Source organism: Leucopleurus acutus, assembly GCF_964270905.1.
Source record: "Leucopleurus acutus genome assembly, chromosome: 2".
Taxonomy (NCBI): Eukaryota; Metazoa; Chordata; class Mammalia; order Artiodactyla; family Delphinidae; genus Leucopleurus; species Leucopleurus acutus.
In genome coordinates, this window is record NC_139143.1 from 77,697,098 (window position 1) to 77,758,045 (window position 60,948).

The window sequence follows — 60,948 nt, forward strand, 5'->3', positions numbered from 1 at the left end:
TGTGGCTTGCAGGCTCTAGAGCGCAGGCTCAGTAGCTGTGGCACATGGGCTTAGTTGCTCTGCGGCATGTGGTATATTCCCGGACCAGGGTTTGAACACATGTCCCCTGCATTGGCAGGTGGATTCTTAACCACTGTGCCACCAGGGGAGCCCTGCTCTGAGTATCTTAATTATATTTCTCAACAAATAACTTCTCAACTGCTCTTAAATTCTGTTTCCTAAGGTGAGTGTTCCTATGCTTGTGGAATGGGGTGCCCCCTTTTCATGGCATTAATTCTTCCAGCTTGTCTGTAGATGCTGTTACTGTTTTCTGTAGCTTGTCTCCAGGGATTTTGAGGAATGAGCAAGGAGTGCTGTCAAGGTGTACCAGTAATTTCTCTTCTGGATGTGGGAGTTTAGAGTTTCCTTGTAGGTGTCTCCAGCCTCATGGATGCCTTACTTCCCAGGTAAAAGTATTCTCACTGCCCAGGTTGAGGTCAATGACCTCTGATACTTAATGCTTGACTAAGAAGGCAAGGGATAGTGATAGTGACTCAACCAATCTCTCCACTACTTTGTTCTACCACTTGCTTCCATTGTCCTTTACTTTGGAGTGCTCTCAGAAACACCTCAAATTTTCAGAACAGCCCTCCCCAGCATATATTTTGGGTTATACTTTTCTTCTATCTATGTGATTTACCAGTTTTTTGTCTTTCAGACATCTCCCACATTTCTTTCTGCCCATGGAACTCTTTCTTTTATTCTTTTAAAAATGTTCTCTATCATTTGTAGGAATTCAGATGGGAAGAAGATATTTGTGCTTGAGTTCTGTCCACCATTGATTACATTTAGCATCTAGCCTTTTTAACCTGCAGTTCCTTCCTACATTCCCTCATTATTTCTTCATCTATTACCCCACAACACTACTGAACTCCAACTCTGTGTCAGGCTCTGCAATAGGCTGCCTTTCAAGAAGGTGATGCCATTGCCCATAAATAATAGAGTATGAACTTTCTCTCATTTTCCTAACAGAGACGCTGCGGCTGTACCAATCTATGTGCACAATTTTTCTTGACCTTGGGATCATCTTTCTTAGATGCCTACCAAGGTTAAAATTGTAGTGTTTGACCACTGAGTAAGTGAAACCAACTGGTCCATGTACTAACAATCAAGACACCTTGACCTCATTCACAGAGCGTTTGCCATAAGAGAATTAGCTAAATATCTTTGAACACTGCTCTCTATAGCTTCAAAGTTTATCAGTTTTTCATTCCTATCAACTTTCCTGCTGACCTGCTTCTCAAATCTCTCCCCTTCTCTGCAGTCTTAATGCTTCTGCCCTAGTTTTTTTTTTTTTTTTTTCTTTTTTGCGGTACACGGTCCTCTCACTGTTGTGGCCTCTCCCGCTGCAGAGCACAGGCTCCGGATGCGCAGGCTCAGCGGCCATGGCTCACGGGCCCAGCCGCTCCACGGCACGTGGGATCTTCCCGGACTGGGGCACGAACCCGTGTCCCCTGCATCGGCAGGCGGACTCTCAACCACTGCGCCACCAGGGAAGCCCCAGGAGCCATCTTTTTGAAATCCAGACATCTAGGGGGATAGCTGGACTTGCCAAGTTCACGAACCAATAAAGCCTCTATTTATATTAGCGAGTCTGAGCTGTTGTCTGATGCTTGCATTTGAAGTGGAGACTAACTTTTCTAAAGATCCTCTGAAACCAAGTTCCTGTGAGTTCAGAATGACCATTACCTCTTCTGCAATAACGTACCTATGGCCCTCTAACCTCCTATAGGGATTCTCTCTGACGAGCCCAGCCCCTCTTTTGATAGCTGGTAATTCATGTGAGGTCAGTTATGGGGGTTTAAAACTCTCACTTGATAGAGTAAGAGGTACAAACTATTACATACAAAATAAGCTACAAAGATATACTGTACAACACGGGGAATATAGCCAATGTTTTATAATAACTATAAATGGAGTATAACCTTTAAACATTGTGAGTCACCACATCATACACCTGTAACATATAATATTGTACTGCAACTATATTTCAATTAAAAAGAATTCTCACTCTATCATTACTCCAATTTGAGGAACAGAAACTAAAGATCATTGAGATCCAAGAATCTGCTTTTAGGTTTAATGGCTGGAATGCACTTTTCCTGGCTGCTTGGGTCCCTGGTAGAAAAGGACCCCTCAAGGATGATGGCTGCTGGTTCCTTCCAGAGGTGTCCTTCATCTTGGCCTTTCAGTACTAAGTGAGCTGTTGAAGTTATTCCACAGAGGTCACATCCAAGTATGAAGGATGGGGTTCCCTGTGAACATCAAGCAGTTACTTTAGGGAAGGCATATAGTAGACTAGTTAAGCATAGAGGTTCTGGAATCAGCTTGCCTAGGTTTAAATCCTGACTTTACAACCTACTGGCTATGGGGCTTTAGGTAACGTAACCCTCTATATGTCTGAGTTATCTCATCTATAAAGTGGGGAGAAATAATAGTAATTAGTTCAAAGAGTTGTTGAAAGGATCAAATAATATCATGCATATAGAGCACTTAAGGTAGTGCCGGCACATAGTAAGCTCTCAAAACAGTTATCTGCTATTATTATTATTAGGCTGTTTTGTATGATATCCCTAAACATAGGTTCATTATATACCACCGAAATACAATTTGGTGGAAGTGGTCTGGGTTGACAGCAAGTGAAGAGTCTGATTTGCCAAAAATTAAGTTCAGAATATTAGGAGGATAAATTTATGAATATTGTATTATGAATATTGATTCCCCAATTGACTTTTCATAACCATTTGGAAGCATAGAAGTTAAGGATACATTCTTGGGCAAATATGTGAGTGCAGATGTTCTCTGTTGTCTAATTAGGGCAGACCCATACACCCTGACATTCAGCTAAGCAGAAGGAAGGGTTGCCACTTTTTTTCTAGTTAAAGAATCCAGTCAGGAGATATGTCTTAATTATAGAAGACCATCCCAACTCCCCAGGGATGTGGGCTGAGCTAATATTTTTCTCAGAATTCAAGTACTGGTACCTTACTACACATAGTTTAGTGGACAACCTCTGGCCCTGATAATTTTAGCCAGAAAAAATTTTAAAGCTGGTATTTGCATTTGGTGAACATTAACAAATCTCAATAAAGCATTCCTAGAATGTTTAAGAAATTTGGCTTACTGGTAAATACTTCATTGTAATCTTGTTAGAGAATAAATCTCAAGGTAACTGGTGTATTGTTGTACTATACAGAGTAGTTTGACATAATCCAATTAAATATTAGATGACATCTACTGAAGAAGATGATTTTGGCTTAGGTGAGTTAGTTCTAAGCAATTCTTTGTCACAGTAAATGGAGAGTAAGATCAATTATCCAGGAAGGCCACTTCTAGCTGATGTCAATGAAGCCATGTCATTAGCACTGGTTTTCCTTTATAGCAGGGATCATGCATCTAGTTTGTCCAGAAGTAAAATCAGGTATTAAGGCTCAAGTTAAAAAGACAGAGGGACTTCCCTGGTGGTGCAGTGGTTAAGAATCCACCTGCCAGTGCAGGGGATATGGGTTCGAGCTCTGGTCCGGGAAGAGCCCACATGCCACAGAGCCTGTGCACCACAACTACTGAGCCTGCGCTCTAGAGCCCGTCAGCCACAACTACTGAAGCCCATGTGCCACAACTACTGAAGCCTGTGCACCTAGAGCCTGTGCACTGCAATGAAGAGTAGCCCCCACTCGCTGCAACTAGAGAAAGGCTGCACACAGCAACAAAGACCCAACGTGGCCAAAAAATGAATAAAAAAAAAAATAAAGCTATAAAGCCTAAATTCAACTTGACATAAAAAAAAGAGGACCAAATGATATATAAAACCTACAATAAAAACTACTGTATAGGGCTGCCTTGAGAAAAATAAACTATACGGAAGCCACATGCACATTAGACAATAAACATTTCTTTCCTTCAAAGGGGGTAGGAGAATGGATTTATACACTTCTATCAATGAAATGAAGCTTAGGTGTGACAAGGGAAGTAGCATGAAGAGATACTTTAGTACATTTACAGTCAAACATTGGGGGTAGACCAGTTGCGTATGTCAGAGATTATAAATGTAAAACCATAGGCAGATGCTGGAGGCTGCTACCTGATAGGACACTTTCCTTTGAAGACTGAAAATAGCCATGCTGGTATAAGAATATGAGCCAGGCCTTCAGGTCCAGACCTGAAGTGACCCAAGTTGTGAGCACCTTAGCAGAGGATGCAACATGGTGATGTGCAGATCAGGCACCTAAAATCTCCCTGTGTTGGGGAGAAATATTGGATCATTGGGTATAATGATAAGCCTTGCATGTCTCCAGCCAGATGAGTGGTTGAGGACCCTTCCCTGTGGTCCATCCAGGGCCTGGAGGAAAGACTACAAGCCTCCCCAGAAATGGGACTGAGCCTGATGGAAATGGATTTGGAGTACCAGTTGACAAATTAGGTAGGATGGTAAGTCTGTGATTTTTTTTCCCTATGTTTTTCACTATCGCTAAGTTTGATCTCCACGGAAGCAAGGATTGACCAAAAAAAAAAAAAAAGCAAACAACTCCAGATCGTTAAAACAACAACACCAATGATATAAATACCCAGGGAATTTCCTGGTGGTTGACCTGGGTTCAATTCCTAGTTGGGGAACTAAGATCCTGTGAGCCATGTGGCCAAAAAGAAAAAAAAAAAAAAACGCAAATAAGGTTTCAAAAGCATAGATTTCTGATCCTTAGACTCCCAGGGAAAGAAGAGAAGTGCTGTGTTGATTTCTAAATAACTTTATCCTAAGATAACCAACCTCTAGTGTCAGGTGGATTGGCAAAACTTGCCTGTATGCCTTCCTTGCTGTTCTCCGCCTCCATCTTATCTATGCATCTTTTCATTTCTCCTGTAACAGAAAGTGGATTAAGTGGCCTTGCTAGCCTTCTTCTTCAGAAAATGCAGATTCCTAGCTCAAATTTCCTAGATTGCCTGGTCCAGTGATTCTTAAATTGTGGGCTGCTTAATACAAGCATCATCATCACCTAAGGTGTTTATTGTAGATTCATTGACCTCAGACCTACCAGATTAGAGTCTCTGGATATAGAGCCCAGGAATCTGCAATTCCCAAGCTCTTTTGCCCAATATGTTTTTAGAACCATCACTTTAGTGTCTTCCTGGCAGCTCAGATGTCTTATCTGGAAGACATGCCTGGCTCCCAATAAGCTTGAAGGCAGGTGGTGATCTTTAAAGAAAGATCTAGCACATCTTGAGTCAGGATATCTATCCCCTTGCCCTGCCTCTGGTACATTATCTGAAGACTCATTCAGTTTCATCCCTCTACCCCATGTCCTTTAATACACACAGATAAGTAATCTTGTAAGTTTCCACCACCACTCCCAGGATGGTAATTGCTTAAGCACACAGGGCAGACCACAGACAGTCTTAAAAACACCTTACACATACTGAGCTCTTACCATAGTCCATGCACTGCTCTAAAGTCCTTTAGGTATATTTATTTGTTTAATGACAACCTATGAGGCAAGTACTATTTTATAGTCCTCATTTTACAGATGAGGAATCTGAGGTCCAGAGGGGTTAATTAACTTGCCCAGAGTTGGGATTGAACCTAGGCAGTCTGACTACAGAGCCCCATGCTTCTAACCACTGTTTTCTACTGCCGCATGCAGTAAAAGTTCATAGGCTGTACTTACACCCCTAGTGGAGTAGGGAGGGTATGGAGATGCATGCATGTTTTCTCATGGAGAAGCCATTCCAGGATGCCATATATCCAGCATGTAAACTACCTTTTTTGGGGCACTGGCAATCTCCCAACTTTTCATTTTGTTATTTTATGTTTGGGAGAATGGATTGCACATAAAAATCCTATTCAGCTTTGGCATCAACATAACATTAGGCAAGCTATGCCCTTGACACACTATCAAAGTTCTTTGACTTGGAAGCCCCTACCTTTTCCACTGTTAGGTGTGCCCTTAGACATCATTTCATATTCTAGGAAGCATTCATCAAGGGTACGGAATCATATGAGAAACTCTTTAGGACAATGATTCTCAAATTTAGATGCTAATATTATAATCACTTGGGGAGCTTTTAAAAATCCAGTTTTCCAGGTCACACGCCAGATTATTACAGCAGATTCTCTGCTGGTGAGATCCAGGCATCAGTATTTTTTTTTAATTTAATTTTTTTTAATTGCAGTTTAGTTGATTTACAATGTTATGCAAATCTCTCCTGTACAGCAAAGTGACTCAGTTACACACATAGAGACATTCTTTTTTTTAATTATAATTTTCCATTATGGTTTATCACAGAATATTGAATATAGTTCCCTGTGCTATACAGAAGGACCTTGTTCTTTATTCATCCTATATATAATAGTTTACATCTGGTAATCCCAAACCTCCAGTCCTTCCCTCTCCTTTGGCAACCACAGGTGTGTTTTCTGTGTCTGAGTCTGTTTCTGTTCTGTAGATAGGTTCATTTGTGGCATATTTTAGATTCCACATATAAGTGATATCATATGGTATTTGTCTTTCTCTTTCTGACTTACTTCGCTTAGTATGATAATCTCTAGTTGCATCCATGTTGCTGCAAATGGCATTATTTCATTCTTTTTTATGGCTGAGTAATACTCCATTGTATATACGTACCAAATCTTCTTCATCCATTCATCTGTTGATGGACATTTAGGTTGTTTCCATGTTTTGGCTTCTGTGAATAGTGCTGCTATGAATATAGGGGTGCACGTATCTTTTTGAATTATTGTTTTGTCTGGGTATACGGGCATCAGTATTTTTAAAGCTCCTTAGTTGATTACAATGTGCAGCCGAGTCTCCAACAGTGGGGGCTGGAGAACCACTGTTCTAGGCTGAGTGATAGCTTTGAAAAGACTACTGTTGTCTCTGACTGTATGCATTGTTTCTGACCGACATGTCCGTTGCTTCCTCTTTTCCCCATGTTATAGTGCTTCCAGATTGAACTCTGAGAGCACACCAAACTTGCTCTTTAGGCACTGGAGTCTAGAGTTGTAGGTACTTGAGGATTAAATAAAATGATAGCTCTATATGTACCATGCTCTTATTTATTCATTAAAACTGCACTGTGATAACAAGATAACAAACATTGTCTTGCAATGTTTTTCTTTATCCCCAGTCAGTACTTGGTGTCTCTACAATTGAAATGTTTTTCTGATCTACTGGGACTTTAAATCAGGGAGAAACCAAAGTGCCAAGATGTCTAGAAAAGCTGAAATATTTAAGTATTTTTACAGGGACATCATGAACTGTAAAAGGAAGAGAGGAGAAGCCTCCCAAACAAACATATGTGAGCAGGAAAAACGTCACATGGCAAACTGATCTATTACACCTCTCTTCTGGTAAAGTTCACCCAAGACTCTGTCATATGGCATGAGTGGTTACAGTGCTGTCTTGGCAGATTACTGGAACCAGGGGTGGCTTGTGAAACGGTTCACCCGGAAGGTCTTTCAAATTCTCTTTTCCTTTTTCTCTGTCTTCTCTTTCTATTGCTTTAGCTCTCACTCTCCCTATCTCTATGACTCTCTGCCTCTCTCCCTTTTTCAATTTTAAGCTGTGTTCAGAATATCCATTATGGACATAGATCTGATAATGTGATGGGCTCCTTGAAATCAATAACATTTCCAAAGAGTCCACCCATCATACTCGTAGGTGCCTTCTTTTGACTTACCTGGGGAGCCCAAGGCTAATGAGAAGGCAGTTTGGGTACTGGGAAAACACCTTCTTTCTTTGTCCCAATCTTTTACCTATTATATATATTTTGTTCTGTTCAAATTATGCATATATCTTTAATTGGGCAAATGGTTACAGTAAGAAGAGAAAAATTTTTGCAGCAATTACTTTAAGTCAGTCTTTTAAAAAATAAGATGGAAAGAGTTTGGGAAAGGTAATTTAAAAGAAAATTTAACTATATACCATTATATAGTTAACAAAACAAACCTTTCCAGAAATGTATCAATACTATAATTTGCAATAGTTCTTTTCTCTTGTGTGTTTAGAATATGCTATCTGCATGTCAGTTAGTTCTGCCAGTCAAATAATAAATAATGTCTATTTTCAATTTCTCATTGAATGGCAATGGGAAAACTCATGATGAATAAGCTCAAGATTCTTTTTACATGAAATTATAATGTTTTGGGATTAAAGCCAAATAGCCACAGACTGGGTGTCCTATTCATAAAACGAAACAGTAGCTTTTGGAGCTTCAAGGACTACTTATCTTTATTCTATTCTCTCTTTCCTTGCTTCTTAATTACACACACACACACACACACACACACACACACACACACTTTATTTTATAAGCAATATAACTACATTATGGAAATGTTGTTAATGAGAGAAAAATATCCTTCATACAATAATTTCATTACCGTGATAAGGACACTTACTTTTTGGGGGTATCCCTAATAGAATTTTTTCTAAACTAGTTACTTCATTTAAAAAATAGTGTATAAACAAATTTATGCTATTTTTTCCCATATTATACTATTATAAGCATTTTTACATGTTGTAGCATAAAATTCACAACCAACCAATAGTTTAAAGGACTATCCATTCTATTTAGTGGGGGTAGATGTATCCAGTTTCCTTAAACATGCCCCAGTTTTCTAATTTTTCACTATCCTAAGTGGTGTTATGGTTGTCTTTGTGAGTAAAATGTCTCCCCCACCCCCAAACTTTTAACAGCATTTCTCCAGAATGGATTCACAGGGTGTGACTGTTTTAATTCACTGCCACACAGAGCTGTTGGAGCACCAGTAGGCACCATGGAGTCTCTAATTAATGACCCATATTGATCTCTTGTTTTGTGATCTGTCTTGGTTTGTTTGCTCTTAGAGCTTTGATTTATGGCTCCAAGGAGCGATTTTGGAAAATCATTTAACCATCAGCTGAGACAACCTGACTATTGCACTTATAAGGTCAAAGTGGAAAAGACCTGAGTCAGAGGGATTTCAGGCGTCCAAGCCCTGGATAGCCCAGCCGCTGCTACTCTTTCCAGGAGAATATCCTAGATTCTGGGCACAGTGACTGCAGGGAGGGAACATGGAGAAGCTGTCACTGTGTTTCCTGGTCATCATTAGCCTCCCTAGTGCTTTTTCCCAGACAGGTAGGCACTGCTTCAGGTGGGCGCTGGGCTCTTGTATCAGGGCTACCTATGCAAAGCCAAGTTAGGGAAAATAGAGTGGGGGAGGGGTTGTGTTCTGGGAAAGAGGGCAGTCTGTGGTTTCTAAATCCAATCTCTCTATACATAGTGAGAGAACACATGTCTGTGGCCTAACAAGGTTAGAAAAGAGACAACAGGCCCCAAACGGAGTCACTTGTGTTAAGCCCCATGTCAGCAAACCAAGACCTAATACCTAACCTAATTGCAGCTTCAGCCTCTCCCCAAAATGTGACCTTTCACCAGTCAATATGAAATTACTTGGTTAAGACTAGAGGTAACCCACCTGATAAGACTCTTTCCTTCCCCCATAGAAAGGTGACCTTGCCTGAAATAATCTACTCTTCATTAGAAACTTCCTCTTCCTACCCCTTTCATTTGGTACAACTCTTTGAAATTCCTTTCTGTCTGCTAGATGGCTGGCTGCCTGCTTCATGAATCATTGAATTAAAGCCAATTAGATCTTTAAATGTACTCAGTTGAATCTGACTTAATTTAGTAGATTTCGTGTCAGCGATGGAATCCACAGAGCCCTTCCAAGATCTTCTAAAACAAGAAACACGGGCATTGTACCCTCAGACCTTTTGGAGTTCTGTCCTTTTCAGAGGGGCCCTGGGTAAGTTGCTCTATGTTCTGAGCTCTGCTCTCTTTGCATCAAGCTCCTGATCTAATTGGCTTGCCAGTCAGTTCCCTATTTGATTGGAAACCTCAGCCCTTGGTTCTGTCCCCAGATTCCATGTTGGGAATGACCGATGGCTCAGTCTGGAGCTCTTCATTGTGTGGAACCCCAGTCTGCAGTCCCTATTCTTGGGGGTCTGCTGATTCAGTCCTTTCCCCAACCCCCAAATTCCATATTGGGAACTGCTGCCTGTTAATGTTAGACCTGCGCGGTCTCCTAGGAGTTTCGACTCGCCCAGGAAACAACAAGAGTCGGAAGTCGATGCAAAACGCAAGAGGTTTATTGAAGGCCGGTGCACCGGGGTTCCTTGGTCCTCACGCAGGAGGTCGAAGAAGGAACCCCTTTTGGGCGCGAATATGTCAGTTTTATAGGTTCCCACTTCCCCGTTTGTAAATTATAGATTTGGTTGTGTTTTCCTGCTGATTGGTCCCAGCTTAGGCTCGGACCAGAGAGGGAACTTGTCCCCAGCTTCCTGATTGGTCTTTGACAGATACCTTTTTTACATTTTGTTTATCTCCCTCCTTCTCGGAAGGGGGCCGGACATCCTGGAAATTCACCCATTGTCTAAGAAGCCCCTATTGTCTGGAGAGTTCTTAATCATTAGCTGGAACAATGTCCCTCGAGTCCCACATTACCAGCTGAAAAACTGGACTGGGTTTCAGATCATACTGGGTCCAACTTAAGCTAGACTGGGTCTAGTAAATAAAGGTTATTGCTAATGGGATTCATAGAAGTAAAAAAAAAAAAAAAACCCACAAAATTGGTGAGCATGGCTAAGGCACTTAAAAGCTGTTAGAGTGCTCACCACATAACTAAACTCCCGTGTTAGGATAAGTTGGTCATGGGACAGTTTATATTGACACTAGATTACCTGCCAACCTCAAGAAAATTTCCGTGCTAGAAGGTACACTGTAAAACACCACAAAATCCCCAACCCAGTGGCACATCCCTCTTAGATATTAGTTTGCCTCTGAGAGACCCGAAGTCTTAACTAAAAAAAAAAAAAAAAAAAGCGAATCCTTGAATTCAAAAGAGTTGAGCACGCTGCCTTCCAGCACACCTGCTTACTTTATGTCTATGAACTATACTGCTAAAAGATATAAATACCTACAAAAATGGCTAAACCTTACTAAAAACAATCTAGAATTACAGTGGCCATTATGGGGAATGTTCCAATTAGTTATGATTATTTAAGAAGTGCACCTGAAAGTAAGGGTTCCCAAATCAAACAAATAGAATTAGATACCAGTTTTAATTAGCATGCAGAAGTCTCCAAAAGGCTTCAAAATTCCAAACTAGCTTCATTGAAAAATGCATTGCAAAAGGCTAATGAAAAAGATACAAGAAGTACCTAATACAAAAGTCTAAGATTGATGTGATTCCTACTATTCCTCTTTAGCTCCTTTAATTGAGTCTCAGAGTCTACTGATCCTCTGTCTGAATTGTCTTTACATTACTGTAAACCAAAGTGGCCTTACAGACCCCATGTCTACCTTCAGTGGAGGGCCCCATATGGGCGCCTCCCAGAGTTGATGAGACTCTGAGGGATTTTTCTGGTAAACTGCTATGTTATTCCCTTAAACATCCAAAGGGAAACTAAATTAAAATTAATTAAAAACTTTGCCAAATTCTGATAGATATTGGAGCTTGCAGAGGGGATCTTGGGAAAACTGGCAGAAGCCAGCAAAAGGTAAAAATTCTTATCAGAGCCAGCTCTCCTGGATCTCTGTGGAGAGGGGAATAAAATATCTTTTGCAACCTCTTTGGGGGACACCTCTTGGACACATCCAAGAGGTGTTCAATACTGCCAGAAATAAAACTATGTACCTGGGAGGGAAGGAGAGCAAACTGAAGATAATATGGCTAGATGGGAGGATTAACCCCTTGGTATTTTTTAGGCTGCAACCCAATTCTTTGAGGAATTAAGAGCAATTGCCCTTATCTTCTCTAGAAACAGTTCAAAGCCCACCTGTTCTTTTTACCAATCCTGAAACTTCCCATATTTATCTCAAATAAATATTGTAAAAATTCTGGCTTTAAGAAGCAAAGTTCTCAGAGGAACTTGCATCCCTTCCCTGTACCTTTGAGGTATAAATGTCCTACCTGGTCTTCTCCAGGAATTATTTTCTAGGCCAATATCTTTAAACTACAAACTCCAGGGAGGTAATTCTTATTAGGGGGAAAACAAAAGAGGAAGAGGTCATTTAAAACTTAGGTGAATGAAAAATCTTTTAAGTGTCTTCTCAAATAACATTATATTATATATTATTATTATAATAATAATAACAAATATTATTAAAAAGTTTTAGCCATCTGAGCAGGTAACCTTAACTTATTCTATCTACCATAACAAGTTAAATCCAGCTTTTTTATAACTAGTGAGCTGTGTATTATTGTACCTGAATAGTGGCAGTAATATCAAAATGAAAGCTATAAAGTCTCTGTTTGCCTCTGTCACTTATGTTTGTCTCTCTACATATTTGTGTTGTAGATGTATGGTATTTTTCTACCTATGGATAATATTGCCAAAAATTAATCTGTAAAAGAGCACTATTTAATTGGCTTAAAGAAAATTAGGCACTTAAATAAAGTGTTTCTAAAATTTTCAGTAATATAATAGAAACTGACCCAAATGCTTTTCAAGTTCACACAATCTGGGAAAATATTGAATATTAATGATAATTTGAGCTTGTTGGTTTACTTAAAATGTCTACAGAGTTATATCTTTAGAGTTACCAACATTAAAAATAATGCAAACATACAACTTTTATTCTACCTGGGTTTACTAGTCAAATAAGTTCATGTCATCTCTGTTTCAAAATTTGTCAGCAAGAGAAATAACTTGGTATGATGAAATTTTCATGAGTAAACAAACTGTTGAGAACAAGTGAATTAAATAGATGTAAGTGGGAAAAAAGTTTTTAGGTGAACTTTTAAAATAGTTTTCCCACAAAAAATTTTCTAAAAATAAAAAAATTTAAAAATACCAAAAAAATTTTTTTAAGAAAAATAAAATCATTTCCCCAAATCTTTTTGGTAAACTAACACCTTAAAGTTTTGCTAGGTTAAACTAAATTATGGACAGTCATTAAATATTTAGATCATTTCCAAATAAGATAAAATACTGAAACATTAATTACTGAACATAGGTTTATCCACTTTTGGCTTCCTTTTACAGAGGAGCTAAATATGTTTGGTTCTATTAAACATGTTTTGTGCCACACTGAGAAATTTACTATGAAAAAGCAGATATTTCTAAAAACAATAAAAAGTATTTATACATTTGCCAAGCCACAAAATGCTAAAGTAAAAGACAGTTCACAACTATTTACTTCTTTATTTCACTAAATCTTAAATTTTCTAAGTGTTAAAAACAGAAATAATGAGATGAATATCTCCATAGGTAAAGAAAATAAGATGTGTGTTTTCAGTAAAAGAAGGTATGAGGAATGAAAAAGCATTTTGTTGAATGAAAATAAAGTAATTTTGTCCTAAAGAGAGACTGCTTATTTCAGAATGGGAGAGGGAAAAAACACAGGACAAAATATGAATGTAAAGAAGAAAGTTGTAGAAGGTTTGTGGAAAAGGAATCTTTGGTAAGGGGTTTTATGCATGGTCAAGACTGGCTAAAATGGAAATGAATTTAATTGAGTGAATAAATTTTAATATTAAAAGGAAGCAGGTATAAAATTAGAATCTGCTTTTCTCTCTCTGAAAACAATAAAGTTTTATTGAACTATTGGTGTGCTCTTGATAAGAGATTGTAAAAGTTTTGTAAAAGTTTTTTTTTCTTGCCTCATGTAATTTGCCTCGAAAGCAAAGACTTTGTGTCTTGTCAAAATAACTTCCTGTGCTATCTTTTTTTTGCAGAGCACAGGTTCCAGACGCTCAGGCCCAGCTGCCTAGCCGCTCCGCGGCATGTGGGATCTTCCCAGACCGGGTCACGAACCCATGTCCCCTGCATCGGCAGGCAGACTCTCAACCATTGCACCACCAGGGAAGCCCTCCTGTGCTGTCCTTATCGTGTCTTTTGATTAGTTAAGAAAGCTGAGTCTTCTCTATTAAAAGAGCTACATTTTCCTTTACAACTATTTAACCTTCTGTATTTGCCTTTGAAGTCTTTAATTGTCATTATGGTTAAATGTATAACTAAGTATTGTTTTGCAATGACCTATGATCCTATTTGACCAAGGGCTTTACAATCTTTTAATATTTTTGACAAACTTCCTGCAAATCAAATTCTAAATGAAGTCATTTTGACCTCAAAGTAACTTTGAGATATTCCAGAGGACCCCTGGAAAATCTCAAAACACTTGCTCTCTCTCCTTATAAAAAGGAGATGTTAAACAAATTAGGCTTATTTGATATATTAAATTATATTGGAAGCATTGTCAAAGAAGAAGTAATACTAAGTCTTCTTTATGTTGTATTTGCATATGCTATAAATTTTATAAAATTTTGAGAATTCCTAGAAATCTGACATATCCTGGTGTAACGATTATCAGTCATAATTCCAGTCTTATCTTAAAACATTGTATGTCACAGAAATAACCAAATTTCCTTGTCAGTTCCATTATGATGAGCTCTCAACAGATCTTTTTTTTTTTTTTTTTGCGGTACGCGGGCCTCTCCCTGCTGTGGCCTCTCCCGTTGCGGAGCACAGGCTTTGGACGCGCAGGCCCAGCGGCCATGGCTCACGGGTCCAGCGGCTCTGCAGCATGTGGGATCCTCCTGGACCGGGGCATGAACCTGCGTCCCCTGCATCGGCAGGCAGACTCCCAACCACTGCGCCACCAGGGAAGCCCCCAGACAGTTATTTTTTTACTCAGATGCTTTTGCAAAAGTGTTTCTGCAAATGTGCTTCATCTTCAAAAAGATTATTGGAAAGGACTTTGACAAGTGTAGGATTCTTGTAGCTTTAACATCATAAAACTAAATTGTGTAAAAATTTACAGAGCTAATGGAAAAACTGGATTCAAGCAAACAAATATTAATTACACAGGACTGAAGGAATTAAGGAAGATGATTATAATTGTTTTGTTTGAAATATTGCAGTTTTCTTAATATTTTTTTCTCCAGATTTCAGGAAACCTTTTTTTCTTAAGCTATCTATGACTTAAAGCAATTTGGCAAAGTATACCTTTGTAAACAAAGATGAAACATTTACTCTTTCTCTCTACCTGATTTCTCCCAAATTTGAAAATTCTTAAATATTCTTTTCATGGCATCATAGTTAGTCATTTACATAAATTCAATAAGAATCTGTTCTCCTTGTAACAGTATACAATTGGAAACACTGGTTATACTACTGAGGCTTTGACAGAAATGTCATATTTGAGGGAGATGTGCATAGACTCAGATATGACCAGACACTTTTAAGGAACTAAGGTTGACTTTCTGGAGTCAGTAAAGCCCCTTGGAAAAATTAGCTTGGTACTTTACTTACAAGGTTCCAATGGAGCAGTCTTCCAAAGAGCTTATATGGTCAATCACTATTCTTGCTGCATTTATGTAAATAATCAGGCCAAGTTTAATGCAATTAGTTTAATGCAATAGTTTAATGAAATTAGCTTGGGGTGTGAAATTAGTTTCACTGTGGTTATCTTTGATTTTTAAAAATGGGGTGATTTTAGAGAGAAAAGTTATGTGTGCACCTTTGTAGATATTAAATTCGAATCCTGTTGATTGTCCTTGAGGTTTTGTCATATATCTGCAAATTGGACTGGGTGCTGAATTCTTCTATTGTCCTTAAGAATTTGGCTATGAATCTGCAAATGAATGTTTCAATTTTCTCCCATCCTGATTTGGAATCACCAAGAACAAAGACTGCCCTTGAATCTCTTTGGAAGGGACTCATGGTCCTCCTCACTACCCAAATGGCAGCCAAAAGCCAGGGACTTGAACCTTAGGTACACATCTCACAGTCAAAGAAGACTCATTTGGCTTCTGGTCCTGCACACCAGCTGGAGATATCTCAGGTTGATGAAAAGGGGGGAATCGTTTACAAAAAGAGACAACTGACCTAAAATGGAGTCACTTGTGTCAAGTCCCATGTTAGCGAGCCAAGATGCAATACCTAACCTAATTGCAGTTTCACCTCTCCCAGGAATGTGACTTTTAAGCTGTCAGGGTGAAATTACCTGGCCTCTCTAATGAGGTAATCCACCCAATAAGACCCCTTTCTTTCCCTATAGGAAGGTGACCTTGCCTGAAATAATCCACTCTTTTCTAGGAACTTCCTCTTCCCATCCTCTTCTGTCTATAAAAGGCTTTCATTTTGTACAGCTCTTCAAAGTTCCTTTCTATCTGCTAGACGGGATGCTGCCCACTTCATGAGTCATTGAATAACGACAATTAGATCTTTAAATTTACTCAGTTGAGTTTTGTTTTTTAAAAAAAACTCTGCTGCTGACATTTCCCCTCTCTGTTTTTTTACGCTACAGATATGCACACAAAGGTCTTTGTGTTCCCCAAAGAGTCGGATAATTCCGTTGTGACGATGACTGCGCAGCTAACGAAGCCACTTAAGGCCTTGACCGCGTGCCTGCATGTCTATACCGATCTGACCCACAACGATAGCCTCTTCTCTTATGCCACAAAGCAACAATATAATGAGATCCTCCTCTTCAAGGGAAAGACTGCTGCATACAGTGTATCCGTGGGTGGAGCTGATGTCTTTTTCAAGCCTCCTGAGAGTTATCCTGCACCAATGCACTTCTGTGTGACCTGGGAGTCTACCTCAGGGATTACAGAGCTCTGGGTGGATGGGAAGCCCATGGTGAGGAGGAGTATGAAGAGGGGATACTCTTTGGAGACAGAGGCAAGCTTCGTCCTGGGGCAGGAGCAGGACGCATTTGCTGGGGGCTTTGATAAAAAAACAGTCTTTGGTGGGAGACACTGGAGATGTGAACATGTGGGACTATGTGTTATCACCAGAAGAGATTAGCACTGTCTATGCTGGTGGGACCTTCAGTCCTAATGTCCTGGACTGGCGGGTGCTGAAGGATAAAACACATGGTGAGGGACTTCCCTGGTGGCACAGTGGTTAAGTATCCACCTGCCAGTGCAGGGGACATGGGTTCGAGCCCTGGTCCGGGAAGATCCCACATGTTGCGGAGCAACTCAGCCCGTGAGCCACAACTACTGAGCCCACGTGCCACAACTACTGAGCCCGTGTGCCACAACTACTGAAGCCCATGTGCCTAGAGCCCGTGCTCCTCAACAAGAGAAGCCACCACAATGAGAAGCCCACGCACCACAATGAAGAGTAGCCCTCGCTTGCCACTAGAGAAAGCCCACGCGCAGCAACAAACACCCAATGCAGCCAAAAGCAAACCAACAAATAAATAAATAAATTTATTTAAAAAAATAAATATATTAAAAAAAAATAAAACACATGGTGAGGTGTTCGTCAAACGACAGCTATGGCCCTGAGACCCTTTTGTGAATCCTGAAGTTGCCTTTTGGGGATTACACCTTACATTTCCCTTGTCTCTGGTTCTGATGTTTTACTGCCCTACACACTGGGCTCTTGTGCCCTGGGAGGAGTGTATTTCCCTCTCCTTTCACCACTCTTTTTCCATGGGACAGTGCCAAGCAGAGGGTCTTATACATTTCTCCACATTAGAATTACCAGGTCACACCCCAAGCCAATTAAATCTGATTTTGGGGGCGTGGGACCCAAGCATCAATGTTTTTTAAAGCTCTCCAAGTAATTCCAGTGTTCAGCTGAGGTTGAGAGCCATTGCATTTTAATGAGTGTTTAAGAAAAACTGAGCCAACTTTTTTTCACCTGAAAGGCTGCATGTGTCTAACTGTAGTCCTGCCAATATTTTCATTTCCCTTTATAGGAACACCCACCCCATTTATTGTGTTTTATTGAATTATCTAAAGAATACAGGAATAGGGCTTCCCTGGTGGCACAGTGGTTAAGAATGCGCCTGCCAATGCAGGGGACATGGGTTCAAGCCCTGGTCCAGGAAGATCTCACATGCCGCAGAGCAACTAAGCCCATGCGCCACAACTACTGAGCCTGTGTTCTAGAGCCTGTGAGCCACAACTACTGAGCCCACGTGCCACAACTACTGAAGTCTGCGCGCCTAGAGCCCGTGCTCCACAACAAGAGAAGCCACTGCAATGAGAAGCCCACTCACCGCAAAGAAGAGTAGCCCCCACTCATTGCAACTAGAGAAAGCCCACGCACAGCAACCTACCCAATGCAACCAAAATTAATTAATTAATTAATTAATTAATAAGAAGAAAAAGAATACAGGAATAGAATTTTTCCAGCATTCTTCCCCCACCATCAGGATGAGGTCATTACATATTAGAATTATCTTTAATTCTTTAATCCTTTCAATTTGAATATTCAAAAATTGAAAAAAGAAATGTTTTGTTGTTGTTTCTGTTTAATTTGTTCTATTTTTTTCTTCAGGATCACCAGTTTTCATTGTGTGAAATTTCCATTATTTTTTCTTCTCATTTATCATCATCCAGATCACTTTTATCGGTGTCCTTTATCCTTATATTTTGAGCTTTTATTTTTTCAAACCTAACCTTCATATTAGTGTTAGGGAGGAAGAATTTTTCCTCTACCCTTCTAAGTTCTTTTGGCTGATCTAAGAATTAAATTGGCATGAGACAGATTAACAGGAGAAAATCAAACAAAATTTAATAACATGTATACATGGGAGGAACTCAGAAAAATTGAGTAACTTGCCAAAATGACCAAAATCCTCACTTATCATCTTCAGCTAAAGACAAAAGAAGATGCTGGGGGTAGTGGTTTGGGACTTCAGAAGGGAGGAAGACAATTCACACGGAGATGGAAAAGCAAACGTTTGATAAATAAATGTTTGCTGGACCACCAGAGACAATGGGACTCTGACCTCTAGGACTGCAGAGTTTCCCCTACATCCCCTAGCCCATATTCTTTGCAAGTATCTCCGGTGATAGCTATATTCTGGAAACAGTCCTTGTATCTAAATACTTCTAGGCAGTTAGGGGGAAGGTCAAAGTTTCTTCCTGAGCCTTTTGGGCCTTGATTGTTTTCAGCCTGAAATAATCCACATGCCAAAGAAACATTTTGGGGTGGCAGATTTTGCTCCCCTACAAGTGATTTGTTTTTCTCTTTAGCGTATTGGGATCCTTACTATTTCTAATGTAATTTAAAATTCTACAATGCTTTGAGTTGTCTTAAATTCTTTCTTGGATTTAGTGTGTTTTTCTTCTTCAACTTTCATCTTTCATCAAGTCTCTGTTTTTCTTCAATTTGCTTGAGAGTTTAATGCAGTTGCTGCCTAAAATTTTCTAAATTTCCTGTGATTAATCTTTTATGAAGTAAATCTTTTACATGCTTTAAATAATTTTCTTTTATATTTTACTAATTTTCAGTCCTCCTATTTGTTCTAATATAGTGTGAGAAGTGAGTTCTCTGAGTCTCCTTCCTGCTTACCTGGACACAATTAGATTCCCTAATAATTTAAACTAGCTAGCTGGTGGACTGATGCTTATATTAGTAGTTTCTAGTCATGCATTCCCAGCCCTGACATCCTGCAACTCCCATTTTAAATGACCCTCACCTCTACCAATTTCTGCCAACTGTCCCAGACTCACATAGTTGCACTTTTTAAGATATTTGTGTCTTCATTTCTCTCTCAGTGGAATGACCTGGAGTGCTGAAGAGGACACCTTTGATAATAGCATCATAATAGGCAAGATGAGGTCTTCGGTTCTTTTGGAGAGGGTCATAACCTAGGGAAAATTTTACATCCCTCTGACTGGCTCCTCCTCTTGGAATGAAGAAAGACTCATCATGCTGGCACCATTTCCCAAGTCTAACATCCATGGGTCCACAGCTCAGGGGTCAAATTTCATATGCACATGATAACCTCTGGGGCTCTGGGATCCTTTGCTCTCCACCATGTGTGGAGATTCTTGTTGCTGCTTGTGAAATAAAATTCATATTTTATGACAAGGCAAGAAAAATTTAAATATAAAAAGTTCTTCTCTTTCTGTTGGCCTTCTCCCTTCCCCCACTCTGCATCATGCATTGACCAAACCTCCCCCATCAGCAGGAATACCTGCTCAACCATAAAGAACACCATTCTCCTAGCATCAACAAGACAACTCCTTAAAAGATAATATTCCTTCTTGATCTTGCAAGGGGTCATGTGACCTACCACAATGACACTAGATATGGATTATGTAAACTGTCAATAATAAGATGTCATTTGATGTTCAGTCCTCTGTTTCAAAAAACTTATATAACTGTGCCTTGACTTCTAATAAGTGGAACAGTCCTCAGAGCTTTCTGAGATGCTCTTCCTTGATTATAATCCTCAAATTTGGCTTGAATAAAATTTTCCATTTCCTTCTTAGATTGACTGATTAATTTTCATTGACATGTTCTGTCCTAAAACTTAGATCTGGAGAGGGAGAGTTTCAGGAAGACCTTTCTTACTTTAGATCTAAGCTGGATTCTCTAGTGGATCAAAATTTGCCTCCCCAAAGTTTATATCTTTGGCAGGAGGATTATCTTAGGATGATTATTTTTAAGAAATTGAAGACTCAGAAAGTGTTTCTTTTTACCTCCCCCTTAACTGCCTAAAAGAATTTAGATAAAGGACCTGGTCCAGGAAGAACACTCTCACCAGAGATACCTGCAAAGAATATGAGCTAGGTGTGGTAGGGGGAACTTGGCAGGGCCTGGAGACCAAAGCCCTCTCTGTCTCCCCTTGTCTCTGTATGGCAGAGCAAACATTTGTTTCTCCATCTCTATGTGAATTGCCTTTCTCCCCTTTGAAGGCTCAAACCCCTACCCCATTCTCCTTCTTTCAGTGGCATATAAGTCTCAATTCCCTAACTTATCCTTGTGTCTCACGTTGATCTTGGAGAGGCAGCAGTGAGTGGTGGCATGAAGCAAGATATTAATTCCCTGCCCAGGAATTGAACCTGGGTAGCCTGGGTGAAAACCAGGAGTCCTAGCCACCAGACAAGCAAGAGCTAGAGGCTAGAAGCTACTTTTCCCTGGCTCTAGTCCCCAGCGAAAAATGTATTTCTCATGGAGGTATATAAAAATATAAAAACAGGTACAAAGTTTATTATGAGAGACGTAGCACAACAACAAGTGGGACAGCACACAGAGGAATAATTTGTTTAGCAAGGCAGAGATGCACACCCAGAGAGAAAGAGTGTGGGCATCCTCCCTAATGAGGAGGAGAGCAGAAAAGAGGTGGTTAAATAATTTATAAAGGGAAGTTCTTCCAGGTCTTTGTTTACCTTTGGCCAATTATCTGGTTTCTTTTTCCACACCTGACCTGCCCTAGGACCCTCCCCAACATGCGTGCGCTGCTTTTATGGAAGATGGATTCCAGCCCAGAGCCCTATGGGGTGGCCTTAGCATCACATATTATGGGATGGTTCCCCCTCTTTTTTGACCCCCCAGGAGCCTTTCTGCACATGTGCAATTTCTCCCTTGCCCCAAGGAGGGGAAATATGTGACCTCTTGAGCCTTTACTCAAACAAGGATTAGCCCCTCTCTGTGCTTGTCATGACTGTTACCTTAAGGTGCCCACAGGAGAAAAAGTCTGGCTATTTACCCCGTCTCGGTCATTGCTTCCATTTCGGAGAGCAAACAGGAAGCTGGCTGTAAATATCTAACCTGGAGCCTACATATCTCCTGTCCCAGGATGCAAACAGGAGGCTAGTTGTAAGTGTCCGGCCTGAACCCATATTTTTTTCACCCCAAGAAGTGCAAACAGGAGGCCAGTTTTAAATGCCTAGCCTGGAGCCCATCTATCTCCTGCCTCAATTTTTCTTATGGGACCTCCATTCGTACGTAATTAAATTTGGTTTTCTCCTGTTGATCTGTCTCATGTCAATTAATTATTAGACTAGCCAGAAGAACCTAAAAAGCGTAGAGGGAAATTTTTTCCCTTCCCCAGCGCCAGGCACAAGGCTGATGTTGTGATCTTTCCTGAGTCCAATGTCTATTGCTCAGTTCCTTTAGAACCCACAGGGTGAGATTGTCCCTTCAGAGGTGAAGAGGTGAGATTGTCCCTTCAGAGCTCTAACCGGAGCATGAAGACAGACGGAAGCTTCTGTATTAAGAGATCTATATTTTGTGGTTCCCCACCTACAAGCAGCAGGAAGGAGGGCTGGGCAGACTTCAGGCATGTTAGTGCAACAACAGAGTAGTGGACAACCTCTCACAGACAGCACAGAGGGTCTGCTATTGTTAGGGACAGGGCTGAAGCTGAATCTGGCCTCTGTACCCCGACACTGAATTAAATCTCAGAGACAGAGTTTTGGGTGAAGTAGAAAAGAATAGCTTTATTGTTTTGCCAGGTAAAGAGGGACACGGTGGGCTTGTGTCCCTCAAGACTGTGTGTCCAACCCAGGAGGAATTGGTGAGGAGTTTTATAGCAATGGTTCAAGGTCAGAGCTGCTGATAAGAATTAGGCTGTGTGCAGGGCTTACACTCTTTTAATCTGGCCTCAGGTGGTCTTTTGATGAGCTTCTCAAAGTTATCAAATTGTTATATCTTCTGGAATGAAGAATGGTAACATCTTCCATTTGTTGGTGGTTTTAGTTCTATAAAGAGCTCAAAGATACTGTCATGTGTATCCCTTGAGGTGGAACCAGGACCCTGCCCCAAGGCTGCACTACTGTTTCTTGCCTGCTCCTCCATTACCTCTGCATCCCCTCCCTTCCCTGATTAGCAACTGTTTGAAACACTTCTGTGCCCAGGAGCCACACAGGGTCCTGCTCACTTTCAAGCTGGCTCACAGCTGTGGATTTCAAAGGCCCAGGCTCTGGATCAGAGACCCAATAAGTTGAAGGTATTCATCATCAAATGAAGACTCTGACTCTGTGAACAGTGTGTTAGCTTGTGGCGGAGAAAAAAAATATGGAAATTATCACAAACTTAAGGAACAAGGGGACCATTTGAAAGGTCTGTGCCTGGGACGCTTGTGGCTACAGGGAACAGGTTTGCTCTACCTCAGAATGAGGATGACAGTGAAGGGTGAGGAGGCTTCAGAATTTGGCATGTGGTCAGAAATGTTGGATTTTTAGGAGAGTATCAGAAACTCAGAGAGAATGAAATCAACTTAAAGGGCAGGCTTTATTCTACAGTCAAAACAACAGGAAGTGGGAAAGGAACAGGAGATACTGTGATCTGGTCCGTGTTGGTCCTACAGGGAATAAAAGGAACGGGATCAGTGTGGGCAGTTGGCTACAGCTTTCACAGCTCAGCAGTGGGATGGCTTCAAAAGAACAGAGAAAAAGGAAGTGGGATGTTAGGGGAAGAAGCATCAGATCAAAGTTCTGAGGAAAAGAAGGTAGAAAGAAAGGTTTTTGTACCATTGAATAGCTCAAGTCACTTGGGGCCTGGACACTCTAAATCTGAAGGAAGGTGGTGGCTGGGGCGGAGCCGGGCTGGAGGACAAGGGGGTCACCACTGAACTTCTGTGAGAGCAAGGCTTTGCAAGCACTAACTACACAGCACAAATTCAGAGTCCTCCAACCTCTTGCTGGGAGGTCAGGCTCAAAGAGGAAGCGTCGCCACATAGGCGGAAGCTGCGAGAATGATCTCTTCAAATGTATATAGGACCAAGTCCCCTTCTGAGGAAGAACCTGCAAAGGTTTCCCATTGCACTTAGAATAATTTACAACCCTTTACCTGGTGCTCAGGGCTCTGTGATTTCTGACTTCCTCTCCCCTCAGTCACAGCCTTACACATCTCTCCCTCACTCTGGGATCCCAGGCCTTCGGCCATGTGGTCTGTTCATTTCTTCCACAAATATACATCAAATGCCTGTGATGTGACAGACATGGGCTTGGGATAAGCAGTAAAACCACTGAAATGACCACAACCACACACGCAATAGACAAAATCACGGTCACCTGGGACTTATGTTCTAGTGAGTTTAAATATGCTTGATTTGTTTCCACAAAGCTTCTGCATTTGCCCTTTTTCCAGATCCTCACGTGGCTGGTTCCACATCACTTTGTCTCTGATCAGATGTCCTCTCCTTAGAAAGGACCTTCCCCAGTCATTTTTAGCATCTGTTATTGTTTTCTAAGCAGATATCATTATCTGAAAAAAAAAGGAAGGGAGTTCTTTTTTATTGTTTCCTCCCCTAGTAGATTGTAAATTCCATGAGATCTGAGACATTATTCCCTACTGTATTCCCAGGTTCTAGAATGGTATGGCTCATAGTATTTTCTCAATAAATACTTGATGAATTAATTAATTCTGGAGGAGGCAGCAGCAGCGAAGAAATGCTTTGGGTGCTGCTGAGGGTGAAGAAATACTTAAAGAGCGAGAAATTGTAAAACTGTAATTTTGCTCACAGAATGGCCTGTTATAAATGTATGATAGCTTGCTTCTTAGAGGAGGGAGGGAAAGGTCACAGAGTATGCATTTGATTCAGCAATACGCTTCTGGGAATAAAACAGGAAAGGAAATGGAAATTTAAAAATTACTAACAATAAATGGAGTAGACAGAGGGATCAAGTAACTTCAGGAGAAATCTGCCAATTGCAAACCATCTCATATCTCTACATTTTTCAGAGACAGAAGTATTCCAAATGCTAGTCTCCATAACAAGAGGTAGGATACATACTAGTGAATTTTTCTCAAGGATATGGAAACTATTGTAGTACAATGAACTTCTTGATAGGAGGGAGATTTCTCCCAAGTGTGTGTGTGTGTGTGTGTGTGTGTGTGTGTGTGTATTTAAGGCTTGTGCTGACGTATTGATGTTTAACTCTCTTTTGAGGCCAGAGGTAGCTGGGCCCCCCCAGGGTAAACAACTGGAGATTCATTCCCTGTGGACTGATACTCCAAGATTAGAACAGAAGGACAAGTGAGAGAGGAGGCTGGGCCCTGCCCAGATAGAAGATAAGAGACCACATATTTCTCATTCTCGAAGTCAAGGAAACCTTCCCGACTAGAAAGCTCTTTGGAGGTCAAAAAAGGCAGAGGGCGCCAACCCCATAGTAGGTGATGTCAACTACCCATAGGCCTCTTTGGTGGAATCCATCTTGGCTGAGAGATGCATGCACACATGGGAGGATACTGAGGTATACCAAATACAGACTCTGAACCAGGCAAATCAAAATGATTGGCCAATGGAAACCCAGAAGAAATGCCCCATATAAGTGATTTAAACTACCATGGGGGCGTGACTTTCTCTCTCTCTGAGTCCGCCTGTGTGTCTATCCAGAAGTACTGTACTCTTCTTTTTCTCCTAATAAACACTTGACTTGTTTCACTACTTTTTGTCTTTGGGGAATTCTCTTCTGCAAAGCCGAAGAGCCAGGGTCTTGTCTCTGACCACTGGTCTAGCAGCTAGGATTTGGTGCTTTCACTGCCATGACGCAACCTCAATCTCTGGCCAGGAACCAAAACCCTGCTTTAAGCCACTGCAGGCTGAGGGCACCTGAAATCACTTTGGGGAGGGGAACAGAATATGCCACCCCAAAATGTGCCTCTTTGGCAACTTAATTATTTTCATTTAGCTACTTTTAAGAAATAGCAGAGGAGCTCTGAAAACTGAGTAGAAGTTACCCTTTCGTAAGAGACACTTACCTGTATAAGGGAAATCTCCATGTGTAAGGGTGTCTCCTCTGTACCAGGAAGAGAAGGATGACTCTAAATCTCTAGAAACTTCTTATCAATGGAGAAGGGAATGACTTAAATCTGCATCACAGATTTACTCTTGTTTACTGTGCTTTTCCTGGCAACTTCCCACAACTCTCCCCTGCTCCCAACATCTTTCTTTTGTCTTTAGCTGAAGATGATATTCAAGGCGGTGGCTTGGACCATTTTGGTGAGTTACTCAATTCTCATGGGTCTCTCCCATGTATCCCTGTTATTTATACTTTTGTTTGATTTTCTCCTGTTAATCTGTCTCATGTCAATTTAATTCTTAGACCAGCCAGAAGAACCTAGAAACGTAAAGGAAGGTGTCTTCCTCCCTGACAACATGATGCCCTGTCACTCTGGAATACTTCAAAGTAAAATTCATGCAAACAAAGACTTCTTACATAACCACAATGCAACGATCAAAATCAGGAAATACCGATGTATTACTATTATCTAATTTACAGATCCCATTCAAGTTTCACCAATTGTCCCAATCATGTCCTGTATAGGACTGAATGAAGGAAAAACACACAACATGAAAATTGTGAATTAAATTTTATTCAGGGACCTTACTGGGGACTATAGCCTGGGAGACAGCCTCTCACTAGCTCTGAAAAACTGCTCTGAAGAGGTAGGGGAGAAGCCAGCTTAGGTATGATTTATTTATTTTTTTGGCTAGGGAATAGTGCAGTCAAGCATACATCTTGGTAAAAGATTACTGCTCGTCACAAAGAACAGACATCTCAAGTTCATGGTTTTAGTGCTTTTCTATGTATGGGAAGATGCAAGAATCTGGGGTCATTGAAATTCTTCCTGCAATGTGCATCTAACTATCTAAGGGCCTGTTTATCCAAAGCACAGAAGGCCTCATCCTGTTTTTTTCCATCCTGAATTCCTCTCAGGGCTGACTGTCAGTGGGCACTGGCAGAGGGTTGCAGCTTAACCCTTTGAATAACTGGATGACGACGGACAGTCTTTGTTTGTTTGTTTGTTTTTGTTAACAATAGCAAACCGTTCCAGTCCAGGATCAGTGTTGCATTTGTTGTCTTGTCTCTTCAGTCTCCTTCAATATCTGGAGCATTTCCTATTCTTTTCAGTCTTTTTTAAACTTTCATAACCTTAACACTTGAAGGTTACAGGCCAGAATATTTCTCAATTTGGGTTTACCTGGTATTTTCCAATGATTAGATTCAGGTTATAAACTTTTGGCAGAAGTATCTCAGAATTGAGGCTGTATACTTCTCACTGCATTCCAACAAGAGGAACACATTTTGATTTGTCCCATTACTTGATCATTTGATTAAAGTGGTTTCATTTGTTTTTCTCCATTTAAAGTTACTCTTTTTCTCTTTTCATTTCATAAATACGTTGTGAGGAAATACTTCAAAACTATGTAAATATACCTTTCCCCATCAAACTTTCACTCACTAGGTTTAGCATCCATCAATGTTTCTTAGTTTAATTAATTATTACTGTGATAATTTAACAAATGGTGATTTTCTAACTCCATCATTCCTTCTAGTTTATTAATGACATTCTACTGGAAAGGAAAAAGTCTCTCTTCTCTGCATTAATTCATTCCTTTTTTTAATATCAGTATAGACTCATATATTATTTTTGGTTTCATTCTACTGTGTAGCACTTTCACTTGAATGAAAATGGTAATTGTCACCATCCATTTTTTTCCTAACCTCAAGGGGAATGTTTCCGATAATTTGTGATTAAGTATGATGTTTGCTCTCTCTCTCTCTCTCTCTCTCTCTGTGTGTGTGTGTGTGTGTGTGTGTTTAAATATCCTTGAATCTTCTTACAGCTAAAGAGAAAGTCCAGGCTTGCAAACGGACCGTTCTAAGTATAACAGTCTCAGACCTATTATGCTAACATTTTTCTGTGCAAGCTCATATTCTTTTGGAGCTATCAACTATCTTGACAGGTAACATGTACTTTGATGGAAGGATAAGATCCTCTGTCCTGGCTTGTTGTCCTATTGGTGAGTTTGAGAGGGGGAATGGGGTATATCCCAGAGTAGAGAGCTTCTAGTTCTGAAATATGGTCTCAACCATTTCCTATTTACTTCATCTGACTCACCAGATGACCTTGTCTTTCATGAATCCCACCCACTTAATATCTCTGCCCCAAGTACTTCTGTTTTCCAGAGGCTGTCTTCTTCTAGCGTGACTGATGCTATCATAGAGTGAGATAGAGGTGGAGGATGTGGAAGGGAATGCTTAGTGATTGACTAGACTAAGTGCACTTCTGGTTATCAACTCTGCACTCAGAGTCACCCTGCTGTGAGTCTGCCACTTAGGGCTGGTGCTATTACTGGGCTGGTGGTGTGCTTTCTCACCAAGCCATTGTGAAGGGATGAGCAGTAGTCCTCCCAGGGCAATGTGGGCCAGAGAATAAAAGGCCCAATTAGACAACTGCTTCCCATCACTCCCCCAGTCATGGGGCATGGCTTCCTTTTGCCTGAACCTTCTTCCCTTTCACATTGGGGCTCAGTCAACTCACCTTCCCAACCATTTCTTCCATTATTTTTTGTACTGGGATCCAGCAACCTCCCTCTCACTTCAGTGGCTTCTCCAGAGTTTGGTTCAAGGGAAGGAAGCATGAATCCATGCTAGTTTGTTGTATTCTGTAAGAACTGTCAATCTCTTAAGGAAGAACCTTAATAGAAGCCACAAGGTCTATATGAAGGAAAAGAAGTGTTATTGAAGTACAAGACATGAATAAATTGGAAAGACATGTCATATATATATTCCATATAAATTATAAACTCTCAATCATTCCAAGGATGTCAATCATTAAATTAATCACTAAATTAATATGTAAATTTAATTTAATTTGAATAAAATTTCCAGCTTATTTTAATAAAAGGAAATAAATCTGAAATTGACCTTGAAGAATAAATATGTTACAAATGGCAAGAAATGTTTCAAAATGAAAAAAATAGTAAGGGGAACTGCTTTTTTAGTAGATTCCAGAGCTTACTATCTATTAAGCAGCATAATCAAATCAATATGGCATTTGAATAGGAATTGGACAATAGACCAGTGAAACACAAATAAAAACTCAGAGACGGATCCAGGTATATGGGGAGTAAAACAATTAAGTTCAATGGAGGAAAGGATGGCTTAGACAATGGTTGGTATTGGGACAATTATCTATCCATTAGAATTAAAATAAAGTTAAATGTTAATTTTATACAATACAATCAATTAAAAATTTGGTGGGTTAACCCTTTAATTATAAACAACAAAACCCAAAAATTATTTAAAAATTTAGAAAAATATTTGTAAAATATCAAGGTCACAGAACCTTTTCCGAGCAACACAGTAAACCAATGGCTACATGAAAAACTTGCTACAGCAAGAATCAATATAAATTACAACAAATCGGGCTTCTCTGGTGGCGCAGTGGTTGAGAGTCCGCCTGCCGATGCAGGGGACACGCGTTCGTGCCCCGGTCCGGGAGATCCCATATGCTGTGGAGCGGCTAGGCCCGTGAGCCATGGCCGCTAAGCCTGCGCGTCTGGAGCCTGTGCTCCGCAACGGGAGAGGCCACAACAGTGAGAGGCCCGTGTACCGCAAGAAAAAAAAAAAATTACAACAAATAGCAAACAACAAACTGGGAGAATAGTCTCTTTCCTCTCTTTCTGTGTGTGTGTATGAGAGACAGAGAGAGACAGACAGACAAAGGGATAATATCTTTAATATACTAAAAATACTTACAAATAGATACGAAAATTAATTCAATGGGCAAAGGGTACATGTGAAAGGACAATCATAGCGCATAAATTGCAGATAGCCAGTAAAAATCTGAAATGACACTCAATTTTAATTGTAATCCAAGAAATGCAATTTAAAGATGATAGTATGCTACTTTTTAAATGTTATTAGATTGGCTAGAAAAAGTCATTAATATCCAGTTATAGCCAGATTATGGAGATATAAGCAGTTTCACGCATTTGTGCTGGGAGTGTAAATTTGTAGAAGCTTATTGGAATTTAATTTGACAGTATCTATTTAAACTTTGAAATGCTTATATTCTTTGACCCCGTAATTCTGCTTATAGAAATCTATCCTACATCAGTAAAATCAAAGCTCCCAAGGAAATATGTAAAAAGATATTCATTACAGCATTCTCACAGAAAACATTTGGAAAAACACACATGTTCATCAGTGGGGGAATTTTTGGATTTGTTGAATAATTATGCTACAACCATACTATAGAACATTGTGTAGCTATTAAAAAATAATGAGATATATCCACATGTACCATTCAGGAAAATGGTTCAGGGGGAAAAAAGCAAGTTGCAGACCAGCACGTGCAGCATATTTCCATTCAACACAAAACATTTTTATGTGTATGGATATACAGATGATAGGTACATAGGCAGATAGATAGATAGATCAAAGGTAGGCAGATATATTGGTAAAGATTATGTTCATGTTACAATAAATAAGCAGAGGTGGGAAATCTCTATTACTTTATTATAAAATTTTTAGTGTGTTGAGATTGTGTCAGTCAGAGTTCCATGTAGTAAAGAGAAACTATTCTAAATATTTTAAGTGGGGAATGATTTAATACAGGGAATTAAGTGTTTGCAAAATCATTGGAAGAACTGAAAAAGTAGGTTCTTAGATGGATTTTGGGAATGGAATGACTCCTAGATCAATCAAAAAGTGACATACCAAGATCTCCTTTGAGGCCACCACTGGAACTCCAAGTTCAAGAACACAATCCCTCCCAACACCTGTTAGAATGGCTATCATCAAAAAACAAGAGATAACAAATGTTGGCAGGAACATGGAAATGTTGGCAAGAACATGCACAAGAACACTTGTACACTGTTGGTGGGAACGTAAATTGGTGCAGGCAATTGGAACACAATATGCAGGTTCCTCAAAAAACAAAAAAATAGAACCACCATATGATCCAGCAATTCCACTTCTGGTTATATATCTAAAGGAGATAAATTATAAATAGAAAAAAAAATAAATAGTGAAATATTATGCAGCCATAAAAAGAAGGGAATCCTGCCATTTGCAACAACATGGATGGACCTCTATACTAAGTGAAATAAATCAGACAGAGAAAGGTATAATTTCACTTATATGTGGAATCTAAAAAAACCCCAAACTCATAGAAACAGAACAGATTGGTGATTGTCAGAAGTGGGGATATGAGGGAAATTGATGAAGGTAGCTAAAGGGTATAAGCTTCTAGTTATAAGATAATTAAGCTCTGGGGATGTACAGCATGGTAACTATACTTAAGAATACTGCATTGTATATTTGAAAGTTGCCCGGAGAGTAGACCTTAAAAGTTCTCATCATAAGAAAATAAAATTATGTGAGGTGATAGATATTAATGAAACATTGTGAAATCATTTCTCAGTATATACATATATCAAATCATTATGTTGAGCAACTTAGACTAATACAACATTATATGTCAAAAATAATAAAATTGGCAAACCAACTAAGCAAAAACCAAACAAACCCCCCACAATCCCATAGTTACCATCCCAGGGTCAGAGAGTTAGAATCAAGACATAGTGGCAGCTGTTTCTCAGTGCCCAGATTGCTGGATAATGGGCACTGGAACACGGTCCCCAAGGAAATCTCATGTCTCCATGATTTTGTTAGACAGCAAAAACTACCTGAAAGAGAGGAGCAAAAGGGTTTCCTTCTGAGTCCCATCTTCAAATTTCATGTAAGTTCACTGAATTGGCAGAACCTTATTCACATCCAGAATCTGAGCTGCAAGGGAGCCTGGGAAATGTAGTGTGTACCTTATCATCATTACAAAGAGAGACTGACTGGATAAATGCACAGGATCTACCAAGGGGATTATGCATAAAGCTTACTTTATTGTGTTTTAAAATGTTTTGATATGTTTGATATGCTGATATGTTGATCACCTTAATTTAAAAGAATGAATATTGATACCCATATTTTCCCATTTTTTAATAATGAAAGCACACACATCCACACATATGTGTGTGTAGGCTTAGAAAAATACAACAGGGATTCAAACTAAGGTGTTCAAAGTGGTTTTCTTGGAGGGGAAGAGATTACAGGTAGTTGAAAAAATCATTGGCATTTTCTAGAATAAATATATCCTGCTTTCTAAAAATTAATACTCTTTAGTTTTTGTTTTTTTTTTTTTTTTTTTTTTTTTTTTTTGTGGTACGCGGGCCTCTCACTGTTGTGGCCTCTCCCGCTGCAGAGCACAGGCTCCGGACGCGCAGGCTCAGCGGCCATGGCTCACGGGCCCAGCCGCTCCGCGGCATGTGGGATCTTCCGGACCAGGGCATGAACCCGTGTCCCCTGCATCGGCAGGCGGACTCTCAACCACTGCACCACCAGGGAAGCCCAATAATCTTTATTTTTTAAGAGCAGCTTTAGATTTGTAGCAAAACTGAGCCAAAAGTACAGAGTTTCCATTTATTCCATGCCCCACACATGAGCAACCTCCTCCACTATTAATATCCTGAATCAGAGTGGTACGTTTGTTATAAGTGATGAACCTACATTAACATATCATTATCACTCAAAGTCTGTAGTTTACATTAAAGTTCACTCTTGGTGGTGTACATTCTACGGCTTTAGATAAATGTATAATGATATGTATCCATCATTATAGTATCATACAGAATAGTTTCACTGCCTTAAAAATCCTCTGTGCTCTGCTTACTCATCCCTCTCTCCAAACTCCAGTCTCTGGCAACCAATGATTTTTTACTGTCTTCATAGTTTTCCCTTTTCCAGAATGTCATACAGTTGGAATCATCCAATATGTAGCCTTTTCATACTGGCATCTTTTACTTCATAATATGCATTTAAGTTTTATCTTGCTTTTAAAAAAGTGAAATAAACATTAAATATGAACTAAGCAGAGAAGATGACAGAACTACCCCTTGTCATAATGAATGAACTGTTACTAAACAGCAGCATCCAAATTAAAAGCTTTAGGATGTTCTTGGAAACCTATTCAAATACAGGTTTTATTATGTTTAAATGGGAATGAAAGAAATAAAGAAAAAAAAAGAAAAAAGCTGTGAATGAGCATAAAACTTTTTTTTCTTATATGATAAAATTTGTACCCTCTTAACTTTTGGAGGTTCCATTCAAAATCTTAGGAAGAATATTCACATGTATTCACCTCCCTAAATATAATTTTTTTTCCTGTAAAAATTTGAAATAATTTGTATAATTTTTCTTTCAAAATTATTTAACTAAAAGTAACTTATTTAATTTAGGTTTGGCTATATTTTTTGCACAGTCATTTGTGGTACTTGGGAAATTTTTGGAAGGGAAAAATTGTCCCTCCAAATAATTAACTTAAATTTTAAAAATATAGTTAAATTTTCAGTTTTTAATAAAAGTTATATTCTAAGGGAAATTTATTATGAAGAGGGAAATAGTTTTGAAAGTATATTTTTTCCTACCAGCCATATAGATTCATACTAAATTCTTTTTTTTTCTCCAAGACTTAATTTTATTTATTTTTTCTATACAGCAGGTTCTTATTAGTTATCCATTTTAAACACATTAGTGTATATATGTCAATCCCAATCTCCCAATTCAATTTGGAGAAGATGTTGGTGAGAGTTTACAAATTGAAGACTGATTTATTGCTTAACTGAACAGAAAAAAGATATCCTCAGAATGGATAAATTACAAATTGAAGATTGATTTATTACTTAACTGTATAGAAAAAAGATGTCCTCAGAATGGGTAAGTATCTAGACAAGGCGAACTCATTAAATTCTTATCTTAATCATTGACAGAGGGGCCACAAATTTGACTTATTTAGCAATTTGTAAGAGCCTGAATACTCTTAATAAATAAGTGTAAGGCAAAACTATTAAGGTTTTTATGGCATATAACAAACATACTGAAATGAAGATGAACTTTGAGATTGATTGAAGAAAGCTGAATGTGGAGTCTGAATCATTTGAAATTCTTTATTCATGTGTATGTGATGAAAATTACAACTTTGGTGGTAAAATAAGGAGCAGCAGCATTACCATCTTTCTTTGTTGGAGACAAATTCCTTTGGCAAGTATTTTCCCAAAATGGTAAAATAAACTGTCCAGTGGACCAGCAGGTGTTTTAACTGAACAAATGACAAAAGCTACTTGATTTCTCAGTAAGAAAATATGCTGAACTGACAAAGGATTAATCTCCAAAATTTATAAGCAGCTCATGCAGCTCAATAACAAAAAAACAAACAACCCAATCCAAAAATGGGCAGAAGACCTAAATAGACATTTCTCCAAAGAAGATATACAGATTGCCAACAAACACATGAAAGAATGCTCAACATCATTAATCATTAGAGAAATGCAAATCAAAACTACAATGAGATATCATCTCACACCAGTCAGAATGGCCATCATCAAAAAATCTAGAAACAATAAATGCTGGAGAGGGTGTGGAGAAAAGGGAACACTCTTGCACTGCTGGTAGGAATGTGAATTGGTACAGCCACTATGGAGAACAGTATGGAGGTTCCTTAAAAAACTACAAATAGAACTACCATATGACCCAGCAATCCCACTACTGGGCATATACCCTGAGAAAACCATAATTCAAAAAGAGTCATGTACCAAAATGTTCATGGCAGCTCTATTTACAATAGCCTGGAGATGGAAACAACCTAAGTGCCCATCATCGGATGAATGGATAAAGAAGATGTGGAATGGAATAGAATGGATAAAGAAGATGTGGAATATACAATGGAATATTACTCAGCCATAAAAAGAAACAAAATTGAGCTATTTGTAATGAGGTGGATGGACCTAGAGTCTGTCATACAGAGTGAAGTAAGTCAGAAAGAGAAAGACAGATACCGTATGCTAACATATAAATGGAATTCAAGAAAAAAAATGTCATGAAGAACCTAGGGGTAAGACAGGAATAAAGACACAGACCTACTAGAGAATGGACTTGAGGATATGGGGAGGGGGAAGGGTAAGCTGTGACAAAGCGAGAGAGTGGCATGGACATATATACACTACCAAACATAAAATAGATAGCTAGTGGGAAGCAGCTGCATAGCACAGGGAGATCAGCTCAGTGCTTTGTGACCACCTAGAGGGGTGGGATAGGGAGGGTGGGAGGGAGGGAGACGCAAGAGGGAAGAGATATGGGAACATGTGTATATGTATAACTGATTCACTTTGTTATAAAGCAGAAACTAACACACCATTGTAAAGCAATTATACTCCAATAAAGATGTTAAAAAAAAAAAAGAAAATATGCTGATCAAAATTTCCACCAATTACAAGCTGTACATGTTGGCACATTATTGGCAGTTTTCTGGTATCTCATCTAGGTGATCACTCTGACATAATAATCAAACATTAAAACAAACAAACAAACAGCCTCTGTCCTCACAAAACCACCACCAACAAAAGCTGATTCTATTTGTCTCTATATGAGTGAGCCCAGACTCTTGAAATATTATGATACCCAGACAGACAAGAGCAATCACCTGGTTGCTGAATTTGATTTAACAAGTGCCAGTTCAGTTCAATTCAGTGCAGATATTAAAAGTGACATGCTTAGTACATCAATTCCTTACCTGCAGGGCAGTAAGACAGGTGGGATGTGGTTGGGTTGTTTAATGTGATTCTGAGTAATTTTAAACCTAAAATGAATATGAAAAAAATAATAGAAATTAGAGTGCAAAATATGCACTCATTTTACAAGGAAACAAAACTGGTATGGCATTTCATGTTTGCAGCAGGCTTGCTTCATGATGCAATCCAGCGTCTCCTGAGGGATGTTCACTTTTATCTATTTTAAAGTTTGTGTGCATGTGTGTGCATGTACTAGCAAAGTGCTCTGGGTTAGGTGTTCTGAAGTCAAAGCTTAGAAAACTAGTCTGAGGCGAGTCCACAGTCAAGGGGCAAGGGACATATAAGAAGTAAGATTAATGGCCAAAAGAAGGGAAATAGAATAACATGCTGGGATGGAGAAGTGGCCCACAGGAGCTAACAGTGTAAGGAAAATATCCTCCCCTATTGCCCTCCCCATGTGCTTATTTCTTGTCCTAAGGTTGGGCTATTATTATATTGGGAGTTTGGGCCCATAGATAAGGATCACACAAAAGTAGGATCTTGATTCTCTCACAAGATGTCTAGATATTTCCAGTGTTGGTTATTATGGGAAGAGGATATCTTAATTCACAGGAAGATGAAGGTGGAGCTTAGCAGGAAGGAGAGGGAACTCATTCCTGTGTTAGGCCCTTGCTCATAGGGCTTAGACTTGGGGGAGGATAGAAAAGTGTCAGGGTATTCCTCGGCTCTTGCCTCAGGGCATCCCTTGAGTTGGGAGATCTTTCTGGGTTTCTAGACCCCATTCCAGTGTGTGTGTGTGGGGTGGGTGGGGGGTGGGCGGTTCCCACACCAACAAGCAATGCTCTGGACTCCAGCTGGGTGTCCCACAATTCAACCCAATTCTGCTCAAGTCTGAACTTTATCTACCTGGAGATAGCAAAAGATACTACACGTTAGGGGAAGAGTCCTACAAGACTTCCCTCACTCCCTTCAGATGCCAAACACAGGCTATTACCTGTGTTTCTGACGAATTGGCTATAAATCAGAGGTTCCCATGTCCACCTCCTTGAATTTGATTAATTTGTTAGAGTGGCTGACAGAACTCAAAGAAACATTTTAATTACCAGTTCACTGGTAAAAGGATATAACTCAGGAAGAGCCAATTGGAAGAGATGCACAGGGCAGGGTATGCGGAAGGGGCATGGAGCATGAGGCATGACACTGTCCCCAATCTCCACGTGCTCACCAGCCCAGAAGCTCTTTAAACCCAGTCCTTTTGGTTTTTGATGGAGGCTTCATTACATAGGCATGATTAACTAAATCATTGGCCATTGGTGACTGAACTGAAGCCCAAGCCCCTTTCCCCTCCCCTGCTCAGGGTGTGGGACTGGAAGTTACAACCCTCCAATGACACCCTTGGCTCCACAGGCAACCAGTCCCCGTTACTTGGTGGGGGTCCAAAAGTCACCTCATTAACATAACAAAAGAACGTTTACTGCTCTTGTCAGGAAATTCCAATGGTCTTAGGAGCTCTTTTCCAGAAACAGGATGAAACCAAATATATACTTATTATAAATCACAGTATCACAGGAGAGAAGTAGGCTGAGGTCGTCCAAGGAGCATAAGCCAAAGCCTTAGGCTCTGAGAATTGTCATATCAGGAAACATATCTAAGAAATATAACAGTATGGGTTTAGTTGTGCTATGGAGAATTGGGGGAAGGATTTATGTCCATTTTGAGGGGTTCGCTCAAAAGGGGGAGAGAGGAACCTCTGAGACCATTAGGCAGTGATGATGGAGAGTGTCTCGGGAATGTGAATTTCAGGGAACCAGAGTTGGAGGTACCAAACACAGTGTCCTTTTGTATAAATCTTTTTTTCTGCTTGTTTTTATTTTTATAGTCTTTTACTCTAAGGGATTTGGAGTGATGAGAAGCATGATAGACTGGCAGAACAACCTAAAGTGTCACAGCAGAAGTACTAGAAAGAAGCAACCAAAGAATGGAAAGTCGTTTTTAGGAGGCTTTGGGAAATTATTTATTTCTCATTTGAACATTTCTTCCTCTTTTCTCAGGCAAAAACTAGTCATTTAATATCTCTTGAGCTAGAGGGCTAATACAGTGAATGGCACATAGTGAAAGAAGATATATGTTGAATACATGAGTGATTGAATAAATGAATGAATGAAGATGATGTAGCCTCAGTTTTTGTAGCTCACAGATGACGAAAACATACACAAACAACTATATTCCAATGAGATATGTATTGTAACAGATTAATAAAGAATGAACTACAGGAGTTAAGAACTAATAGAGTGATTTATTTTTCCTTTGAAATGAGGGAGGGGAAGATTGTGGATGGAATGAGGGTCAGGAAACTATTCAAGGGTGGTGAAATTTTGAACGGAATTTGAGGACAAACACATTTTTTCCTGGAGGGGAATATTTGAGAAAAAGTTATAATGAGCAGGACATGACTTTTTAAAATAAATGAGTCAATATTTTGTGATCAATTTACAGTGAAAGTTTTGAGGCTCTGAGATGTAATTTTTAGATCACTTCACTTTGTCTGGTTGTGTATAGAGGACAAGAGAAAGGCCCATTTGACAGCTTTAGAATTTTCCACAGGAAGATTAGATGATAGAAAACCACACACACTCTGCAAATCTTAACTAAAGCTTTATGTAAATCTTAGGGGATCCTGGTTGTCAGAGAAGACATCTTGCTTTTGTGTCTATGGTTTAGAAATAGGCAGGGATAGATGGTTGGGACTAGGGAAATAAAAACAAGTGGTCTACTATAAAATTAGAGCGAGTTATAGCTTTCTTATATAGCAGAGACTGTAAAATTGGATTAGGACATGTCTAATGAAATAGAGGCAGAACCAGGAGGAATTAATTTGCCTAAGGACTTTTGGTCCTACAGAGAAGAGATGGTATTTGTTTGGGACATTTGGGGAAAAACTGGAGATGGGAGGATAGCTTAAGGTGTGTATCTTAGATTCTTTTCCTTGTTGGGCCCCACTGATCCATTCTTGAGCATTTTGGAGATTTGGGGTGATAGGTAGAAACCAAATAAGCTGTAGGTTTGAAAGACTCAGACACATAGAGAGGACAATGAAAGTAGTTTTGATTCTCTATTGAGCTGGGGAGATATCAATTTTCCCTACTTCATGGGGAAAGGTAACAAAACTTTGCTGCCTTGAGGACTGAAGAGAGAGCACCCAGCCTTGGCACCTGGTGAGGGCAGCTTTGGAAGCCCAAGCATCCCTGGAATAAATATAGAGCTTCTCACAGAGGACAGTGTTTGCAGCGAGAGGGAGAGAGGTTTTGTGAGCTTCAGAATAGTGAAAGACAGTAAAAGTCCAAGAGGGGACTAAACTCCTATGAGCACCACTAGGACCCTCAGAAATAACTGAGTGTAACTGGGGTTAGGGAAAGGGTCACGAAGGGCTTTCAGTTAATGTGATTTGATTCTCTTTCCCAGATTGATGAGGTCTGGGAAAGGTCAGATGTTTCAGAAAAATCAATAGAGAACAAGCACTCCAAGGCTTTATTTTGAGCAGGTGCATAAGCACATACTGAGACTTGATAATCCAGTCAACAGAACAAAGAAGTAGATCAAATTGTATGGGGTTTTGGAATATCAGGCGACTCAAGAAAGAGCATCTAGATGTGACCAGAACAGACACTAGTTCATTATCTTTCAGGGATTAAGGGTTCTCTTATTCTTCAGTGAGGTGAACCAGAAGAGGCACATCATTACACACGGTCTAACCTGAAAGGCCAAGTAGTTATAACCAATAAACTTATTGTTCTCATTACAGAATGAAAGTTCAGTCACTCTCAATGGATCCATCTGCTATTTTTCTGAAGATTTCTGACAAAGATCTTTCAGGTATTCTTGTGTTGAGAGAGCTTGACAGAATGGATTTAGATTTTTGGGTTAAAATAATGGTGTCCAGAGAGAATAAAACCAGGTAATAAACATCATGTATAGAACTTTGTCACTGTGAGGCTTATTTCTCTCTGGGTATGCCACTGTTAGTTTGAATGACTGCTTATTTTTTCATCCATCACATGTATGTAGTATAAATCATCAAGCCATTCATTTATGTAGGGAATATAAATCTTATTCAATAAACTCAGGTGAGTAAGAGATGCCACATCTCTATTTGCTTTAAATAAAGTTAAATAAGTCTCTGGGGCTTCCCTGGTGGCGCAGTGGTTAAGAATCCACCTGCCAATGCAGGGGACATGTGTTCAAGCCCTGGGCCGGGAAGATCCCACATGCCGTGGAGCAACTAAGCCCGTGCGCCACAACTACTGAAGCCTGTGCACGTAGAGCCCGTGCTCTGCAACAAGAGAAGCCACCGCAATGAGAAGTCTGCGCAACATAATGAAGAGTAGCCCCCACGTGCAGTGACAAAGACCCAACTCAGCCAAAAAAAAAAAAAGTCTCTGGGCTTATGTCCCATAGAGTTATTGAACACTCTAACTTAGTCATTATTGAGGCTCCCTTTCCAATGACCCAAGGTCAGCTAAAGGTTCCAAGAGTCTAACATTAACACTCAAATGTCAGGAAGGTCCACTGAGTACTGCAGAGATGCCTATTGTTCAAGCTTGCCTGGATCCTCGAAGTCTGCAGCTCTGCTACTTCTGCCAAATAGATCACAGGCACCTTGGTCTAGGTTGGGAGTCCTAAGGGTCTAGATGTACACTTTGCATCCATCCTCTCAAAGACTCTGCTCCCTCCCCAGAGGGCTGGCAGATAGTGGAGCCAGGATCCCTGATACACACAAGACCTGCAAGTTTCTACCCTTCTCCTAGCCTGGGGTTCTCTTCATTCTCCTTGGATGCCTCCATGTGTCTACCTCTCTCAGCTCCCAGTACAAGCTCTGCAACAGCTCAGGGTTTTGATGAACACATGTTCAATAGGAGACTATCTCCAGCAGTGTTGGTTGGTTGCTTGCTGTTACGAACCTTCCCCTGACATGAGGAAGCTTTATGCTACTTGCTTAGAATAGGATATATTCAGCAACAACAATAGCAAATTACTACCTCAGAGGGTATCCCTGCATTATTTATTCAATAGTGATCTACCCCTAACTATGTGACAGACTCTGGACTAGGCACTGAGAACATAATAGTGCTCATGACAGAGCCTTATCACCATCTTCAAGGATGTTGTCATAGTGGACAACATGAACAAGTCAACAGCCAAAGACAACACAGCTGATAAATTTGGGAGAGTCACCTTATTGAGAGTTGGGAGGTGCAGAAATCATTCTTGGAGGACGTTTCATTTAAGTTGAAAATGGAAAAAGAGCAAGCATTAGCTGGTCAAATGAGGTTGTGAGTCAGAATGAACAACGTGTGCAAACATCTGGGTTAAGAGAGACACCAGTGGACTTCCCTGGTGGCGCAGTGGTTAAGAATCCACCTGCCAATGCAGGGGACAAGGGTTTGATTCCTGGCCCGGGAAGATCTCACATGCCGCAGGGCAGCTAAGCCCGTGCTCCACAACTACAGAGCCTGCGCTCTAGAGCCCGTGAACCACAACTACTGAGCCCATGTGCCACAACTACTGAAGCCTGCGGGCCTGGAGCCCATGCTCAGCAACAAGAGAATCCACCACAATGAGAAAAGCGTGCACTGCAAAGAAGAGTAGATCCCACCCACCGCAACTAGAAGAAGCCCATGCACAGCAACGAAGACCCAATTCAGCCCAAATAAATAAATAAATAAATGTTCCTTTAAAAAAAAAAAGAGAGATACCAGCATGTTTTAAGAACTGAAAGACCAACCAGCCTTGGATGCTGGGGTTCAAGGTGGGTTGTGGAGAGAAATGGAGCTAGAGGATTAAAGAGAGCTCTGATTGGTAAGAAGCTTGTAATGCATGCTAAGCTTCTTAGAGTAAAGGGGGTTGGCTCACTTAACACCCATTCCAAGCTCATTTTTTCTTGCCTTATTTTTCTATTATGATTGGAAAATTAAAATACAAGGAGCTAATAATATGTTTTAATTGTGAGAGTTGATGTTTTTGTTTTAGAATGATTGTTCCAGCTCCTTTGTGAAGACTGCTTTGGAGGGGGATGAGAATAGCTGTGAGGATAATAAGAGGGTTGTTGGAAATCCAGGTGGGAGGTGATGGCAGCTGGCATAGGTCTAAGGCAGTCATGTTGGAGACAGCCAGGTAGATCTGAGTAGTGCTTAAGGGGGAATGTTAACTGGAGCTTAGAAACAAAGCAATTGAGAGGTTTCTGGCTTGAATCAGTGAGAAGAACGAATATTTGGTCTATTTCTAAGTGTTTAACTCTCTAAATAATACTGGTGTTAAGAAAAACTTTTCATATTTTGAATAATTTCCTTAAACTGGTAGAAAGAATGAATTTTCCCCAAGTTTTCAAGCATGACTATAGAGATTTGAAGCTGCAGGAATGCCTGAGATCTCTAATAAATTGCTTGTCATTTTCCCAACTTGGGAATGATCCTGTTCCCTTTGCCCCAGAACAAAGCCTTCAGAGGTAGTTTTGGAAAATGTTTCACACATTAGCTAATATCTGGAGTTGAGGTTGTCTAAGACATATAGGTTCTAAGAACTCAGCCACTAACATCCTCACCATCCAGAACAACAGGAAGAGTGAAGCTGGCAAAGCTCTCAGTTTCCTTGATCTTATCAGCCCCCTGGGCCACTGCCCAGCAGTCTGTTTGCAGCTCCAGCCTATGCCTGAGCTCTGGTCTACTGGGCTGTGACTTTGAAAAGCTTTGTGTGGGCTCAGGAGAGGGTGAACGGAGCTGAGAATACACAGAATTGGGGAGAAGAGGCAGAGTAAATCTCTAGTTTCCAATATTTTCCTTGATAAATATAATAATATATATATAATACAATTCAACTTTTTTTTTTGATAATTTCTTATTTCTTCCTTTTTTTTTTTCTTCCACAGACATAGGCACAAAAGCCTTTTGTGTTTTCCAGGGGCGGGGGGGAGAGAAAGAGAGAGAGAGAGAGAGAGAGAGAGAGAGAGAGAGAGAGAGAGAGAGAGAAATCGTATGTAACCAGATAAGCACAAATAAAGAAACCAATGGTCTTCATCAGTTAATCCAGGTCTACACTGCCTGCCTGGGGGGTGCAGCCTCTTTTTGTGATGCCTGGGCCCAAGCTAATAAGACTCCCTCATAAGCGAAAGAGTGATGTCTATGGCACTCATTGAGTGGGGTGGCAGCCCTCTTCTGGGTCTCCAGGCCATTCTTGCTTTGCTGCACATCTGGGAGTTGAGAGAAGCTTCGGGAATTGTTGAGCTCTGGGTGGATGGGAAGCCCATGCTGAGGAGGAGTCTGGAGAAGGGGCACTTTATGAGGACAGAGGCAAGCATCATTCTGGGGTAGAAGCAGATATCTTTTTTGGGGGAAGTGGTCTTTGATAAGAACCAGTCCTTGTTGGGAGACACTGGAGATGTGAACATGTGGGAATTTGTGATGTCACCAGAAGAGATTAACAATGTCTATCATTGTGAAGGTCCACCACTGAAGGTGGACCTTCAGTTCTGATTCCTGTGTTGGGGGGGCGCCAATGTATGGGGTTCACGGTGGAGTGTTCACCAAGCCCCAGCTGCCGTCCTGGGGCTGTGACCCTGTCCCACAGCAGCAGTCCTGAGCATGCCCACTGGAGATGACACCTCACCAGCATCGTGTCTCAGACTCTGAGGAATTTTTGCCTTTATACCCTGGAGGGCTGCAGAGTGGACACTGGACTTCTTTTCCTCTCTCTTCTTCATTAACATCAATGAATGAACATTTCTTCTTAAGTGAAAGGCGATCTATATGTTGTGCTTTTCTCAGAAGGAATCAAAATTATGGAATTTATGTTTTACATTGAAAAGGACTTTAGACATAATCCCGCATCCTTATTGTATTGGTTTTCTATCACTGCTGTAACAAATTATCACAAATCTATTGGCTTAACACAGCACCGACACAAATTTAATATCTCACAGCTCCGGAGGTCAGAAGTCTAAAATGGGTGTGTCCACAGGGCTGTGTTCTTTCTAGAGATTCTAGGGGTGAATTGATTTCCTTGCCTTTTCTAGCACCTAGAGGCTGCCTACATTCCTTGGCTTGTGGCTCCTTCTTCCATCTTCAAAGGCAATGGCATAGCATTTTCTCTTCTCTCTGACCTCCTGCCTTCTTCTTAGAAGGACCCTTGTCATTATATCGAGCCCACCTGGATACCAGCATAATCTATCCATCTCAACATCCTTATCTATAAAGGTAACATATTCACAGGTTTCAGGGATTAGGACATACATAGACAGGCTATTCAGCCTATCACATTCATTGACAGAAGATACAACGGAGATCCTAAAGAAGAGGAATGAAAAAAAACCTCACAGGGCTCATTTGGACTGCTGCTAGTCCATGTGGTATTTCTGTGTGAATGGAGGATTAACTCTATGCTGGGTGAACGGCTTGGTGAGTGGAGTGTGGGGAGATAACAGCCCCCACTCCCTCCCTCAGCTAGACACCCATGTGTAGTGAACAGCCTGCACACCATACACAGTGGCCCTGGGGCTGGTGAGTTTCTATAGTGGAAACAGAATGCTGGTCTTACAGTATCCTACTCCAATCCCCCTCTTCTCTTCACCTTTTCATAGCTGTCACTCTCTGAGTCCAGGGCTGATCTCAAAAAAACTGGCTTAGGGAATTTAGTACTGTACGATGTACTGTATTCCTACAGTGGTCAGTCCATGCTGCCTTTCCACCCTGCCTCTGAGTGAGACAGGCTGGGACCTGGGACGTGGGATCCTTTGCTGCAGTGCTTGTACCTGGACAAACATCTCCTCGAGCAACGAAATACAAAGAAACTATAAGGGACTAAAAATAACTGCATGCATGTGCAGTCGGGGCAAATTATGAACAACAAGATACAAAAATGCAACTGCCACTTCTGAGGAGCCAGGAGCAAAAGCAGGGTACTGTGCGTGCACATAGCCCCCTGCACACAGCACCACCAAGGGGGTGGGCACACCTCCTAAGCCACGCCTCTGGCCCAACCCCTAGACCCACCCCTACCCTCACCCCATATAAGGAACCAGCTTGCCCCCTACTCAGGGAGCAAGCAAGGAAACCTGGTACTTGTTTTCGCTCCCTCGTGCTACAGCACAAGTCCCAATAAAGCCTTGCCGGAATTCCCTGTCTGTCCTCTGATAAATTTCTATTGATTAAGCAGGCAAGAACCTTGGTCGGTAACATGAGTACTGTCCATTCAGCTTATATATGCCAGACTTATTATTTATCAGTAATATTTCAATAATCCTCTTCCTGTTCCATCTCACAGTGTCCATAAACACATACATCCAAGTCAGTGTTCCAACCTTTCATATGTGGACTGCTTGCATCTTGCTTTATAGCACTGAGAGTTTTAACCCCATGTAAAAGTGCAAGCCATTTTGGTTCCGAGTTTTTTAAATCCTCTGTGGCGATGTTACCTTTCCATACCATTATTACAAAGGGACTTTAATCAGCCTTGACTGAAATAAGAATTCCCCTAAACCAGCACTGTCCAGTAGAACTTTCTGCAATGATGGGAATATTCTAATTTGTGCTGTCCAATATGGTAGCGACTAGACACATGTAGTTACTGAGTCCCTGAAATGTGGCTAGGGTGACTGAGGAATTGCATTCTACATTTTATTTAATTTTAATTGATTTAAATTTAAATAGCCACATGTGGCTAGTGGCTACTGTATTGGACAGCACTGATCTAGACTTCTTCCTTGAGTTAAAGGGATAAAAGTGTAGGGTGTAGGAAAGGATATTATTAATCATAAAAGTTTATAATTAGGACAACAAAGGAAGTTGAGGTCTCCACTTGAATAAAAAGAGAAGAAAACCTGGGAAGGTTTAAAGATTGTCTTCCATCAAGCCAGGGACCTAATTTTCTCTTGTTTCTACCAGAGGGCAAATAAGCTGTTATCAAATAGTTTAATGTATTCTAGGGCAAATGTTTAGAAGTGTCTATTTATGTTTTTATTCCTTCTTTGGTGTTCAATATTTTTCTTAGAACTTATTTTTTCCTTTATCTTTTTCTCTTTCTTCTGAATAGAGGTGAGTTTATCCATACTTGCTATTTAGTTAAAAGAAAAAAAGTAAGCCCGGAACATCTTTTACTTTTTTTTCAGAACATCTTTTTATTCTGTTCCTGTGCATCAAGAGAAAGGCTTCAGTAGTATTCTTTCTCTTGGGATGTTGAGTTCAGTGGACTAAAAGCACTTCAGGAGCACCAGCTTATATTGGCATTTTATGTATTGTCAGTTCAAAATTGTACCCAGGATGGTATAGGGGCCTTATGCTTGAAGAAAGAGAAAATACAGCATTGGGAGAATGTTTGGGATTAGGATTCGGGTCTAGGGTGTTCATCAATAATAAGCCTGTAGGGCTTCCTCGGTGGCACAGTGGTTAAGAATCCGCCTGCCATTGCAGGGGACGTGGGTTCAAGCCCTGGTCTGGGAAGATCCCACATGCCACGGAGCAACTAAGCTTGTGCACCACAGCTACTGAGCCTGCGCTCTGGAGCCCGTGAGCCACAACTACTAACCCCATGTGCTTCAACTACTGAAGCCCGCACCCCTAGAGCCCATGCTCCGCAACAAGAGAAGACACTGCAATGAGAAGCCTGCACACCAAAATGAAGAGTAGCCCCTGCTCGCCGCAAGTGGAGGAAGCTCGCGCACAGCAACGAAGACCAAACACAGCCAAAAATAAATAAATAAAAATAAAAAAAATTATTAAAAAAATAAGCCTGTATTTTCTCTGACAGAAAGTTAAATGTGGCTTTTGCTGAGAGGTAAATAGTGTGTGCTGTGGCCTCACTTGTAAGGATGCGGGAGGTCAATGTCTGGAGGAGGTCCTAGGACTGAGGAAGGGGACCCAGGATGAGTCAACCAAAGAGAGACCTTGTAGGAGATAGAAAAACACTAGAAGCAGCCACTCTCCTAGTTTTTGCAGGAGGGAGTATAGAATTATACACACTTGGTGTCAAGGGCAGAATGACCTTCAGTCAGTGGCACCCAGTAGGAGCTGAACTAGGGTCAAGCTGTAGGAAGCAACAGAAGAGTGAGAGAAAGAAAAGAGAATGGCAATAAAGAACATAAAAGGAAGAATGATGATGGTGAATATTAGTGTGGAAGATGCCTAGAGCCATTTCAGCTCTATCCACTATGAAAAACACAGGGACACTTAAAGGAGGGCGAGAGAAAGGTAGCAGTTCCTAGAGGCATCAGTACAAGACATGAGGGGATACTGACAGTGGGTTGCTTTCTCTGACATTTGTAGTACAGAGGAGATAATCAGCTGCCTACAGGAGATTACTGTGGTGGGAATCCCCACTGTAAATGTGTCCTGCACACCCAATACAAAAAAGGCTTTGTAAGTTACAGATGAGTAAAAGGATATGATGTGCCTACGAGGAAATACTAAGAATGAGAGCAATGCAAACTGGAATGTGTTTTGAATTTTTCGGGAAATCCTTCACTCTTTTATCCACTTGCCCACAGTACAGCACCTCCTTTGAGATACAATAATCTAGAGCGATCTTCTCACTTTGCAGAGGAGCTTACCAAGGTTAAGGTAGGAGGATGGCTTTTCTAAAAGCCATATGGCGAGTCAGATTCAGAAGTGGGGTCTAAATCCAGGTCTCATGTCTTATTCAGTGTTTTTTTTCCTATCTTAACCCACTAACATTTTGGGAATTCAAGGAACAGCTTTATTTGTGAGTTGCTAGGAAATTTCGTAGAGTTTTCAAATGCTCCATTCTTTTCATTGAGATCCTTGAAGAAAATGGTTGAAAAACTAAACTAGAAAACTAAAGATTATTAGTTCGGTTTAAATGATCTCATAAGATATTTACTGGTCCTATTCACATTTCCCCCATCTATATGAAACCCTAATGTCCAAAACCTTACAAATATGTGAAGTTAACACTACCTTCAAAATTTAATGGACATATATGCATTTTATCCAACTAATATATGCTGACAATTAAAAGATGAAATAGTTTTAAAGAAAATAGCTTTAAAGATGAAGAGTTTTAAAGAAAAGCAAGTCTCTTGCCTCACCATTCTACCCCCAGTCCCACTCCACATAGGCAATCACTTTGAAATTTTCCAATTATTTATGTTTTTACGCAGGTAGCCTCCATTTCTCTAAAAGTCTCACGTTGCTATTTCTTACGTTGTCAGTTTTAGACATTATCTATAGACCTCCTTTTTAAAAATTTTTTATTATTTATTTATTTTTTTAAACATCTTTATTGGAATACAATACTTTACAATGGTGTATTAGTTTCTGCTTCATAACAAAGTGAATCAGTTATATACATACATATGTTCCCATATCTCTTCCCTCTTGCGTCTCCCTCCCTCGCACCCTCCCTATCCCACCCCTCTAGGTGGTCACAAAGCACTGAGCTGATCTCCCCATACTGTGCGGCTATTTCCCATTAGCTATCTCTTTCACATTTGGTAGAGTATATATGTCCATGCCACTCTCTCACTTTGACCCAGCTTACCCTTCCCTCTCCCTGTGTCCTCAAGTCCATTCTCTAGTAGGTCTCTGTCTTTATTCCCGACTTGCCCCTAGGTTCTTCATGACCATGTTTTTTTTTTTTAGATTCCATATATATGTGTTAGCATACGGTATTTGTTTTTCTCTTACTTCACTCTGTATGACAGACTCTAGGTCGATCCACCTCACTACAAATAACTCAATTTCATTTCTTTTTATGGCTGAGTAATATTCCATTGTATATATGTGCCACATCTTCTTTAACCATTCGTCTGTCAATGGACACTTAGGTTGCTTCCATATCCTGGCTATTGTAAATAGAGCAGCAATGAACATTGTGGTACATGACTCTTTTTGAATTATGGTTTTCTCAGGGTATATGCCCAGGAGTGGGACTGCTGGGTCAAATGGTAGTCCTAATTTTAGATCTTTAAGGAACCTCCATACTATTCTCCATATTGGCTATATCAATTTACATTCCCACCAACAGTGCAAGAGGGTTCCCTTTTCTCCACACCGTCTCCAGCATTTATTATTTGTAGATTTTTTGATGATGGACATTCTGGCCCGTGTGAGATGACATCTCATTGTAGTTTTGATTTGCATTTCTCTAATGATTAATGATGTTGAGCATTCTTTCATGTGTTTGTTGGCAATCTGTATATCTTCTTTGGAGAAATGTCTATTTAGGTCTTCTGCCTATTTTTGGATTGGGTTGTTTGTTTTTTTGATATTTAGCTGCATTAGCTGCTTGTAAATTCGGAAGATTAATCCTTTGTCCGTTGCTTCATTTGCAAATATTTTCTCCCATTCTGAGGGTTGTCTTTTGGTCTTGTTTATGGTTTCCTCCGCTGTGCAAAAGCTTTAAAGTTTCATTAGGTCCCATTTGTTTATTTAATTTTAAATTAATTTTTTTTTTTGAAGTACGTGGGCCCCTCACTGCTGTGGCCTCTCCCGTTTCGGAGCACAGACTTTGGACGCGCAGGCTCAGTGGCCATGGCTCACGAGCCCAGCCGCTCCGCGGTATGTGGGATCTTCCCAGACTGGGGCACGAACCTGTGTCCCCTGCATCGGCAGGCGGACTCTCAACCACTGCGCCACCAGGGAAGCCCCCATTTGTTTATTTTTGTTTTTATTTCCATTCCTCTAGGAGGTGGGTCAAAAAGGATCTTGCTGTGATTTATGTTATAGAGTGTTCTGCCTATGTTTTCCTCTAAGAGTTTTATAGTGTCTGGCCTTACATTTAGGTCTTTAATCCATTTTGAGCTTATTTTTGTGTATGGTGTTAGGGAGTGTTCTAATTTCATTCTTTTACACGTAGCTGTCCAGTTTTCCCAGCACCACTTATTGAAGAAGCTGTCTTTTCTCCATTGGATATTCTTGCCTCCTTTATCAAAGATAAGGTGAACATATATACGTGGGTTTATCTCTCAGCTTTCTATCCTGTTCCATTGATCTATATTTCTGTTTTTGTGCCAGTACCATACTGTCTTGATTACTGTAGTTTTGTAGTATAGTCTGGAGTCTGGAAGCCTGATTCCTCCAACTCTGTTTTTCTTTCTCAAGATTGCTTTTGCTATTCAGGGTCTTCTGTGTTTCCATACAAATTGTGAAATGTTTTGTTCTAGTTCTGTGAAAAATGCCAGTGGTAATTTGATAGGGATTGCATTGAATCTGTAGCTTGCTTTGGGTAGTAGAGTCATTTTCACAATGTTGATTCTTCCAATCCAAGAACATGGTATACCTCTCCATCTATTTGTATCATCTTTAATTTCTTTCATCAGTGTCTTATAACTATCTGCATATAGGTCTTTAGTCTCCTTAGGTAGGTTTATTCCTAGGTATTTTATTCTTTTTGTTGCAATGTTTTATTGTTTATAAACATTTATTGTTTATGTTGCAGTGTTTTATTAATTTCATTTTATTTATTAATTTATTAATTTATAATTTATTAATTTCACTTTTTATTAATTTCACTTTCAGAATTTTCAACATTAGTGTTTAGGAATGCAACAGATTTCTGTGCATTAATTTTGTATCCTGCTACTTTACCAAACTCATTGATTAGCTCTAGCAGTTTTCTGGTAGCATCTTTAGGATCCACTATGTATAGTATCATGTCTTCTGCAAACAGTGACAGCTTTACTTCTTCTTTTCCAATATGGATTCCTTTTATTTCTTTTTCTTCTCTGATTGCTGTGGCTAAAATCTCCATAATTATGTTGAATAATAGTGGTGAGAGTGGGCAACCTTGTCTTGTTCCTGATCTTAGTGGAAATGGTTTCAGTTATTCACCATTGAGGATGATGTTGGCTGTGGATTTGTCATATATGGCCTTTATTATGTTGAGGAAAGTTCCCTCTATGCCTACTTTCTGCAGGGTTTTTATCATAAGTGGGTGTTGAATTTTGTTGAAAGCTTTCTCTGCATCTATTGAGATGATCATATGGTTTTTCTCCTTCAATTTGTTTATATGGTTTATCACATTGATTGATTTGCGTATATTGAAGGATCCTTGCATTCCTGGGATAAAACCCACTTGATCATGGTGTATGATTCTTTTAATGTGTTCTTGGATTCTGTTTGCTAGTATTTTGTTGAGGATTTTTGCATCTATGTCATCAGTGATATTGCCCTGTAATTTTCTTTCTTTGTGACATCTTTGTCTGGTTTTGGTATCAGGGTGATGGTGGCCTCATAGAATGAGCTTGGGAGTGTTCCTTCCTCTGCTATATTTTGGAAGAGTTTGAGAAGGATAGGTGCTAGCTCTTCTGTAAATGTTTGCTAGCATTTGCCTGTGAAGCCATCTGATCCTGGGCTTTTGTTTGTGAGAAGATTTTTAATCACAGTTTCAATTTCAGTGCTTGTGATTGGTCTGTTCATATTTCCTTTCTCTTCCTGATTCAGTCTCGGAACATTGTGCTTTTCTAAGAATTGGTCCATTTCTTTCAGGTTGTTCATTTTATTGGCATATAGTTGATTGTAGTAATCTCCCATGATCCTCTGTATTTCTGCGGTGTCAGTTGTTACCTCTCCTTTTTCATTTCTAATTCTGTTCATTTGAGTCTTCCCCCATTTTTTCTTGATGAGTCTGGCAAATGGTTTATCAATTTTGTTTATCTTCTCAAAGAACCAGCTTTTAGTTTTATTGATCTTTGGTACTGTTTCCTTCATTTCTTTTTTCATTTATTTCTGATCTGACCTGTATGATTTCTTTCCTTCTGGTAACTTTGAGCTTTCTTTGTTCTTCTTTCTCTAATTGCTTTAGGTGTAAGGTTAGGTTGTTTATTTGAGATGTTTCTTGTTTCTTAAGGTAGGATTGTATTGCTATAAACTTCCCTCTTAGAACTGCTTTTGCTGCATCCCATAGGTTTTGGGTCATCATGTTTTCATTGTCATTTGTTTCTAGGTATTTTTTGATTTCCTCTTTGATTTCTTCAGTGATCTCTTGGTTATTAAGTAGTGTATTGTTTAGCCTCCATGTGTTTGTATTTTTTACAGATTTTTTGCTGTAATTGGTATCTAGTCTCATAGCATTGTGGTCAGAAAAGGTACTTGATACGATTTCAATTTTCTTAAATTTACCAAGGCTTGATTTGTGACCTAAGACATGATATATCCTGGAGAATGTTCCATAAGCACTTGAGAAGAAAGTGTATTTTGTTGTTTTTGGATGGAATATCCTGTAAATATCAATTAAGTCCATCTTTTTTAATGTATCATTTAAAGCTTGTGTTTCCTTATTCATTTTCATTTTGGATGATCTGTCCATTGGTGAAAGTGGGGTGTTAAATTCCCCTACTATGACTGTGTTACTGTCGATTTCCCTTTTTATGGCTGTTAGTATTTGCCTTATGTATTGAGGTGTTCCTATGTTGGGTGCATAAATATTTACAATTGTTATATCTTCTTCTTGGATTGATCCCTTGATCATTATGTAGTGTCCTTCTTTGTCTCTTGTAATAGTCTTTATTTTAAAGTCTATTTTGTCGGATATGAGAATTGCTACTCCAACTCTCTTTTGATTTCCATTTTCATGGGATATCTTCTTCCATCTCCTCACTTTCAGTCTGTATGTGTTCCTAGGTCTGAAATGGGTCTCTTGTAGACAGCATATTTACAGGTTTTGTTTTGTATCCATTCAGCCAGTCTATAACTTTTGGTTGGAGTATTTAATCCATTTACATTTAAGGGAGTTATCAATATGTATGTTTCTATTACTATTTTCTTAATTGTTTAGGGTTTGTTATTGTAGGGCTTTTCCTTGTCTTGTGTTTACTGCCTAGAGAAGTTCCTTTAGAATTTTTTTATAGCTGGTGGGTGGTCCTGAATTCTCTTAGTTTTTGCTTGTCTGTAAAGGTTTTGATTTCTCTGTCAAATCTGAATGAGATCCTTGCTGGGTAGAGAAATCTTGGCTGTAGGTTTTTCCTTTTCATCACTTTAAATGTCCTGCCACTCCCTTCTGGCTTGCAGAGTTTCTGCTGAAAGATCAGCTGTCAACCTTATTGGGATTTCCTTGTATGTTATTTGTTGTTTTTCCCTTGCTGCTTTTAATATTTGTTCTTTGTATTTAATTTTGATAGTTTGATTAATATGTGTCTTGGCATGTTTCTCCTTGGATTTATCCTGTATGGGACTCTCTGTGCTTCCTGGACTTGATTAACTATTTACTTTCCCATATTAGTGAAGTTTTCAACTATAATCCCTTCAAGTATTTTCTCAGTACCTTTCTTCTTCTCTTCTCCTTCTGGGACCCCTAAAATGGAATGTTGGTGTATTTAATGCTGTCCCAGAGGTATAGACATCCTTTAATGATAGAAGTAGAGTCAGCGCATATTCACCACTTCCCCCAAGTGAAGGTACATCACCATGTTAGTTAGTCTGTTGACTACTCTGTAATATTTACTTTAGAAATTCTAGTCATCATAGACACTCTTATACCTAGTTATCTCTTTACTCCTCACTTTACATTTTACTGGATGAAAACATTAATATCCCTACACTTTCTTTTACTTCCCTCCTCCCCTTTTCACTTCCCTCTCTCTTCTGCATTTTTAGGTTACTAAATTTTAATAGTACTTCTAATCTATTAACATAATAAAAGTTATGAGCTTTGCCTACAGATTGATTCCAAAAGCTGAAACTCAGGAGTGTTTATATGATTATGATTTTGTGAATATTGTTCACTGCAGAGCCAAATTATATCCTATGATTATATTTCCCTTCTAGCTTTTTTTTTTTGAATTTCTAATTGCCTTTTTTCTTATATTGTCTGTCTTTGCAGCAGTAATGATACTGTCAAACCAAAGGTATCTTTTTATCATTACCACCCCACGCCGATCTATTGATACCTCTTTCTTTGGAGCCAACTATCCTTTTTTTCTCATCTGGGCTGATTACTCTCTAGGTTGGCTGAGGAGATGTCATTATGCATCTTCCTACTCTTGTTACTCTCTTAGGCTGGAGTCCCAGTTTTTTGATTGCATACCTTTTGTTTTTTTGGTTTACATCTTAAAGTTGTTGGAGCATGTCTTAAGGTAATTTCCCAAGAAAGAGTATGATACAAGGGAGATAAATGCCCTGGGTCTCTACATGTCTGAAAAAAAGTCATTATTGTTTTCTCATACTGAATTGATAGATTGACTATCAAATTCTAAATTGAAAATAATTTTTGCTTTATTACTTTGGAGGGTTTAAGTTTTAAAATACATGTTGATTTGCCAAGTTTGATGTCAATTTGCTTCTCATTATTGAGCGAACTGTTTTTTCCTTTCAGGAAATTTTAGGATAGTCTCTTGACACTTGGTGTTCTAAAATTTCAAGAATGTGGGACTGGATGTAGATATTTTTCTATTCGTTTATTTTATTGCACAATTAGTGCACCATTTTAGTCTGGAAAGTTGTTTACCTAATTCTGGGAATTTCTTACATTATTTCTTTAATAATTACCCACTCTGCATTTTCTCTTTCTAGAATTCACATTGGCTGGATATTGGAACTTCTGGGTTGATGTTTTTATGACTTTGCTTTCTGTCTCCTTGTGTTTAGATTCTATTTTCAGAGACAGTTTCTTTATTTTATATTCAAATTTTTTGTTAATATTTTTAAATTTGGCAATTATGTATTTTTATTTCTAAGTGCTTTTTTTTTGGGTTCTCTGATTGCTCCATTTCCATAACACCCCTGTTGGAGGAGGTCATCGAGAGGATGTGACCACCATTTGATCCAGTAGCTGGCCCCGGGCAATTGGAGGCTTCTTACCTCTCCCTTGTCCTTGGAATGTAAATACCTTCAGCCCTCCTTCCCATACTAGGAGTCATTTTCAAGGATGCCGCCTGGAGAGAGCAATGTGTTGCTGAGAGCATTTGGACTACATATGCAAATAAACCCTGTTAAGGCCTCTATATAAACTTTCAAGATTCTGGTGGGCAGGTGTGGAGATCTACTCATCTTGTGGACACCAAAGACAAGCCTCTATGTAAATTCTCTTGCTTATTAAATCTGCCACCTACCAACTTGGAGTGGTCTGCCTCTTTCTTCAGTCTCTCCTTGCCCTCTGCATTCAGGGGTCAGATTTGGACTTCACCTGGGGAACTCTGGGGGTTGGGAACCAATGCCCCCATTCTCATTCTATGAGATTATAATGTCTGAGAATATTTGAGTTTCCTTTTTAAGTTCTCTTCTGCTCCCTAAATAATCTGTGCTGCCTCCAGTGTTGCTTTTCTCCTTCATTATCTCAATCTTTATTTTCATGCTGCATTCTTTTCCAAGTACATAATAATACTTTTTATGCATCATAGTTAAAATTAAGATCATAGAAAAAGTTGTGTGTGTGTGTGTGTGTGTGTGTGTTCACTGGTGGACTTTCTTTTTTCGGGTGAGTGAGTGGGGAGCCAGTCATTAGCCTGGGGATCCTTAAGTAAGATGCTAAAGGGCTTCCAGATCTTTGGGACCCCAGGGCCATGACTAGCTCCCTTTGTTCTATTTTGGTCAGTTTCTTTTAGAAAAGTGCCCATTGTTTATGTATTGATTTTTGGCCAAATACTTATCTGCCTAGTATTCTGGTCAAACCATATGGAAGGGATAGTTGGGGGTGATGCTGTTAACAGTTTTCAGGCTTTAGTTCTGTGGTTCTCAGAGTCTTGAAGTCAGGCTGGCGTTTTTCTAGACTCTCCTGGGTAGACTCTCCTATGCTCTGTAGCTCCCTTCTCCTTCCTCATATATTCCAGGTTTCCTTTGCCCAGATTCAGAACCTCTCATTTGCTTTTTCCTTTTCCAGAAATGTTTAGAAATATTTCACTTGCTAATAGCTTCCCTCCTGTTCTCTTCGTTGTTGTGAATTTATGTCATTTTTGTTCTTTTAACATCTTTTTAATGTGGCCTTGGGAGAGAGAGAGTAAACATTTTTGCACAGTTTGCAATTTTGAACCATAAAATCCTCTGCATTTCTTTTCCCCCTCCCGTTTGATAGTTTAAATGATTTTTGCATTACTTTTTTCTTTAGTATAGGTAATACATGTATATATTACAAAATTTAAGAGGTGCAAAAGGGTATATAGCAAATTTAAGCGTCTCTCTCATCCCTCTTCCTTAGGTATCCAGTTTCTTGTATGTCCTTCCAGAAGTAATCTACACAAACATGTATACTTTTAAACTTAAAAAATGCAAGCAGAAGCATAAAAACACACTGTTTCACACTTTTCTTTTTGCACTTACCAGTATCTTGGAGATCATTCCATATTGGTACAGCAAAGAGCTTTTTAAAATTTATTTTTAATCCTCGCTTGTGCTAGAAACCATCCAGATTCCAGCTAGTCTGGCCTGGGATTCATATCAAGGGCCTGCAAGTGATATCAAGGCAAACATTTGACAATATATTTCTTGCCTGAAATGTGAACTCATTATTTCCAGCGAGCTACTGAAAACACATTTTTAAAGAGAAAGTACTGATTATGTCCAAAACAAGAGGTTATTAACTGGAAATCTCCCTAGAATACTTTCATCTCACCTTGGCAAGAAAGATAGGCTCCTTTGTGCTTTGTTACCTTTATATCACACAATCCTTGATCAGTTAGGTATCCTGAATTGTGCAGGTAAGTGACAGAAGGAAGGGAAAAAAATGTGTCTTCGGCTGCCAACATTTACTTTAAATCTTTATAACTGTATATAAATGGTATAAAAAACATAAATTCCAGATATAAGCTGTTGTTAGGAAGGCATCAACAAAGAACCTCCTCTGTGCTAACCAGAACAACTGAAAGAAAAATTACTGTTGAGTACCTATCATATCAGTTTCAGAATCAATTATGTTGATACTGTCAAACTGGAACAAAGAAATAAACTGGCAATATGTAAAGTAAAAAAAAATTTTTTTTAATTTCTGTAAAGTGTTTCACTAATGAATACATTGTAATTTATTTAACATTCCCTTATTGATCAACTTTTAGCTTCCCCTCCAATCTTTTGCTTTTATGAACAAAGCTACAATAAACTTCCTTTTATACACAGTATTTCACACACAAATGAGTAAGTTTGTGATAAATTCCTAAACGTGAAATTAATGGTAAATTGTCAGCTTTCTGTGTGTATGTGTGTGTGTATGTGTGTATGCATCAGTTAACGCCAATAACGTATGAGACTGCCTATGTCTCCACAACTTTGGCTACTGTACCAGTTAAGATCCAATCATATGCCATACCAATGACGGAAACAGAGTTTCATGTGAAGAACTGTTACCTCCGTACAAAATTGTTAAGAAGAGAATACCGAGGTACCAGGGAGGTAGCAATTGCAAAAAGCAGTCGCCATCTCTAAGGCTGGAGGAGCAAATGAAGAGGCTGAAATAAAACTTAGAAGCTTAGAGGAGGGAAACTTACAGTATTGAAATGCAGACCTCTTTACAGGAGGATTTTATTCCGTTGGTGCTGTGAGCTTGGAGGAGGGACACTGTGGACCCGGACCAGACTTCGAGGAAGGAGCACTAATCGGTTAGCGATGGTTCACCGAAAGGGGAAAGGTCAGGCTGACTCTTCAAGTAATGGAAAAACTGCAAACTGGAATCAGCTGCTGCAATGGTTAAGCACTGACTCCACAGGTGAAAAAAGTTGCTGGGGTAATGTGGGTCAGAGCAGGATGTTGAGAGGGCGAAGCACATCCTTTCTTCCTTTTTCAGCCTCCTTGCTCCCCACCAGTACCTTCTATTGGTAGAACCTATGCGGGCGCCAGATGGCAAAGCGGCGACACGGTGAGCAGCCACAGCTCCAGCATCCCAGAGTATGGAAGGATGGGCCTGGAGTCGGATTACAGCTGCTCAAAGACCACCAGAGCACTCCGGTGAGTTCTCAAACTTTTTGCCCATTGCCAACATGACTGGTGAAAACTCAGAGCTTGTAGTTTTGATTAGCGTTCTCCTTACTGTGACTGAGGTCGAATACCTCTTAATTTTTAGAATTGTTTGATTTTTTTCCTTTCTGTGAATTGTCTTTTGATATCTTTTGTTCACGCTTGTTTTCTTTGGCTGTCGTTTTTGTTTCTTATACAAGAAAGAAATTAGGCTTTTGAATATAATGTGAGTTGGAAATACTTCTCCAGGTTTGTCATTTATCTTTTGGTATAATAGTGACTTTTCCGTGTATGTATTATTTTTACAGAGTTGAGTTTATCAATATTTTCTTTTGTGACTTCAGGGGTTTTCTTCACCTATAGAAAGGCCTTTCCAACTTTGAGATGATAAAAATGTTCCTCCATTTTTTTCCTAGTGCTTTTATGGTTTTGGTTTTAAAATTTAAATATTTGCTCAATTTGGAATTTTTCCTATTATATAATATAAAGTATTAAGCCAAATGTTTCTTCTTTAATGCTTTGCTGCCCAGATGTCCCAACACCATTCATTGAATAATCCATATTTTCTCCACCAATTTGAAAATTAGCCTTTATTATAATTCCTGTATGGTTTAAAAATTTTTTTTTTGATTTGTTTCTGGACTTTCTAATCTGTTTCACTGATATGTCTATTCATGTATTAGCACCACACTGTTTTAATTACTCTAGCTTTTATAATATGGTTAAATATCTCCTAGAGCATTTCTTCCTCATTCCCTTTTTATAATCTTGATTATTTTTGATTCTGTGTTCTCCTATAGGAACATTATGGTCAGCTTGCCTAATTTTAAACCCTATTGGTAGTTTCATTGGGATTGTATAAAAACATAGCTTATGAAAGTGCTGAAATTAACATGTTGTTTTTCTATTTAAGAATATGGTGTACCTTTCAATGTTTTTCTTCTTTTGCATATTTCTTAAGTATATTCCAAGATGCTTTCTTTACCTATTTTCTTCTTATTTGCAGCCACATGCATCTTGCCTTGTTATCTTCCTACACCCCAATTTTATCTTCATTGCATATGGTAGCCACACTTATATTGTGTTCAGAGTTACAGATATCTTGTGGTTCATATAATATGTTAAGAGTAATGGATATCTTGAGGTTTTATCGATGATAGTTTGCCATTTTGTTTTTCTTCTCCACGTTGCTTTTGGGTAATTGAGAGAATAAGGGGAACAGCTTTTTCCTGCTATTTAAAAATCAGATGCTATTTCAATTACATGCTCAAACACTCTGGGATCCCATCACATCGACTGCAAGAAATCCATTTTTTATTGCCAAATATTTCTGGGAATCTCTGGAATGATAAATAGTTCCACAAATATCCTTTGAATGTCATTGCCACCTCAGCTAGGCATCTGTGCCTCAACATTCTGCAGTTAGCATTTATTTATCTCAAGACCAGGGTGTTACCCCTTTCACCTATCCCACCTGTTTTCAACCTGGGGCAATATTTTCCTGGCCTTCCAAGGAGTAACAGGAACAACGATTCTGGATTCTCAATTTCCATATGTTTTCTTTCCTAAAATTGATCTCCCTGAGAATATGCCAGTGGTCTGCAGGTTCTCTTTTCCGACTTCCCCTTCTACTCTTTCACTTTCACACTGTGTTAAGGAAAGGCCTCAGTCTCACCAATTCTAGATCTTACTATGTGCATTGTCCTGGGGTGGACAGTAAACACCCCAGGTTGCTTGCTTGCTTCTAGGGGGCAACCAAGGGAACACTTGAGAATACTGGTGCTGGTATTGAGAAAGTGAATGGCTGCAGTGATTGGTAACAAAGGCTTTTGCAACTCAGGTGGTTCCAATTCTTTGCTTTCTTTAAAGCTGAAGGAAGACTTAAAGAGGTTGTCAGTGGATAGGTGATTTAAATTAATTTTTGTTGATTATTGCTTTTGTTTTGTATGTAGCTTGTAAAAAATGAAAGGAAATGAAGGGAGTGACTATAATAAAGCTCCTTGTGTTTGCACCTAATTATATATGTGAACAGTTTTCTCAAATGCTTACATAAAATGCAATAAAATTGATAAATGGTCTCTAGTAATGAAAAATGTTCATCTGTGTATATATGAACTAATTTTAAAAAGCCACATCTATCTCATTAAGAAATTCACTTCCTGCAAGAACATATGTTTTAAATTTGAAATTACTTATCAAAATCACCTACATATAAAAAGTAGAATAATAACCTAATTAGAAGAAACTCTTTAGCATTTAGATCCTTATAGCCACTGGAAATTAAATAAAATGTGTTTTCATTAATTTACTTATTTTTGTGGCAGAGAATTATGATAGGGTGATCAATAAAATACTTTCAAGAATAAAATTTACATTATGATAAAATTCTATGGGGAAATGGATTGGAACTATAAGTTCTAGGAGGAAAAGGAGTGATGTAAAGTTTTGACAGTTAAAATAGACCTTGTTAATGTTTTTTTAAATGGATGAAGTATATGAATCTCAATATTCTGTGGAATGTATTTAACAAATGATGTAACAGTTTGATTTAAAAATGGCAGTATTTATAATATGCCAGAAATTATGTTCTTTGCAATTATTTAAACTTGTGATGAAAAATTTTAATTGCCAAACTAACAATGTATGAGAAGGTACATAGACTTTTCTAAATTCTTTTAGAGGATTTTCAAGGCAAAAACCCAAACAAACCCCATACCCCAGAAAAACAAAAACCAAACTCTTGGCTATTGCCTTAAACCTTCACTGCAAGGAAATACCCAGTTTTAATCTGAAACTTTGAGAATAAGAAAATAGATTAATGAATGTACAGGGAAAGTGAATAAATCCCAGATGAATATAGTTTGGGAGTTTGGGGGCACAAACTGCTCTATATGGACCAGTCTTTGCCTGGCTCTGGGTTCTTTTACTATACAGATATCCCTGAGCCCATATTAAAGGGGTACCCTCCCCTTTGAGTACCTTTGAACCTAAACCTTTTAAATCTAGGACCCAGCTTCTAGAAGCATAAGGATATGGAATAGTTTCCCACTCTCTTCAGGTGAAGCCCCAAGATTTACCTGTGAAAGCTTGCCCGTCTACTAGGATAAGTATTATGGCTCATTTCCTCTGGGAAACTGAAATACACACCGATTCTGAGGTGTGGTTTTATCCTTAGGCTTCCCGTGGTAGACAGACATCAATCCCTTTGACAATATCCTGATTATTTTGTCTTAAATAACATCACTTAAGGGACATTAAGTCCAGTCGGGGCAACAGTCTGGCTTAATTTGTTTTCTCACTCTTCTCCAGTGATGAAACGTTAAATGTGAATATCTTTTCTAGTCTCCTCTTTTGGTAAGGACTTGAAAAATAACACATGGACCTCCCAAGAATCAGTAAGAAACTCTCACACAGGGAAGATAAATTTACCTATTAGAATACAATCTGCATTGATAAAGATATGTTAAACGGCACATGCAAGTTACATCACTTAACAGAGCACAGCCTGCTCAGCTGAAACATTTTACATTTGATTATTTCAACATCTTTTCCAAGTTCAATGGGAGGGCTAAAAATACATCAGAAACTTAAAAGGACCTTCAAACAATTTTCTTTTTCCTCCAGAAGCAAAGGTGGCCTTTCCCAAGAAGTCAGCTCCTTTCTGAAATTCTTAAGGGACTATATTGTAGACTAACCAAAGATGATCTCATTTCATAGTTTAAAATTTTCTGGCTGATCCCACTTTCACATCCTCCCAATTCGCCAAACTAGAGAATGCAAGGAGTAGCCCATTAGTCTCTCCCAGGGTCACTGCAGATTTTTGTCCTACAAATATAGATTCTTGTAAGAACTCACAAGAACGAGAGGCACATCTGCAGTCTCTTAGCTATGTTGCTTGCCTGCTTTGCTGCTGGACCATGTGGGGCTGGGTATA

General features: G+C 39.4%; 1 protein-coding gene across 1 annotated transcript; it reads left to right on the forward strand.

Moving 5' to 3' along the window:
* Positions 1-9,086: 9,086 nt before the first annotated feature.
* On the forward strand, positions 9,087-57,857 carry CRP (C-reactive protein; the record flags this gene model as incomplete). The annotated part of the gene is given in 5 exon segments (XM_082833715.1): positions 9,087-9,150; positions 16,327-16,754; positions 16,756-16,900; positions 56,864-57,005; positions 57,815-57,857. Coding segments are annotated over 5 exon segments (822 nt in total).
* Positions 57,858-60,948: the final 3,091 nt, after the last annotated feature.